This window comes from Telopea speciosissima, chromosome 4, assembly GCF_018873765.1.
Source record: "Telopea speciosissima isolate NSW1024214 ecotype Mountain lineage chromosome 4, Tspe_v1, whole genome shotgun sequence".
NCBI lineage: Eukaryota > Viridiplantae > Streptophyta > Magnoliopsida > Proteales > Proteaceae > Telopea > Telopea speciosissima.
Genome location: NC_057919.1, coordinates 51,262,668 through 51,323,615, shown reverse-complemented (window position 1 = coordinate 51,323,615; position 60,948 = coordinate 51,262,668). Strand labels below are relative to the sequence as shown.

General features: G+C 39.3%; 2 protein-coding genes across 3 annotated transcripts; both read right to left on the bottom strand.

Moving 5' to 3' along the window:
• Positions 1–3,475: 3,475 nt before the first annotated feature.
• Positions 3,476–18,955, bottom strand: LOC122659780 (cryptochrome DASH, chloroplastic/mitochondrial). 2 transcript variants are annotated; one of them, XM_043854917.1, is made up of 14 exons: positions 18,520–18,955; positions 17,290–17,429; positions 16,917–17,132; positions 16,663–16,803; positions 16,494–16,568; positions 6,825–6,941; positions 6,692–6,738; positions 6,494–6,570; positions 6,271–6,346; positions 6,094–6,163; positions 5,584–5,707; positions 4,219–4,268; positions 3,604–3,844; positions 3,476–3,519 (listed from the first exon to the last, which is right to left on the bottom strand). In XM_043854917.1, exons 1-13 carry the CDS (start codon positions 18,938–18,940, stop codon positions 3,653–3,655), a joined length of 1,746 nt encoding a protein of 581 aa, XP_043710852.1. In that variant the 5' UTR covers positions 18,941–18,955; the 3' UTR covers positions 3,476–3,519; positions 3,604–3,652. The 2 variants fall into 2 exon arrangements, with proteins under 2 accessions (XP_043710852.1, XP_043710851.1); XM_043854916.1 differs by lacking the exon at positions 3,476–3,519 and having other exon boundaries at positions 3,544–3,844.
• A 17,372-nt stretch (positions 18,956–36,327) lies between these two features.
• LOC122659809 lies at positions 36,328–38,366 on the bottom strand. The gene is made up of 3 exons (XM_043854941.1): positions 38,158–38,366; positions 37,652–37,752; positions 36,328–36,894 (listed from the first exon to the last, which is right to left on the bottom strand). The coding sequence occupies exons 1-3, from the start codon at positions 38,253–38,255 to the stop codon at positions 36,389–36,391; spliced, it is 705 nt and encodes a 234-aa protein (XP_043710876.1). The 5' UTR covers positions 38,256–38,366; the 3' UTR covers positions 36,328–36,388.
• Positions 38,367–60,948: the final 22,582 nt, after the last annotated feature.

Here is a 60,948-nt window from a genome sequence, read left to right as displayed (position 1 = left end):
GGAGTGATATTAGTTCTTTTTATAGGTATATGATTAAGTATATGACAAATAGTCATTTATGCTTTCCCCCATAAATTCTTTGGTAAGTCAGAAGTAAGTAAAAATGTATTCACCATTTCTGTTAGAGTCCTATTTTTTCTTTCTACTACACTATTTTGTTGAGGACTATAAGCGTTGTTTGATAGATAATTCCATAAACTTCACAAAAATCATCAGTAGAGAAATATTCTCTTCCTCTATCAGTTCGTAAGATTTTAATCTTATGATTTAATTGATTTTTTACTTCGACTTTGTAGATTTTGAATTTCTTCAAAGCCTCATCTTTAGTTCTTAACAAGTATACATATGTATATTTTGAACAATCATCTATAAAAGTGATGAAATATCTTTTACCACCTCTAGTTAAAATACCTTCTAACTCACACAAATCAGAATGTTCTAATTCTAAGAGTTATGTATTCATTTCTACTTTCTTAAAAGATTTCCTAGCAATCTTAGACTTGATGCATACAGAACATTTGTCTTGACTAGAAGAAGTACAATCTGATATTAAATCTAATTTAACCATATTTTTCATGCACTTATAATTAACATGCCCAAGTCTAGAATGTCAAATATCAAAAGTAGAAACAATATAAGCAGAAGATGGATTTTCATTAATCATATTAAACCTATACATCTCATTTGATGTCTAACATTTCCCAACATATATTCCCTTTTTGGACACAATGACGTTCCCCGACTCAAACTGGATTTTAAATCCATGTTTGTCAAGCAAGCTTACAGAAATTAGATTTTTCCTAATATCAGGAACATGAAGTATATCATTCAAAGTAAGTTTCTTTCTCCGGATGTGAGATTCAGAACCGCTGTGCCTTTTCCTATGGCCTTAGTAGTTGAAGAATTTCTCTTGAGGAGATCTTCTCCATCTACTATAGGTTCATAAACTTCGAACAAGTTTTTGTTCTTGACAAATGTTTGGTTGCATCGAAATCTATCCACCATTCCTCATCATCACCAACTGTGAATCCTTCAGATATCACAGCAGCCCAATCATCATTGTCAACTATGTTGGTTTGTTCCTTTTGTTGCTTCTCCTTGAGATAAGCCCGACATTGTTTCTTGAAATGACCGGCTTTCCTGCATTTTCAGCAAGCTGCTTTAGGGTTAGTATAACTACCCTTCTTCTTTTCCGAAACAGATCCTTTCCCATCAAACTTTCTCTTTTTGCCCTTAGAAGATGCATTTTCTATAACATGAGCCTTTGGAGATTTTCCCTCCAATTCAAGTTTATCTAATTTACGAGAATTCTCTTCAACTTGGATATATTTTATCACCTCTTGTATAGTCATTGCATCTTTCTTTTGCTTCAACTCTTTCCGACAATCTTTCTAAACAAGAGATAATTTTGATATAATTGTAGATACTTGAAAAGATTCATCAAGAGTATGGCTCTCAGAGATTATTTGATTAATGTGATCTTATAACTCATAGGTTTGTGAAATAATGGATTTATCACCTACCATTCTGTAATCAAATAATTTACTTACAAGAAATTTCTTGTTGCCAGCATCTTCAATCTTGTACTTTTTGTCGAAATCCTCCCATAGTTCTCTCGATGTACTGTCTGCAAATTTGGGCTCACACACGTCATAACGTGTGTTTGATAATCCATTGAGGATGTATCCTATGCACATGAAGTTATCTTATTCCCACTTCTGGCGCTGTTGTTTCTGTACCGGTGTCTCTCCACTTAAAGCTTCTCCAGTGGTGTTTGTAGGTGTTTTTTGGCTTCTCTTCATTCAGGACATGAGCAAGCTTCAAAGCAGTGAGGAAGAAATACATCTTTCCTTTCCATCGTTTGAAGAACGAACCATCAAACTTTTCCAGCTTGGTGATCTCGTTCCCAGGTATCTTCATTATTGTAGTCTCCTCCATGTGATTAAATACTGTCTTAAGATTGTTAGAAAAACATTGATATCAAAAGAAAAGGACAAAGAGATAGCCTGAGCTGAACGAGAACACTCTGTCATTAAGACAGTATTTGCACCCTATTACTGCACTGGGTTGCAGCAAATCTGCCTCCCAAGATAAAACAGACTGGACTTATTATTGATTTACAGAGACAGTAATCACTTGAAACTATCAGAGAATTGAGAATTTGTTAATGCCTGACTGACTGAAATCGTACCACAAAAATTGAATTATTTGGGCTGTCTACTTCACCTCTATTTATAGTGGTGGATGTATCCCTTCAAGACACCTCATGAAATGGGTGTGTCCATTAACATGAGTGGATAGGATTATAAGATTTTAATCCAAGCACTTATATGTAAGTGTCTCTTGAAGATACCCCATGGTGTAGGTGTCTCTTGGTTCAATGGATTAGATTAAAAGATTCCCAATCCAAGTGCTATGAATGCACCTATATAAATGGATATGTCTCTTTAAAGATACATGTCCCTCAGCTAAAAAACCAAGTCAATATTGAACCAAAGAATGACCTAAAACTGTCAAAAAATCAGACCAACATTGAACTAAAGAATGACCCCAAACCGTCCACACATTATTGAAAAAATTCCAACATAATCAAAAGTTCATAGATCCATGGTTTGAGGTATCAGGATCGCCCGGTAATGGTTTTGCTAGTGGCCGATCCAAATACCGTATCGATGACATGGTACGGACAAGGGGTAAATTAGTCAAATATTTGATTATTTTAAGGAAAATCAAGGGCAAATTTATCCGCTACAACCAATCCATGCTAATACCAAATCGATTTTGCAGATGCCCTATGCCCGATGCCCGATGCCCGATCCGATACGTGCACTTAAATTATGCATAGATCGGACAACACCATCGATTTTGGGAAAGGATTTTTTTCTTCTGAGGTTTCCCTCTCTATTTCTATCTCCATGATTATTGAGGAAAGAACGGAATTTGTGAACCTTCAAAGAGTAGTAGCTGTAGGTTTCAACCCTAGTTAGGTTAGCTTCGGTGGGGGTGGTTAATTCGTAACCCATGTGCACAAACCTGCCACTCTTCCTGAGTCAGATCTCAAAAACAGAATGGGGTTTATGTTTTATACTTAGCTGTATAGTGCAGAATTTTAGACAATAAAGAAGTATCATATAAATAAATTCAGTGTAACTAAAATAAGGATGTTGAGGTGTTATAGTACTAGAGAATTACATAATACAGAGGTGTTAGGAATTTTTTTTTTTTTAAACATTGGATTGGAAGTACATAATACAGAGGTGTTATAGTACTAGAGAAGTACAGAACTAGAGAAATACAAGGGAGAACCCAGGGGGATTGGAGGGGGAAAGGGTTGTTACAAGGGAGAACCCAGGGGGATTGGAGGGGGAAAGGGGTCTACAACCCTTTCTTTATTCAATGGATTGACTACAACCCACTCCCCCACTGTTAAATATTCGATTAGCATTATATGCATTAGGATATTTAATGCAGTGGTAAGCTGGGTTAGATCAAAACTCTTAAAATGCTGATTCCAGCAACCTGTAGCCGATAATAAAAAACTTCAAGACAAATATAGATCAAAACGGGACAATATAAACATTTTAACTCACTTGAACCTTGTACCAACTATATATGCTCAGCCACATGAATCTTGTGAAATTGATTTCATCTGTTATACTCTTTTCTTCTGTCTCCCCATCTGGGGATAGGAGCGACCCTGCATACTATTGGTGTTTCCAAATTTTAGAGGTACAATTTGCTTGATATATTCTTTCCCAGGGAATATCCTTTTTTCGTTGGGAAGTGCTAGTAGCTCAGGCAACCAGTAAGCAACATACTCTCCATCAGGATCATAAGTTTTTGCCTGCAAACGAAAGGATAAAATCATAGCTTCCAAGAATTTCTATTTGACAACCACAAAGAACAATAGTAAATCTAAAGGTGTTTATCTTAATTGGTTTTCGATGGGACTTGCAATTACGTAAAACTGTCCTACATATCATCTACCATTTATAGAAGATTTTATTTGTCAAGTCACTGCTTTATCCATGAGTATGAGGTTTGTTTCACAAAATGATTTTGATGTGATTGAAATCAGGAGTGAGTTAACAGTTCAAACAATGTTCAAGAAGTTTCAAATTATTGATTTCAATTAGATCCAGCACTACTGTTGAGAGACTAGAAATTCAAATGAGTTTAGTGCTATTGAATAAAAATTTTAATATCAGGTGTACTTACTTGCTTTGGAATACTGAAGTACCGATCCTCTCTTGGGTCATTCCCTACACCTATTAAAATAGAAAGAAAATCATAAGACAATGTTTGGTTATGTAACTGCGATATGCAATAGCTAAGAGCAAGGTTTAAAATCTCGTTTTGTTTTGGTGTTCCGGACTGACCGAAATTTCTAAGATACTGAAATTTCGACAGAAATATGGTATTTTTTCTGTGGGTGTAAAATGCCAAAATGACTGAGATTTCCGAAATTTCCAAAATGAGATGACTGAAATTAATGAGATTTCCGCAAACGAGATGACCAAAATTTCCGAGAAAAAATTTTGAAATATTGCATTTTTTCAATTCGATGTTGCATTTAGTTTCGACTCGACCGAGATACTCGAAATTCTCGAAATCTCGACCGAGACGAAACAAGTTTTTGTACTATGGCTAAGAGAATAAAGGCTTAAAAGGTGGGGGGTGGGGGGGAGGGGAACAGGAATGAAAGAAATAATTGGCAAAAATTATGGTACTTATAACTGAGCAACTCTGACACCTACTAACTAAAAGAGGGCAAAATATAAAGAGGGGGGATTTGGCGTGAAAAAAACAAAACCATTGCTGAAATCATGTACACAAATATTGAGTTACTATTCTTATGACCCAATCCAGTTACAGAAATACATGGTATAGCAAAAAACAAGGTACAACAAAAACTAAAAATTCCACCACTTGTACCACCAAAAATCAACTAACTACAATGACTGTGGCTACGACTGCCACTGCTACTAACACTACTACTCCAAATTGCCCATGACAAAAACAACATCAATGTTTCTGCAATAGATCCTTACTGCAAGAGATTCTTGACAAGTTCAGTTGCTTCAGAAATTCTTATAACTGATTTGCATGACCAGTAGCCAATCATAACATTGTCTTTGATGTATGATCAACTTAGAGGGTTGGATGGCATCTAGGGCCAGTTCACATGGAAGGTGTTGCTGTTTCAACATTAGTTCAGAGGATAGAAGGTAGACAACATAGATAATGACTAGCAGTGGCTTGTTTTAGGTGCTCTTTAACATCAAATTTGGATGCACTACCCCATGTTTCTCACTTGGTTTCTGAGTTATCCCTGTATTCTTTAAATTTGTTTAATGTTTAAGAGATCTTGGTTTTACTCTTTTGCAGACAATATGGCTTTATCATTCAGCGACTTATGGCAAGAAAATTATCTAAAAATGATAATGACAAAATGGTGGCAATATATTCAGTTTTCTTTCTTTTTTCATTGTTTTCAAGTTTTAAAAACAACATTAATAATACAGTAATACAACACATGGGCATATCAACAATTAAATATATTAAGATATCTAGAATTGTAACCTGCACCATAGGTCCAGTTTCCATAATTTGAAGAGGGGTCATAATCTAAAAGGCAGGTCTCAAACCATTCTGCCCCCATACGCCAGTCAACGCCCATATCTCGAACAAGAAATGAACAAACAATCTGCAAAATTTGGGGATAGATTATTGTCATGTTAAAAACTTTTTCTCAGCAAACTTGTGTGGGCCTGAAGTTGAATAGAATAAAAAACTTTAATAAACTGGTACATTATTTAGTTATCCTTGTGAGAAATATTGGGCTTATCGAATCACTTCAGAAATAAAATGTCACTTTCTATTATTCTGGGGACATTTTATCCCCATTTACATGAACAGAATCTGCGAAAGCAGGGGTAAGGCTGTGTACATTATGACCCTCCCAGACCCTGCAGTGGTGGGAGCGTCGTGCACTGGGTACGCCCTTTTACATGAACAAAATCTATATATTCCCGTACTGATTTATTGATTTTTTTTTCTTAGCAAATGAAGACAACATCCATACAGATTTACCTGGCGCCCTCGGTTTGACATAAAACCAGTGGTGGACAGTTCTTTCATATTTGCATCTACTAGAGGATATCTACAATAAAGAAAGTGAAAAGTTCTTAAGAAATTCAGTTCTTTGGGTGATTAACCAATGAATAAAAATCTTCAGATAGCTATCCATTAGCTAATGAAGAATTGTACCCTGTACGACCTTCTCTCCAAGAGTTGAACAGGATCTGATCTTGGCTCCACTTAGAATTCACATTTCTTGGCCCTCCTGAAAATATTTCAGCATTAATAAATGACAGAATGGAGAAAGCATTTACCTTGACATCGTAGAGCACACAAGACCACAAGCAACAAATCATACTAGATGCATCCACTATTGATGTTGATTAACAACTAAGAAACAAGTCTCTATTACCTAAATGGAATATTGAATTTCCATATTTCACTGATAGAAACTTGAAATAATCTCTCCAGATCAATTCAAACAAAACCCTGAAAGCACAACGACTGAATCAGAAAAATTGAAACTACGACAGTTTAGCACAGGGGAGGTATGGTAAGGTACAAAATATCTGCATCAAACTTTGTAATAAAATGAGGGTCAAATAAATACCAGTATGTTGAATCATTTGCTTGCCGCAATTTTTCATATCTTTTTACCTAGAAAAATAAAATTAAGCCACTTCCAAGATTTAGTTTAAATGTACATAACTGATTCCCAAGGAGGAAGGATGAAAGTCTCTGACCTCTTCATATATAAATCGAGGAGAGAGATTTCCGAAAGCAAGCCATGGAGAAAATTTTGTTGAGTAATCGGGTCCTAGCATTCCATTTCTTGTCTCTTTGTAGACCTTCAACAAATCCTAAGGTCATATCGAATAGGATAGCCATATGGTTCAGTTGACACAGATAAATTGATTAAGAATGAGATAAACGTGAAGACAGAAAACATCAATATTGTAAAATTAAGTTTGCAAACTACTAATTTGGTCTCTAAAACACAGAAATCCCACATTAAGTAACTAACATATGCACATACAAAGCTTTTTATTTGTCAACATCTTTTAAAAACAAAAAGCTTTTTAGTTCTCTGAAGTGAAAGTTCTTACAAAATTTAAGAAAGGAAAGTTAACTTCTAATATGAAACTTCATATTTGTACAACGATAGAATTATTAGAGTTTAAAGGATTAATAATATGAAGGAATTTAACAAAATGGTTCGATTTTAAATAAATGGGGCAAAAATAAAAAATTTAGCAAGAATTTAAATATGTCTGTAATCTTGGACACACAATGGCTTCCAAATTCCAAGAGATGCCCTACTTGAATTAGGAAAGTTCCCAAAATAGAATCCAGAAACAGAATGAGTGACTTCTAAAGTTAGAAACTCAAAGGATATTTCATAGGACAGTAATACGACCAACTATGATTTATGGTGCAGAATTGTTGTAATATGGGTATAAGGGTAAATTTGTCCATAGGGGCATTATTGTACTTGTACCTGTATGTCACTTATTATAAATAGAATAGGGCTGTCACTCTGGCAGTCTAATCTTTCCTCTCAATCAACATGGTATTCAGAGCTGAGATCCATCTCGGGATCCCAGCCGTAGCAGCCACCACTCTCCTTTTTTTCTTCCCTCAGTTTCCACCTTCAGCCTCCTTTCTTCTCTTCTCAGCACCTCCCTTCTTCTCACCTTCGGAGGGTCTATCCTAGGCCACCGAAGGTCTATCCCCTTCTCTATTGGGTTCTTAGATCTCCCTTGAATAAATGATCTGAGAGCCCACCTAAGTTCCAATCGATTTTTTTAGGGTTTCTGAAGAGATCGAATTTTTCAAGTTTCTGGGGCTTGGATCGATTTTTTCAGGGTTTTGAAACCTCTATCAACCTTTTGTCGGTCCTTTGTGATGACCATCGATCTCTTCACAGCCTCATCTCTCCTTTGATTGTTTGGAGTTCTTTGTATCTACTGGAGTGGTAACCATGTCGACTGATTCTACTGTATCAACTGGAATTGAAGGGTTGAGTCTTGGGATTCATAATGATTTCCCTTCATTCCCTATTAGCTTTGTTCGACTAGATGGGATTAATTATCTAATGTGGTCTTGCTCTTGTTACGTTTCCATTGATTCTTGTGGCTATACGGGTTATTTGAAGGTGAAACTGCAAGGCCTACTGCCACTGATGCTTTACAGAAGATGTGGAGTTCTGATAACTCCTTGGTAATGGCCTTTCTCATCAACTCCATGAAACCTTAGATTGCTCGAGGTTATCTTCTTTTGGGTGTAGGTCAAACTACGGTCCTAGGATCAAGTCATGGTTCCCCAGGGAAACCAATTATAAATCAATTAGGGTATTGCACGCCCTGGGTTAGCCCATGGTTGCCCATGGGCGCCTTATTTAAATTTTAGGGTTTCTCATGGTCGCCCATGGGAACCCTGGTGCATCCCAATTAGGGTTTGGTCTGATAAACCAATGCCCTACCCTTCTGTTTTGTGTCCCATGCAATTATGGAACCTAAAACAGATGGAGAAATTTCATCTCTAATCCATCACATGGAAAGAAGGATCCATCCTATACTCGAATGCACAGCGGAAATAAATCGATTCGGGTTTCTTTCGCATCCCATGAATAATCAATAATTAAAATCAAGAGGAATTCATAAAGAACTGCTAACCTGATGAGCCTCAAGTGTTGCTCCTCCAATAGACAGTGGTTCTTCCTCCAATGAGCACTCCAAGTAAACAGATCTGAACGTCCAATGGTGCAGCTAAGGTTCTTCAAGCCAATCTCAGATGTTCTTCAACTCTTCAAGCACAGATCTGGGTTTCTAAAACCCTAAATCTCAATCACAGAAGAGAGAAACAAGAAGAAGAAGAAGAGATCACAAGAGGGAGAGATGGACCAAAACACTCCAGGAGGGGGGGAGCCAGAAAACGTGGAAGACTGCCTCCCCCTCTGCGTTTTTGGTCCTATTTATAATGATGGAATTTAATTAAATCCCTAGATGGATTTAGATAAATCCCTGTGAGAGTCTTATCTCTCTCTCTCTTTGTTTGCCAGTTCTGTTTCTACTCAAAGTGCTTCTAAAAGGTGAAGAAGCACAATCTAATAGGGAATGATTTAATTAGTTACTTTATTTAAATTTACGGATAATTACAATTAGCACAATATCCATTTATTAAATAAAGAACCAATTAATTTAGCAAATTCCAAATAACTCCCTACATGATAACAAATTATCATGTACAACCCCCCACTAATCAACACCATCATTATGGAATCTAGGGCATGTACACTTGTACTGCCAAACCCTAATCCATAGTACATGTCCATATAAGTGTGTTTATGCATCTGATCGGGTCCCGCAAAACTCGATAAAACACTTTGTTCAAATAATCATATATAATCTATTATTTTATGTAAAATAAATTTTTGCAAAACCATTTCCAAAACAGCACTGGATCCAGATTCCGATCCGACCATACACAGGCAATCTCAATTTTGGTGTTCCCCAATCGCGCAGTGGTGACCATGTTGAGTAACTCCTTCACTCACAAAGTGTTCACGCATTCCCAGCACACCGGCTTTGACTAGCTTGAGTCTCAGTCATTGATGAACCAAAGAATGTGATTACACTTTGCAGTGACAGGGTTCCCTCAGGCAAAGGGTGTCGGTGACACATGTCTATCCCTTCCTACATCTAGCAGTAATACATGAGGGAATTGACAAAGTAGATTCTTCGCCAATACGCACATCAAACATGTAAGTACTCGCATTCGTACCCTGACATCACATGTCTAGGCATACCTAATGCGACGACCATATGATAAGGGTGCCCAGCCCTAACCCTAGTTGTGACTACCATTTTAAGTAAAACTAACGGACACATAATGTTCAAAAAGTTTATATTGCATGTGATTATATTAAACTAAAATGTATAAAAGTTCAATACAAAGTAAAACCGGATTGAACCGGACCGAACCGGGTTTGATGGACGCACAAGTCCAACATTGGGATGCTGCAGCTAAGATTTGGAAAGCTGCCTAGGACACTTACTACCAGGTTGGGAATGAAATTCAGGTTTATGAACTGAGCAAGAAGCTTCATGAAACCAAGCAACAGGACTAAACTCTTCTGACCTGACCAACTCGAATCGGTTAGGCTTTCGATCCGGTTGGTGTGTCAACATCTCGAATGGACGAACTCGTTAGTCTGCTATTCCCTAGGTTTACTCAACACTATTCTGAGTTGCATAGTCTGTGGCAGGAACTTGATTTCTATGACACCTTTCAAGCAAACTGTATTCCCGATGTTACTACCTTCAAGAAACGGGAAGATAAATTCCAGATTTATGATTTTCTGGATGGGATGAATGTTGAGTATGATCAAATTAGTGCCTAAGTACTTGGCCCAGATTCTTTCCCTTCCTTGGAACAGTCTTATTTATTGATCTAGTTATAGGATAGATACTGCTATACTATGCTACAACATACTACTTACGACCGTTCAGCCTTACTTTTTGGTGGATGTTGCATGGATGACCTACCTTCTCATCCTCATGGGATCCTGGATGTGGTTGTTGTCAATTCTCTCAAGCTGAGAATCACACTAAGACCTTTGAACCTACACCTGATAGTATTGATTCCTCTCTTTCTCTGGATGAGCTCGCTATGCTTAGGTATTTGATGACTCGATTTGAGCCTTCCACTGCTCCAGCTATTACTTCTACTTCTACTCTGGTTTCCTTTAACTCTCACCTAGCCTCCTCAAGTATTACTTTTAGTGGTCATTGTACATTGGTTGTCTCTCATCCTTGGATTATTGCCTCCAGTGCCACTGATCATATGACTAGCTCTTCTAGTCTTTTTTTCCGGTATTATCCTTATCCTGGTAAAAACAATGTTAAAGTAGCTGACGGTTCCCTCTCCTCTGTTTTTGGAAAAGTTTCTATCATTTGTTTCTCCTCCTTATCCTTAGCATTTCTTCTTCATGTTCCAGATTTTTCTACTAACTTTCTTTCTATTAGCCATTTCAGCACTCATCTGAATTGTAAAGTGACTTTTTTTCCCTTCTCACAATGTCTCTCAAGATCTGGTGATGAAGAAAACGATTGGTTGTAGTTTCGTGCATGGTGGTCTTTATTTGCTCGAGATTACACTTTTTCAGTGGTTCAGCTTATCAAACCGGCTCTCCTTTAGTATTAGTATCTTCTGAGTTACTTCTTTTGCATAGGCGTTTAGGCCATCCCCCTGTTAGCACTTTGATTAAAGCTTTTCCTAGTTTATTTCATCAAAAGAGTGAAGTATTTCGATGTTTTCAACTTTTTCACCCCATGGTCCGTACCTATACCCAATTTAACTCTACCATCAACATTCTTTGAAGTGTTAATGGCAGAAAATATTTGAGGGTTCCTTTGAGTCTTATCATGCCATCCAAGGGATTATCCATTAGACCAGTTGCATTGATACATCGGCTCAAATGGTGTGGCTGTACGCAAAAGTTGGTATCTGTTGGAGTTGGCACATGCTCTTATGTTTGTAATGAATGTTCCTCCTCAGTATTGGAGTGGAGCTGTTCTCAGTTCTCACCACTGCTTATCTCATCAACCGGATGCCAACTGCTGTCCTCGAGTTCAACGCTCCTACTGTAGTTCTCTGAGTTCTTCCACCTTTCTTCTACCACCTAAAGTCTTCAGATGTGCCTGCTATTGTCCACAATCATCATGCTCATGGCAAGTTAGATCATTGGGGAGTTAAGTGTGTATTCATTGGATACTTTGCAACCCAGAAAAGCTACAAGTGTTAACTCCTCCCTTCTTATCGGGTCTTTGTTTCTAAAGATGTTGTATTTCATAAATCTGCTGTCTACTACTCTCCAACACCTCTTCATGGGGGGATACTTCTCTATTTGGTGAAGATGTGCCTCCAGCCACTCCTATTCTTGGTTCAAACTCTACTTCTTTAGTTCCTTTAGCCTAGGGGGAGTCTTCTCTTGCTTAAGTTCAGCCACCCATAAAAGTTTGTGTCCATTATCATTGTGAGCAGCAAATAGATACCACCACAATGACACCTGTGACACCTGCACCACCATCTAGCCAGTCATCATCTTCTCATCCAAGTCCTTACTCTCGATCAGGTAATATTTACTCTAATTCTCCTATTCTCTTGACTTACCCATTGCTTAATGCAGTCCTAGATTGGTAGGAGAGAAACTAGGAGCCAGTACAGCAAGATCTAATATGAACCAGTAGTCCAATTGGGGCAGAATATGTTTTTAGGTCAAAATTAGGGTTAGGGTTTAAGGTGTTGGTTATGTTAGGCAGGTGTAGGGTAGTCTATCAGTGAAGGATTGAGCGGAGGTGTGTAAACTAGAATAGACAGCAAGTTAGGGTTAGGGTTTAAGGTGTTGGTTATGTTAGGCAGGTGTAGGGTAGTCTATCAGTGAAGGTTGAGCGGAGGTGTGCAAACTAGAATTGACAGCAAGTTAGGGTTAGGGTTTCGGATTTTTGAAAAGAGGAAAAGATGGATTTCTAGGTTTTGGCTGGGCAGAAGTTAACTGCACTTGAATGTTTTCTTAGGAGGGTATGAGGGATAATCGGTCAGATTGGTAGACTGTTCTAACGGTTGGTTTGGGCTGGGCAGAATTTAGGTTATGGGAATGATGTTCAATGATGGAGGGGATGTTAGGGTTTGGGTGGTTTAGAGGATAAGAACAAGAAAGGTTAGGGTTGGGATGAATCAAACTTATTGTTCTTGCAGAAATTCCACGGCAGCAGCTTGTTTAATTGAGAAACTTGATTGAATCTTTAACTAGAACTTGAAGGAGATCTTCAAAAGGACCACCTGGGCTTCACACCGCAAGGTGTCAATTGGATCAAACACCTATCCTACCTGCCTTGATCAAACACAAGACAAAAAAATCTTCAATGGAGAAGAAGAGCAGCAAAAGCTTTTCATTAATATCAGAATTCGTGATCAATGCTTGCCCCCCTTACAACCTTGTATAAAAGACTCAAAAATAGACTCCTACACTAAAAAGGAGAGACCTACTCAATCTTTAATCTATTAGGTAACTTAAACTAACTAGGAAAGTGAAATAACAAAGGAAATAGACTCAAAACATGGCTAGACTTATAGAGTCCTAATCCAACCCAAATTAAATAACAATTAAATAGTCAGATGACCACTTAACCAAGTCACATGATCACTTAAGTGATCACATGACCACTGACCAAACAAAAAGAAATCTACTAACAAATCCCGTATGTAACCTTAGTACCCATATTTTAGGCCCATAAAAGTGGCCTATTACATAGAAAACGCATGGGATCAAAGGCCCAACATGTATATAACCCAACCCTAAACTTCTAGGGAAAGAAGCCCAATTTGGTGATAAACCTACATCATTACTATTCGAAAGGGAACGAGATATTGTACCCAACAGCCTATTGCTAAGGTGGTTTCGTACAACTCTCGTTCTCCTTCATATCATACCTCATCTATATCCATTCCCCAAAATTGGTAGGAAGCTATCACTGAACCACAGTGGAATGCAGCCATGATTGAAGAAGTGCAAGCCCTGAAAAAGACTGGTACTAGGGATCTGGTCTCTCTTCCACCACAGAAAAGGACAGTGAATTGCAAATGGGTTTTCACTATATAGCAAAATATGGATGAGATAGTAGAACAGTACAAAGCTAGGCTGGTTGCAAGAGGATTTACCCAAACTTATGGTCTGGATTACCAGGAGACGTTCGCACCAATTGCAAAAATGAATACTATTCGTGTGATTGTTTCTTGTGCTGACAATATAGGATGGGATTTGCAACAACTTGATGTCAAGAACGCATTTCTTGATGGAGAACTGGAAGAAGAAATGTACATTTTAATTCCTCCTGGTTTCTCTGTCAGAAAACAAAGGTAAAGGTTTTCAAGCTTAAGAGAGCTCTATATGGATTGAAGCAGTTACCTCGTGCCTGGTTTGGGAGAATTCAAAAGGCTATTGTGTGTGAAGGATTCACTTAAAGCAATGCTGATCACACCCTGTTCAATAAGCAGATAGGTTCCAAGATTGCTATCCTCATTGTGTATGTTGATGACATTGTTGTCACTGGGAGTGACATAGAGGAAACTTCTTGCCTAAATATTAATCTTGGTCAAGAGTTAAGATCAAGGACCCAGGTCAGTTGTGTCACTTTCTTGGTATTGAGGTTGCCTGCTCTACCAAGGGTATCTTTCTATCTCAACGGAAATATACCGTAGACCTTCTATCTGAGACAGGGATGTTGGGTTGTAGACCTTTTTCCTCTTGAAGAGAATGTTCATCTCACTAGTAGGACTGGTGATCCAGTGGATAAGGGATAGTATCAACGATCGGTTGGAAATCTGATTTACCTATCCCACACTCGTCCTGACATTGCCTTTGTTGTTAGTCTGGTAAGCTAGTATATGCATAGTCCCTACTCCTCGCACTTGGAAGTTGTGTTCCAGATCTTGCACTACTTGAAGTCTACACCAGGAAAGGGAATCATCCTCTCTCCTCATGGCCATTTACAAGTTGAGGCCTTTACCAACGCTGATTGGGCCAGCTCTCTAGATGATAGGCGATCTACCACCGGTTATGGCACTTTTGTGGGAGGCAACCTGGTTACTTGGAGGAGTAAGAAGCAGGATATTGTTCCTCGGTCCAATGCTGAAGCTGATTTTCGTGCCATGTCTAACAGCAACTGTGAGTTGATGTGGCTTCAAGGTCTCTTGAAAGACCTGGACCTTCCTTTTTCCCTTCCTAAAATGCTTTATTGTGATAGCAAGTCCGCGATTAGTATTGTTCACAATCCAGTCCGGCACGATTACACCAATCATGTGGAGATCCATCATCATTGCATCAAAGAAAAATTATATCAAGGACTGATTTGTATTCCCTTTGTAAAATCTGGAGATTAGTTAGCAGATGTTTTTACAAAGGGTTTAAGTAGTAAATTTTTTCATCCTACTATATGCAAGTTGGGCATGTGTGACATTTAAGCACCAACTTGAGGGGGAAGCTGTAATATGGGTATAAGGGTAAATCTGTCAACAGGGGCATTATTGTCCTTGTACTTGTATGTCACTAATTATAAATAGAATGGGGCTGTCACTCCGGCAGTATAATCATTTCTCTCAATCAACAAGAATGTTGGGCAGTTAAGAAGCATCATATAGATAAACTCATTGCAACGGAGATGAGGATATTGAGATTGATGAGTGGCAAAAGTAGGAAGGATAAAGTAAGGAATGGTCGTGTTAGAGCTGATTTGGGAGTCACTACAATACATAATAAGCTAACAAGAAAGTCGTTGAGATTGCATGGCCATGTTCAATGGAGGCCTTTGGATGCTCCAGTACAGAGGAGTGATTGGATTTAGATCGAAGGAATAAGAGAGCCAGGGGCACACCTAAAATGACCTTAGGAGAAGTGGTAAGGAAAGACATGTGACCTCAAATAGAGCTCATTGGAGGGCAAGGATCCATGTAGGCGACTGCATTTAGTTGGGATAAGGCAGAGTTGTTGTTGTTGTTAAGTTAGAAACTCCCAAATTAGAAACATGAATTCTAAGTCACTACCTTGACTATCTACTTAGCATAACAGAAAACATGGTGAGCCTGTGAATTTACTGAGTTATTAAGGTGGAAATTCATCATTTGAAGATTTCACCTCAGAGCTGACTCTATCAGTAAGAAAAGAGGGGGGGGGCCGAATCGGGTGATCATAGCTAATCTGATCCATGCATTCTAATTATGATCCAAATAAATCACCTTCCAGGAAAAGAGATCATATATCATGGGAAACCAGCAACAGTCCAGCTGGGATAATATTGTTTAAATTATTCACTTTGCAGAGCCAATGTAGCTAGTGAGCATTATATGATCACTTTTCACTGTATTCCTCATATCTACTGTGCTTATGATGTTTTAAGCATCATGAGGAGGAAACTACTCCAAGTTTGTTTATCTCAACAAAGCCATATTACAACTGCTTTATGTTGGTACCTAACAATTTTTACTCACAAGAAGAGGATTTTTGGGTGTGTTATTTCTAACAATGAGCATGCTAGTTCTCTTAAAAATCCAATCTTGGGCTAGTATATGTACTCTAATATAAGTTTACTGCAAACCACTTTTGCAGCACAGTATAGCTTCCTACCATGTCATGTGCATGGCTTCTTTAGCAAGTCACACTTTTCCCAGTTCACTGCTCAATTCCAATATGGTACTGTTGCTATCATCGATGATCTTCGTCGCTTTCATACGGGGGATACTTGGGTTCTTCCTTCTTTTTGTCTTACGTTTTTATCATGGTTCAGTCTACTTGTGTTCTCTAATATAATTAAAAGGAGGAAGAAAACCAAAAAAGCACGGAAAGGTGTCCTTGCCTTCTTCCAGAAGTACTCATGCACTCTGCCCAATGCAGCTCTTTCACCGCCCACAAACCTCATTCCTTTATCACCCTATATGGCAGAAAGAGAAAGAAAGAAAGAACAGTGAAGTCATTAAGAACAGTGAAGATGTTATAAATGTCAATAAATAAACATGTTAACCTGCCTTTTCCTGGCATAGTCCAAGCTGGTTAAGTGAAGGAACACAGCCCCATCCCCCCAAATCCTCCAAGCTTCTGCTAGGAAGTGGCTCAAGAGATGCTGGAAGCTTAAAGCAACTCCGTACTGCACACTTGGATTCGACAGACTGTAGTTTATATGAAGATGCCTATCATGTTAGTTTTCTTCAACCAGGGTGTGCCTATCTGCATTTAGCAGACCAAAAGCGAGTACTTAAAACAAGGATAATTCAAGTTTCACCTTACGGAAATGGGTGTATACGTCTGGCAAACTGCCTGGATTAGAAGGGAGGTCATTAATATGATACATAGTACTCCCCCAGATAAGCTGTAGCTTTGGATTTGCAGAGTTTTGATCAGAGGATCCACCTTGTGTTTTAACCATCATCCTAAGAGCTTTACTAACAAGTTGCTCCACTTTAACCTCCTCACTGCATGTTTCTTTCTGGGCATAGACCTGAAAACATGGTTCCCAATAAACAAGGTCACTCAACAAATTGATAACAATAGCTGATTCAAAAGAAAACAAAAAACATTGCCCTGCGTAAATTTAAAAAAGAGAAAATTTAGAAAAGGAAAATATTTAGCTCAACCAAAAGCATAGAATTCCTAACTGTGTGTGCTTTGAAAGCTTTTGTGATTGTAGGGAGAATGTCCTCAGGTTTTCCATGTTGTATGATCAGGTTCAAACCCATTTTCATCAGATTCTTTTTCAAGTCAGCCAAGCACTCGATCAGAAATTTTGCTCGCAACACTGCCATGAGAATTAGAGATTTATAACATGGGCATGTAGTGGTATTAATATCAAATGAGAAAAAAAAAATGTTGTGATGACTGTGTGCATATATATGAATAGGAGATAGATGATCCGATGAACTTCAACTAGACTACTTCAAATTTTAAAATCAAAGAGGATGCTTTATTTTGAAGGTAATTCTCATCAAATGTAAAGGCATTTTGTCTACCAAAAAGGGAGGCACAGCAGGGTCTAACCACAAAAATGCAGATTATAACAATAAATGTTTGAAGACATGGCAAATTGAATCAGGATTCAGCTAACTTGACAAGCTTTACTATGTAAAAACGAAACAATAGTAGCCTCATTTTGTCATCAGCTTCACCAGTTTATGACAACTTGAAATTGAATGTGTGCAAGGCATAAATAGAAGAACACTGGTTGCATCATTATTTCATTTCCTTATCAGCTCAACCATTTGATGAGGACTTCAGAGTGTGCAGGGGACAAAATAGCAGAAAATGCATTGTTCAAACACTAGGTGCTTCAGTTCTGCATCAACTTGACATTTTAATGAGAACTTGAGTGGGTATTGATTCATAAAACATTTAACACATCAGGGAATTTTTTTCAGAGGTGACTTCTACCATAACTCACAGCCACCCTAGTAGTTCACTCAGCTCATCGAGGTCAAAACGGCCAAGTGGAGAATTGTCTTGTCAAAAGCGTAATTCACTACTCTCTGGCCTCCACAAGGCCTCTGTGGGCATTGAATCCTTAGTCCACATTTTAAGGCTTTAGATAACATTAAACTAAACAACAGATAAGATTCTACTTCACCACAAAATGAAAACTATTGAATCAATCTACTAGGCATGCATATCCAAAACCACAAGTAAATAAAGCAACTACAATGAATTACTCAAATTACCTAGTCAGCTGCTATGTTCTAAATTCTCAAACACATTTCTCCTCCTACTCACCATAAATATATTCACCGAAAGTCTTTACTTCATGATATTTATGTGTTCCTTACCAGAAATGAAATTTTACGTTTTACTAATTCCAGTAAGGCAGTTACTCGAGTAATGAGAATGGAAGCAAATACCTCCAGTTTTAGGGAATTTGAAGTAATGGGTTGTGCCAAAAAGCCGAGGATCAATGCAGTACACAGGCAACACAGCCTCAGATGAAATCCAAGCCTGATGCAGGACCTCATTGTCCAAGACCCTCAAATCATTTCTGAACCAGACAATGGCAACCCCAACACCATTTCTTCGGATGTTTGACAATGAGTATCTGTGGATTGTTTCGTCCGCCACTCGATCAATTTCATCGGAGTTTAGTCCTGGAACCTGAAAGATTGGTTTGGAAATCAAATTGGGTTCTGATTTTGTACTGAAATTCATGATTTGGAAGCGACAAGGGAGGCGAAATTGGGTAGAAAATAAGAGTTTTGAGATGGGGTTTGGCGGGATAGGCAGGTTTCTCAAGGGGGACGAGAGAGAGAGAGAGAAAAGAACATGCATATTGTTTGGATTTTGTAGGAGACACGGGGAGAAGGAAAGGGAAATCTTGGCAAGTGGCAGAGACCAAAAGGGCCTGGAATGATGATGACGTGGAATTTTCCTGTTCACTAGATCGTAGAAGTAATCGAGTTGTTGGGTTGTTACCACGTGTGCATGGTTGGTATGGTGATGACGTGTCGATTTGCTGGCCATTATAAAAAATTTTCGGGGTTGTAAGAAATGAGACCACAGGATTGAGTACGAAATTATACCAAAAAATAAAAAAATTACGTAGAATCACTTTTTCACGCCACGTAAGGTTTTTTTTTTTTTTTTTTTGTAAGGAGTAAATTACACTTATATCAATCTTTAAGACTATGTTTGGTTCGCAAAGGAAAAAAAAAATTCAATGTTTTTTAATTTGAGGAGAGAGATACACATAAATCAGTCTTAATGTGACATGATTTTTGTTTATGTTTTTTTCTTTTTCATTTCTTGACATAAAAAAATGACACTTGAGATACTCAATCTTCAAAAGTGACATTTGGGTTGCCTCTCCAAATGTTTCTATCACAAATTATATATATTTCTAATTTTACCCTTCCATCTCATCTCTACCTCCAACTTCTCTTCACCCTCCTCCCCACCACTATTTGTAGCAATCTCTACTCCCCCACCCAACCCCCCTTTGCATAACCCACCCCTTCCTGCCTCCCCCTACCATCCCTTTAATCCCTACCCCAACCTCTATCAGTAACCGTCACCCCACCCTCAATGGGTGGAGCATGATCTTCTCAGTCATGGCTATGAAAAGTCATGACCAATATAATTTTTAACCAATATTTCACTTGGTAGGTTTATTGAAACTTCGAATCAAGAAAAAAGAAGTGGACAACTTTTCAAAAGATGAGAAAGGGGGTTAACCCTTCCCTAAATCAACGACGTCAACCTCTACTGATGAACCAGCAGTCAACAAGGAAACAAAAATTTGTTTGCGGAAGTTGTTGGAGGGATCACTATTGAGTGCGCTTTCATATGTTGTTGTTGCTACCCCTGCAGGCTAGTGAAACTTCTCATCCTCGTTGTGTACAAGTTGTCTGTAGGGTTAGGAAAGCATTGAAGAATAAGAAGGCGCAGAGTTTCAAAACGGTCTCCTCCCATAGAGGTGTAGGTACATGTGCGAATGCAACGAGAGGTGTAGGTACATGTGCCTCTACTCCTGCATATTTGATGAATTGCTTTCTGTTTCCTTTAAAAATCTGTCGTAATATTGACTTAATTTGTCTCAATTTTTTATTGGGAAATTTTGGGAAAAAGAAAAATATTTCTCTTATCGCTTGGGAGAAGATGTGCACATCCAAATCTCGAGGGGGGTTGGGTTTTTGGAAGGCTAAGCATCATAACAAAGCCTTACTAATGAAACTAGGGTGGAGACTAATCAATGATACTTCATCCCCTTGGTCTTGAGTCTTGAAAGCAAAATATTTTCCCAAACTCCCTTTCTTTGATCCCAAAACCCGCGTGAAAAAAGGGTCAGGGGTCTGGAACAGTATTTCTCACATAATCCCATCACTAGAACAGATTTCAATTAGGAAAATTGGTAATGGCAAAACTACCTTTTTCTGGACTGATCATTGGATTCCCTCTCATTGTGGTAACCTCCTTGATTCAGCTATGTTATCAAATCCCTTTAACTGATAGAATGGTTACGGTGGATTCTTTTTCTGAGGGGTCTGGCTGGAATACTTCTGCATTAAATAATTCTCTACCTTTGAATATTTCATCTCTGATTCATAAAGTTAATTTGTCATTATCTGATGACAGTTGGTGGTGTACGTTGACCAAGAATGGCATTTTTAGTACTAAACTTGCTGCTAGGTCAATAAATTCTATCTCTACTAGTAGTAATTTTTTTCTGTCCTCTTGGTGGAGGCTTTTTTAGAAGCTTAAGATTCACCCCAAATTTAAAATCTTCTTCTGGCGTGTGCTAAATGCTGGACTTCCAGTCAAGGCTTCTCTTTCCAAATGGCTTCAGATCGACCCTTCCTATGCTTTATGTAGAAACTGTATCGAATCCTTTTGGCATATATTTCTTTCTTGAGATTGGATTAAACACATTTGGGTGGCAGGACCTCTGGGATTGAGAACTGAGTATTTGGCCAATGCTTCCCTGAAAGACTTCTATTTTACTACCTTCTTCTCTCATAAATTAGATAAACAATCTTTAGTTTGGTTTTTTGGAGTTTTTATTGTTACTTGTTACTTCATTTGGGCTGTCAGGAACAAGGTTGTTATTGGATATGAGAAACCAGATCCTATTTGGGTAGTTAACTAGGTTAGACGTTGGTTAGTTGATATGAGTTTATCCCCCCCCTCCATTGTCATCCCATGATATTTATCTTAGTAATGTGGAGGATTTTACAATTCCTATCTTCCCTACTTTACCAAAACTTAGTTATCCTATTTTAATTTGTGCAGTACACCAGATACCAAAATTTGGTCGGATGGTCATACATTTTTTTGCTCGATGGAAGATTTACCTTTTTGGCTGCAGGACATTTGATATCTTCTACTCTGATGCAACCTGAATTAGTTAGTATTCGGACAGGCCTTGACCATGCTTCAAGTATGGGGTTGAACATAAAGGAAGTATGGTGCTCCAATCAACAAATCACTGACCTTCTTCCATCTCCAACTACATCTCCTTGGCCTTGGTATCTTATTAAAAACTTATTATATATGAATAGCATAGCCTGAAATGCTCCTTTGACAAGAAGGGAGAGCCTTTTTGTATGGATATTGCCCTTAATTTAGCTAGACACGGGTAAGATAAAAACTTTGTATATATGTCACTTATTTAATTATATATTTTCTTTTACCATCAAAAAAAGTATTACCCAATATCAATCAATTAATGACCATCAGATAAGACAGAAAAGGAGGACCAGACCAAGAAGGTTTTGGAGTTGAAGAATGAGATGTGGGACCGCTTCTATGACATTGGCTTCTAGAGGAGCCCTTCAGAAAGACAGTACAGATCATCCAATCAGACTTCAAAAAGATAACTGTCTCATTCTTCCATTAGTCTTTCCCTATGTTTCATTTCTTCATAAAGCTACAATAACTATAGAAGCATAAAGGTGGTATCCATAGCTGCAATAACTAAGAAGCATAAAGCTCATGAATCACACACTATAGAACTTTGGGAGGGTTGCCGCCGAAAAGCTTCCTGGTGACATGTGCGACCTGCAAGGTGGGAAAAGACAAAGAAGAGACCTGAAGTAGACTCCGAGGGGGGACTCTCCGATGCCAAAGTCAGTCCGACGCACAGATGATAGTCAGAGAAGGGGTACGGAGAGAGTAGTAAGTAAAATTCAGAATTCCGTACGTGGGTCCCTCTTCCCTTTTATATCTGGTACAGTTATCGAGGCGGTTGGGAGTCTTCCTTCCCTTCATTATCTGACGCGTGGCGGAGTGGAGTTGGTTATTCTCCCTTAATGAGGGGGAATGTTCCCTAGTGGGGAACAAAATCTTCTCTTATGCGCTATTGGTTTTAACTGCTCTTTGACTCATGCCTTGAATCGGTTGCTTGCCCCACAAGGCAAGCTTCATGACATGTGTCGCATTGTCCTTCTAGTGGATTACTTGATAAGATCCTGCCACGTGTTGGCCGCTTGTTGGCTGGCTATTTTTGGGTGTATCAGATGTCCCCCACTCCCTTGAACACAGAATGGGTATAAGAGAGTAAATTTTTTTTTTGTCAGCTCTACCTGTCTGGGTATCTAGCTGGGCAATGCTTGTCATGTTCTGCCCATCAGGTTCTGTTTGTCTGGGTACCTGGTGTAGACGCTGAATTTGGTCACCCCCCCAGCGATGACGATAATCAAACACGAAAGACTGGCAATGCCCTCTAAACTCTTTTTCTTCAGAGTAATTTGGACACCCCATGCTCCACCTCGTTTCCTCCCATAGTCCTCCACATCCTCGGTACGACCCCACACGACGCCCCCGCCCGAAGCCATAGCTTAGCAACACCGCGTGCAGCCACGACACTGCAAGGCAACACCGTGCCCACCTGTGGCACCACGCGGTAGTGCCGCGCCCAGCTACAGCACCACGTGGCAACGCCACGCTCAGGTACGGAGCCACGCGGCAACGTCGTGCCCGACCGGGACTCCATGTTGCAGCACCGTGCCAGGCCACAGTGCCACGCAGTAGCGTCGCACCCACCCACGACACCATGCGTCAACGCCGCACCTAGCCAACTCTTTACCCCGTGGTGCAGCGTGGTAGCGCCAGACCCCAAGCCACGGTGCCGCTTGGGACCCAAAACATGATTTTTTTTGTCCGGCGGTGCCGCAGCAAATCTGCCGCACTGCCAAACAGGAGTTTTTTCTTACAAATACCCATACCCCTCATTTTAACAAGCTCCAAGTTGAGGAGAGGGGGGATCCCCAGAGCTCTTTTCCTTTTTTCCTCTTTTTCCTAGTTTCGGGGACCTGCCCCAGTCTAATTTCAAGCCTTCAAGCCTCGTCACTCTGTCCGGAGTTTGTGTCCCCTGGACCCGCCTTCCCTAACTTGTTTCGGCCAAAACCCCGAAGCCTCCCATGACCTAGTCACTCTGCTTGATGTCCGAGAAGCCTACTTTCCAAAGCTTTCCAACATAGTTATTCTATCCGAGGTCCTAGTACCCGACACCGTGCGCCATTACTCTGCCTGATATCCGAGAAGCCTACTTTCTGAAGCTTTCCGATGCAGTTATTATGTCCGAGGTCCTAGTACCCGACAGCTGTGCACCGTTACTCTGCCCGATATCCGAGCAATTTAATGCTCCGGTACCAGTCAACATAATTCGTTCTATTTAATTTGTAATCATTAATGAGTGTTAACAGGTTGGAATTAACGGCAGCCATTGAATTTAGAATCTACACATATACAAGTAAACCACACGCATATTAATAACCATCGATAAAAATTGTGCATACATATCAATGGTCTCTCATGATTTAGGTCTCCCTTATGACCCAAAAATGAATTGGATACCTACATCCCTTACATGCATAACTTACCTTGTCGGGAGTCATTATACACACCATGGTAGTGTGGACTAATCTGCTCGCCTCATGGGCTTCCAATATTTACGGCCACCTGGGTTTCATGTCAGCTAACATACACCCAAGTCATGTATACATATGTTGCATTAGTTAGAATCATGGAATCATGAAAGGTGGTCCACTGTCGCAGTGCCCCCTCACTATCAATACCTTAACGTATCTAGATAGAGATACATATAGATGATCATGTGATAATGAGCCTGACAATGTCCTGTCGACGTATGTGGGGTCATATCACACAACCTCTACACTTACCTTCAATAGGAGGCCATGGATATATCTACTAATCTAGACTAATCCATATCATACATGTATTGTCATCAAAGAGGGATAAAGATAAACTCTCACATCATATCATAGATGGCAACATATAAAACAATTAATCAACATTAATTAAAAGTGATTATAGGATGACAATATTTTAATAGAAGTGATTTAAAATTCCCTCCCATTAAAAATAAAATTCTAAGAATCTTCATGGATGCATCATCATGCCAAGGATGTAGCTTGCTTCAACTCGATCATCTCCTCCATTCGATCTTTCTTCAACTCGATCATCTCCATGAACTTTGAACACAAGCGATTCATCATCAACATGCTCTGGGAAATCTAATCTCCTCTAAAAATTTTGAAACCTAGGAAAAATATCTATATATTTTCCTTCCAAATATAAAGAAATACCTCATGGAGAAACCAACCCACCATTTGGGTTACCCATGGGGTGGAGTACATTTGTTTTTTAAAAAAAGATATGGAAAGAAAGAGAGAGAGAAGCATCACATCCACCCATTAATCCCATGAAATTAATTCATGCCATAAATAACCATCCACATTATTAGATAGTCATTCCCATAATCATATAGCCAATGCAAATCATGTATGAGCATAACCATGCAGTACCCAAACCCATAAAAATTAAAATCCAATTTTAATTCCAAGTGGGTGGAGAGAAGTATCCCTTCACCCATCCTCTTCCTCCAACCACAAAACTAACGTTTAAAAAGAAAATTCTGTTTTATAATTTTTTTTTAATACTGGAGGGAAAAACACTGCAGTCCAAAAACAAAAAAAATCTATAGACCGCACAAGCATAAGCCATGGGCAGGGTCTAGGGTAGGAGCGTGTAAGAGTGCCTGGCAACGTGCACTCCACCCCCACATCCAAAATTTTTTTAAATAAAAAATTAAAAAAATTCTCCTTCCCTAATTAGGTACAATTTTTCAATATTTGAAATTTAACAAGGTTTTTACAAAAACCTAAGGTTAACCATAACCAACACACATGGACATGTTGTTAAAGAATAATAACCTTGTAACTACCCATGTGCACATGGGAATGTTGTTACAATAACCAAAAAACTACCCATGTGTATCCATAACAAACTCAACAGAAACTTAACAACTTGCATCCATACATAATAATTTGCATCAAAATTTAATTATGTGATATCCATGGGTGAGAAAGGTGGCTCTGACACCACACTGTTAATTAAATAGCAGTCCATGAGATCATTTCTAGGTTCCCTTGGAAATAAAAAGGAAAAATTATCTTGGGTTTTGCACGCTGGGCTGCCCATGGTCTCCCATGGGCGCCCTATTTAAATTATAGGGTTTCCCATGGTCACCCATGGGAACCCTAGTGCAATCCTATTAGGGTTTGATATGAAAAACCAATGCCTATTCCTTCTCTTTCTTGTCCCATAAAATTATAGGATCCATAAGAGAGAGAACTCTCATCTCTTTTTCATCCCATGGAAAGAGGGATTCATCCCATACACGAATGCGTAGTGGAAAGAGATCGATTCGGGTTTCTTTTGCATCCCATGAATAATCATATAATTAAAACAAGAGGAATTAACAGAAACTTGCTAACCTGATGAGCCTCAACTGTTGCTCCTCCAATAGACAGTGGTTCTTCCTCCATCGAGCACACCAGATAAACATATCTGAATTCTCCAAGTCAAAACCAGACCTTCTTCTTCAAATCTTCAGGAGCAATCTTGGGTTTCCAAAACCCTAACTCTCTTTTTTTTTTGCTAAAGGTCAACAGATGTTGTATTAACTATTGAAAAGGTAATATACAGATATAGAATTCACCCAACTTCCTGGACTTCTTTCCCCACCTTCGGCATGGCCATCAGCAGGGAAGAATTCCACCAAATCAATTACAAAAAAACATCCCCAATTCACCTAGAGAACCTATATCTCGGCCTTATTGTTGCATCCCACCTCCTCTCATTGCCAAAACCCTAACTCTCAAAAGCTAGAGAGCAAGAAGAATGAGAGAGAGAAGAGATCAAGAGACAGAGAGAGAGAGCCAAAAACATGGAAGAAGGGGGGGAGCACCCAAAACGCACAAGACTAAAAACAAAATAGTCTCCCCCTGCATGTTTTTTTATTGTTTATTTAATAAGGTTTTTTTATATTTTATTTAAAATCTTATTTTGAATAAACCCAGTGAGAGTCTGTTTCTCTCTCTCCTTTTTGACTTGAACCTGTTTAAACCTGGTGGGCTTCTAATTGGTGAAGAAGCAATAGGAAATAATAGTTTAATTAATTATTTATTTTATATTTAATGGATAAATAAAAATAGCATCTTATCCACTAAATTAAATAAACAATTAATTCATTAGTAAATTCTAATTATATCCTCACATAATAATTAATTATTATGTACCAACCCACCACTAATCAACATCATCATTATGGAATCTAGGGCATGTACACATGTATTGCCAAACCCCATTCCATAGAACATATCCATACAAGAGCGTCTGTGTTCGTGATCGGATCCCGTAAAACACGATAAAATTTTTAAACGAAAACTACACATAAACTAGCACTTTATGTAAAATAGGTTTTGCAAAAACCATTTCAAAAACAACACTAGATCCAGATTTCGATCCGACCATTCACAGACAATCTCTATCTTGATGTTCCCCAATCAGACAGTGGCGACCGTGTTGAGTAACTCTCTCACTCATGAAATGTTTGCTCATTCCCAGAACACTGGCTTTGACTCTCTTGAATCTCAGTCATTGATGATCCAAAGAATGAGACATGGAGTCAGTCTTTCCAAATCTCAATGTCCTCAGTCCCAGACGAACATTGAAGAGATGAAGAGGTTTCCTAATGCCTCGATAGTAGGGAGTCTTATGTATGCTATATTGTGTACGAGGCCTAATATTTGCTATGCAGTAGGTATTGTGAGTTGTTATCAGTCTAATGGGTGGAGGTGCCATTGTGTAGCAGAGTGCAAAACAGAAATCTACAGCCGATCCCAATTTTTAAGAACACCTTGCATCATGTGATGCGGCTAATAAGGTGTTTGGGTTAGGAAGTTCCTAACGTTTCTAGAGTAGTCCCTGATCTTGTCAAAGACCCTATTCCCCTGTTATGTGACAACAGAGGGGTGTAGACACTGAATTTTGTCACCCCCCAACAATGATGACAATTAGACGCGAAAGACTGGCAATGCCCTATAAACCCATTTTTTTTCTGAGTAGCCTAGACAATCCCTGTTCCTCCTCGAAGGCTCCCACAACCCCCTAGTATCCTTGGTGCGGCCCTGCATGGCGCCCCCATATGAAACCATGGCCTGGCAGTGCCGTGCGCAGCCGCGACACCACACGACAGCGCCATGCCCAGCCACGGCACCGTACGACAGTGCCACGCCCAGCCACGGTGCCGTGGGGAACCTAAAATGTAATTTTTTTTACTCGACGGCGCCGCAGATTTCACCGCGGCACCACCAAACGGGATTTTTTCCAATAAATACCCCCTTCACCTCTCATTTCAACAAGTTCCAAATTGAGAAGAGGGGGCACCCCCAGAGCTCCAGTTTTCCTTTTTTCCTACTTTTGGGGCCTTTCCCAGTCTGATTTCGAGCCTTCGAGCCTCGTTCCTCTGTCCGGAGTCCTGGTCCCCCGGATCTGCTTTCCCTAACCCATTTTCGCCAAAACCCCCAAAGTCTTCCATGGCCTAGTTACCCTATCTGACGTCCTAATGCCTAGTTTCTAAAGCTTTCCGACACTGTTATTCTGTCCAAGGTTCTAGTGCGCAACACTTGTGAGCCGTTACTCTACCCAGCATCCGAGAGTTTGCTTTCTGACACCGTTAGTCTGTCTGAGGTTCTAGTGCTCGACACTTGTGAGCCGTTACTCTGCCCAACATCTGGGTGATTACTTTCCAAAGATTTCCAACGCTGCTAACTGCCCGACATCCGGGTAATTACTTTTTGACACCGTTACTCTATCCGACGAAGGACAAATCCAGTCTTTTGCCTCCATCTGAGCTGGGGGATGCGATCCATCCCGTATAATTGTATTGGTTTAAGGCATACAAGTATTTAATTCTTTCATCGCACTTTAATTTCGTAACAATGTAGACTTTTAAATTACACTTGTGTAGTGTACAGTAGTTAATTTAGCCGAACCGGGTTTGATGGACACATAAATCCAACATATTCCACACATCTATCTTAACATCCTCAGCTCTACCACACATAGCTTCTCAATTTGACACTTCTTAACTTCCCAACATTCTGCTCCATACATCATAGTTGGTCGTACAATAGTCCTATAGAACTTTTCGTTAAGCTTTAACAGAATACGTCGGTCACACAACACTCTAGACGCACCTCTCTACTTCATCCATCCCATTTTAATTCTCTGAGAAACATCATCGTCTATTTCACCTTCTTTATTTAACATTGACCCCAAATATCTAAAACACATTTATGGGCATCTCATGATGCAGACTAGAAAAGGAGCTCCTACGCTCATAAAGGACCTTACCCCAATAAAGGAACTCTCCATACGAGACTCTCCACATCAGAGACAGAGAAACATTCCGCCTCCCCTCCTGAGGAAGTCTTCTCCATTGGTCACATCAGGACCTTTACATGGGCACCACGCCTCAAAGAGATCAATCCCTACAAAAGGGAAGGTGATCGAGACTTTGAGATCCCTCATTGTTTCATCTATTTGCTAGAGAGAGACCTGAATTAGGCATTGGAGAGTCCCCCGTCAACATCCCATGGCTCAGTGCTTGCCTCACCCTTTCCCGTTTTCTATTCTATGTAGGTACCGCCTGTGGGTGGACCCGAGGATCTGAGGTTTCTTGACACAACATGTCCAAAATCCAAGCCATCAAAGACATGACCCCCCTCAAATGGTTAGAGAAGCTCAAAGGCTGAACAGGAGGGTGGCAACACTGACCCGGTTCATGTTCCGAGTAGGGGACAAATGTTTACCCTTCTTCAAGACCTTGAAGGATTTGAGGAACCCGAAGGAATCCATCTGGACAAAAGAATGTCAGCAGGCATTTGAAGAGCTCAAACGATATTTGGAGAATCCACCACTTTTGGTAGGCCTAGAACCAAAAGATGAGCTACAGTTGTACCTAGCGGCATCACTAGTGGCAGTGAACATAGTCTTCCTGAGAGAACATAAGAAGCAGTAGAAACCCATATGCTATGCAAGCCATATCTTGCTTGATGCAGAGACCTGGTACTCCAAGATAGAGAAGTTGGTCTTCGCCCTCGTCGTAGTGGCAAGGAAGCTCAAGCTTTATTTCCAAACATATGTGGTCCAGGTCCTGACCGAGCAACCTCTCAAGAAAATACCTCACAAGCTCGACGTCGTCGTCCAACTGGTGGCCTGGGCAGTGGAGCTAAGCGAGTACCATAAAGATGTTTTACCCCGAGCTACGATGAAGGGACAGGCAGTAGCAAATTTCATAGTAGAATGCACACATCCAGAAGGAGAGTCGGTCAACGAACCATAACTCGAGAGTTATGCGCGAGTCTCGTGGACGTTGTTTGTGGATAGCTCAAGTAATACAACAAAGGGAAGAGTAGGCTCATCCTCACGAGCCCCAAAGGGTTCAAGATCCAGTATGCACTTCGGTTCAACTTTTCTGTCTCCAACAACGAAGCAGAATATGAAGCGTTGTTGGCAAGATTAAGACTCACTTGGGCCATCCAGATAGAAGGGCTCACGGTGCGAGGAGACTCACAATTGGGGGTGAATTAGCTGAACGGGGAGTACGAGACCAGAGATGAGGGTTTGGTGGCATATCTTGCAAAGGCTCAGGATTTAATCAATGGATTTGCCAGCTTTGAAATGATAAGAATTCCCCGGGCGGAAAATTTGAATGCAAATGCACTATCGAGACTGATGAAGTCCGAGCTCAATCAACTGGACCTGGCAGTATATTTGGAATTCCTGGATCGACCATCTCACAAGAAGGAGTTGGCAGCCCCGATCGAAGAAAAGCCAGGTTGGATGGACCCCATAGTCCACTATTTAAGATATGGAAAGCTCCGAAAAAAATGGACCGAAGCACAAAAAGTGAAGAGCCAGGTGGTACAATACACATGGCTTGATGGTGCGTTGTATAAAAGGTCCATCCCCGCTCCTCTATTATGCTGCCTTGGCCCCGCAAGGGCCCAATATATTTTGTCAAAGTTCCACGAAGGGATATGTGGAAGCCACATGGGAGAAAGAGCCTTGGCCTACAAGGTACTACACCAAGGTTTCTATTGGCCAAAATGTAGGAAGACGCCATCAAATATGTCAAGAAGTATGAAAAATGCCAGATGTTCACCCCCATGCCTCAACAACCAGCTACGCAGCTGACACCCATGTTCACTAGTAACTTTGTCAACAAGATTGAAAGTGAGAGAGAGATCTCAATGGTGTAAGAATGCAATTAGGTTTTGGGGTGACTTGATTATATTTATATATAATTAGTCCCCACCTCCTCACAGTGTTCCACTATAAATAGGACACACATAGAGGGAAGAGACCCAAAGAGGGAAGGCCACCTCCTTGAGTGGTCAACCCAACTAGTCCAAATAGCTGCCCCATGGATGGGTGCCAAACCCGAACCGGGTCTACCCAGGTCCGGTTAACACAAAGAAATGTCTTTCTCACCCTAAGTTCTTCTTGTCTTTCTAAGTGCAACAAGTTGACAGTGTGTTTAGAAAAGGAATCTAATTTGAGTAAATTTGAGCATCTATTCAATTAAATCTAGAGCTTCCATTTGAGGAAGAACAACCAGGCGAGTATGGTTTAGAGCTTTTGGTTGACAGATTGAGGTATCCTTGCTAAACATGCCCCAGACTGACTGGAATTTTGCTTGAAGGACAGGAGCCTGTGACCAATCACCCAAGCACACTGTGGTATGTCACCCTTGTGGTTGAATTCAGTGGAGAACCTCTAAGGATGTCATCCATTATACCTGTGAGAAGATGGGTTGCAGACCCATGTAGCTACTCAGCCCATAGCCTTTGTACAGCTCCAACTCCAGGTAATCTCTCTCTCTAACAAATACATAGGGGCCATACCCATTCAAATGTTTATTTGGTCCTGGAAAGGGTATTGGTGAAGTGCCCAAGTGGTAGCCTCAACCCCTGTAAGGCCAAGGCAAAAATAGCAGAAATTCATTCTCTAGGCGATTGACCCAAACGCTCAGTGAAACGGCCAGAGTGTCTGAAACTTGTATTTTGGACTCTAGACACCTGAAAACAATGCATACAGCCTGTGGACACCCCCTAGAGGTAGATGGAAATTTTAAAAATCATAACCCACCTCTAGAACCAAGTGGACCCCACCTATGCAGCTGAAATGGCCCTGAATGCACTTAAAAATGCATTTTTAAAAGGAGGACCGCATGACCAAACAGGCCTTAAGACCATGGAAGCTATAAATAGGAGGGCCCAACCCTCTTATTTTGTTTTACTGCTTCTACAGTAAAGAGAAAGAAAGAAAGAGAAGGAGAAGGAAGAAGAAGAGAAGTGAAGAGAAGAAAGGAAGGAGGAAGAGATTAAGGATTGGGCTTGAGCTTGGATTGAACCTCTCTACAAGCTTAAGGTATATGACTCAACTCCTAACACTGCTGTCCATCTAAACTTACACTTGTTTCATGTATTTGAAAGATGAGTCTCTAGCTAGTAATGCCAAGAGCATCACCTGGGTGCCTAGCAGGGCTCTGGATCTTGCATGCATGAGCATTGCATGCAAAATCTAGTCATATAAAGTAGGATTTAAAGCTATTACAGCAATGGAGATGGATGTTAGTCTCAGAGATGAGCTGAGCTGCAGAGTTGCACTCTGATCATGTAGTATGAGCATGGATCTCTGCATGCAAATGAATTTCTTTATGCCTTAGATTAGAACCAAACCTGTTGTAGGAAAATAATGATGATTCATGCCTTGCATGCAGCCAAAACCGAAATCCAAAGCTTGAGCTTAGCCATGACAGCCATTCTCTATGATGTCAGAACCAACCCAGCTTCCAAATGGATAACTAGACTTTGAATCCATTAGAACCAGTTCATTTAGCTCCATTTTAGGACCACAATCCTCCTAGGAATATCCTTGATCGAAATCATGGCCAAACTAGCAGCCAAATCCAAGTTTTGGAGCCAAATCTCGTGTTTAACAGGCACTGGGCGATTGACCCAAACGCCTAGTTAAATGCCCAGTGTTGTTGTTTGGGCTCAGATGTGATTCCAGCCTTTTGGACCTTCACCAATAGGTCTAGAACAGCATGGGGAGAATGAAAATGACTTAAAAACCCTTCCCCATTGGTCCTTGCTGTCATCCACACCTTGGGTGCTCAAGTGGGACCCACAGAGCCAGGAACCCACACACAGGCCTAGTCTCTTAGGCTATAAACCTTTGTACTGATTTATGGGATTGGTAGGGCCAAGCATAGGCAGACCTTACTGTAAAAATACTTGAAAAGATGAACCTTGCATCTCTGGATGATGCACTGGGAGTTTGACCCGAAAGCCGAAAGCCCAATGCAAAACCCAAAAAATTGTAAATGATACTTATGTACTCAGAATTGAGTCCAACTAAACCTAGACCAACCCTAGGATACTAATATAATTTTGAACCTTGTTTGACATATTTGAATGATCCGGTTAACTTAGGTTTTGACCTCGAGCTCGAGGTGCAATGTCAGATACCGGCTGGAACCGAGCTGACTGCTGAGCAAGCGGGACTAGTACAAGGTGAGTGGAAATACACCATGTGTGTAAATATAACATGACTAACGAGTCATGACAAATACAACAATATTATTTACTGTACTCATTTATTTCAATTGTCTTATATTCTGTTAAATGTTGAATTCTTGACTGATGAACATTGAGAATGGACAATGATGCTTGTATGTGAAACTGTAAGACTAGATGTCGTAGCCGGCTTAAAAATGAGGCTCGTGGTAGCCCATAGAATGGGATACGGTTGACACCACCCGATTCATACTATGCCATATAGAATGTATTAGGTTAGAGTATCATCACCAGTGCTACGAACCCTTGCCAACAGGCGTTTTGGTGTTGGATGTCTGTGGGAGTACCTATATAAAAGAGAAAAAGGAATAGAATTGTATTACACCAAAAAGGTAATTATGTGGCTGAATGCCAGAAAAAGAAAAATGTTATACTGAAATGATGATGGGTGCCTCACAGACTAATCCCAGAGGGTTGGTTGGGCTAACCATAGAGAGCATGCTAGAGCTGATCGGTCCTCTCCGACAACTCAATGGGTGTATCGTGGGAAGGGGTTAGAAGCCCGCACCAAGGATACATGTATTGGGGATTGTAGTAGCACTTCTACCTACCTTAGTTATTATGTTAGGTGGCTTATAAATAAAATGGATTGCATTGCATGTAGGACTCATTTGGTTGTGCTTGCATGCGCATGCATGGTTATGTTTCATTCATAGGCTCGGTGGAGCTCGCACTCTTGTATATGTCTTCTGTTAGCTGATCTTGCAGGTGGATGTTTCGATAGCGGGAAAGCTCATCTCGTGGAGGCGGGCCATGATTATTATGACTGTGTTGGTGTGGACCCGGACGGAGGTCACACCTCTAGTGCAAGTGTTTTCAGTGATAGTTGATGAAGACCCGTGATGGGCGGACAACTGACTTTTCTTCTGACCTTGGGATTCTTTTATTGTAGATAGGAATCTAGTAACCAATCCCCTTTTGTACAGCTTTATTTGGGACTCGGGTTGTCTAGCCCCTTTTGTTATTTTGTAAAGCTTTGGTTGGAAGAGTTGTGACTGCCAAACTATGTTGAGAGAGAGAGAGAGTATGAACTAAAACAATGTTGTAAATATTTTTTGAATGTTTAATGTAAATATTAGCTTCTGCGGCACTCTGAGTTCTATCTTATTCATTACTGTGGATGTGTGCATTTGTGAATGGTATTAACAGCTTCTGGATCCTTGGGGTTTGGCGGATTGCTACCGTGCAATTTGGGTCACCTACCTAATCCTCCCAGGTGGTGGTTTGGGGTGTAACAATCTTGATAGCTTGTTAGCGATTACATCCATTGTTGGGGTCGAGGAGCTAGCTTAGAGCTTTCACTTTGCATTCAAAGGCAAGAGGCAGAAAAGAGTACGCTTAGAGAACTACGTTCCTTCGTTGGTCGGATCCATGTCACTCTCGAAGTTGGAAAGAAGAAACTGAAAATAGAATTGCTCTCGCTCTCTGCCTCACATTTGACAACCACTTCAAAGAGCAAGATCAGCTACGAAAGAGAAGTGCACGCCCTCCTTGAGATGGGGAGAAGGTTAAACCTTTGTTAGTTAATTCACGTTTAAAACGTGTATAATATGGCCGTACCATATTTTACCGTTTTAAACGTGAATTCTCGTCTTATTTCCAAAGAATTGGCAAGAAACGGGTTCGGTAAACCTATCCGATTGAAACACGTTTAAAACACATTCAACGTTTTTTTAAGTTAAAAAAATGGAATTTTGAAAAAAAAAGTATTAAATATTTGGGAAAACTATAACTCACCTTCCAAATTAAAAGCAAACAGCTTTCTTGAAAAGGACAGCTATCAGCTTGCTTTTTAAGTTGTGTTTTACATTGTAACAATACACTTCACCTTTTAAAGCCCACCCTTGCCCTCTCCCTTCTAGATCTCATCGATGTGGGACTAAAATCATTTACTTGTACATTGTTTCACAAAAAATCAATAAAACTATATGTATTCTAATTGAGATGGAATTTTCAACAAGAGACACTAATACTCCATTTAATTTGAGAATCAAAGTATAATTATGTACTATAAATTAGGGAATGTATCCCATAAATGCTATATTAAACTATCTACAATGGCTTGCATGCAAGTCCATGCTATTTTGAGCACTAATCCACCATCCATTATAAGAAGTACAATATTCATTGAGAAAAATTAATTGAAATTATGTTCCATATCAATGTGAGTGTTAATTAACTTAATTTTTTCTTCTTCTTTTTGTGTATATATTGCCGTATTTTTAGTATTGTATTTTTCAAATCAAAACGTTTAAAACCCATACTGACCGTTTTCATTTTTTTTGCTGTTCTCAAAATGTTTGACCATTTTTTTGACCGTTCCGTTTTAGTTTTGGGCCGTTTAAACACGTATGTACCGAACGTTGTTTTTGTTTTTTTGTCGTTCCCGTTTTAACTAACAGTAAACTAACCTGAACTACATCAAAACATGGTAATCCAGCTGACCTAAATTACATCACAACTGTAAACATTAAAAGCAGTTATTGTGATTTAATTGTGTTCAGGAACTTTAAATGTTGAATATACAGTAAAATCCCTTTCTTCAATCAGAATAAACAGAAAGTGATTATTTTTCCACCAAACAAAAAAAACAAAAAGTGATTATTCATGGCTAATAAATCACAAAAAATTGAAACTAAATAATAAATGAATAAAACTACAACATGCTTGAACTTAAGGGGAAATGCTTTGGAAGTTGTTGAACAAAGCAAAGTAAGTTAAGAGACTTGGTATACTAGGGAGTGAGACGATCGGAAAATGAACGGTTTGGGCCTTAGCTAAAATTGTAAAGATAAAAAAATAGGGCCGTGTCGGCAACCCCCTCGGTGAAAAACCGTTATACACCCTAAGGAATTCCTCCCAGTAGAGAAATCCATGTAGAACCATTGGTAAACCACCTGTTGGGATAATCACACATTCGAAAATTCTCAGACTTTGGATGCATTATATACCAGTTGGGCCTCTCCACCTAATAGCTTATGCTTTTAGGATGGGCACTTCAACACCACCTTCATGCTTACAGGGCCCAGATCACACAGAGAGACTCCTAGGTTAAACATGGTCAGAATTTTCTAATCTAATCGAATCCATTCTACTAGTTCATTGCTGAATTGGAAAAAAAAGGTGCTTTAGTCCATTTCATGATACTCATGCAGGCTACATTTGGAAGGCCATTGCAGCAGTAAAAGGTGCGAAAAATGCCCCAGCTTCTATTGAATGACATTTCTAACTTGTAAAACAATATAGAAAAATTACAGTTAAGATAGGATCACCTGATCCTCCTCTTCTTAAATAGCTTACACCCTCTTCCCAATTTACCTACCTTCCTTACTTGAAATTTCCTTGAGTTCCGTAATCTCCCAGACCCACTCCTCACATGGACTGACAGTTCACTTGTCTTCCACCGCACATTATGACGTCGACTGCGATTCATGGACTTATATTTGGACGTACGCCTCACAGGGTATAGAGACATCTGCATCCGATCCTTTCTTCTCTCTCTTACCGATTGCTTTCTACTCAGACTCGAGCTCTCGTAATTGTTTGAAGATTCATTACCATCAATTGAGCTATATCCTTCTTCAACATCTGGGAAGTGACGACGGCGGCGGCGGTATACCCGCTTGGTGTTCTTTAATTTGTGCCACAGAAAACAACTGATATCTTCTAATGCAAACCAGTATGTCTCACATGAAGCCCAACACATTTTACAGAGACTTCTTCCAATGCATTGGATTATCCCCACTTTGAAAAGAAGGTACATGAACATCAAAGCTGAATGACGAATTTTAATAAGAAAGGAAGGATTAGAATTGTCACCAATTACTGCATTTCTTCTACTTAAAAATCTCTGAAAAGTACACATAGTATGAAAGGTATAAATAGTCCTACGAAAATTTATTGACTCTAGAAGAGTGTCCTAATTACGTACAGTAAACAGTGAATGTCTATAAGTCTACACAAGAGTTTCAACTTTACTATGTTTATAATATTTAAATAAAGTTTCATATATCAACTTCATTATTAATGAAAACACAATGTTTCTTGTGATGATTAGGACAAATAGCAAGAATAACAAGTCCAATGGTAAAACTCATGATTCATACAATGAATACATATGGGATGGTACAGTTTTTTTTTTTATCAGAACCTACTCTAAGGGGGTAGGGGGGGGGGGGAGAGGGAAGGTGAGGAGCAGGAGACTCGAACCCGAGACCTCCTAGTAGGATGGGCTTAGCACAACACTCTCTACCAACTGCACTAGGCAGTTGTCCTATGGGATGGTACAGTTCTTCAACGTAATAGTCTAATTTACTTCAAATCCATGACTTAGAGTAAATCAGGAAAGTGAATGTAGAGCTGAATGAATCCTATTTTGCATTCAACTCTATCCAAAGCTAAGACAAAACTTGCATGCAACAGAAAAGAGAAAAGCTTGCACAAACATAAATAAGCTCCTTAATGTAGAAGAGGATAGAAGGTAATCCATGTAAAGCTAAAAATGTGAATGTCAGAAAAAAAAAGAGCTTACTTGTATAGATGAGACCCAATACCATTAACAGTTTCACCAGATTGGATATACATAAATGTTCGATAAAACACATAATGTCCCATGTTCCAGCACAGATACCCCTACAGAGTCAACAGGCTCAAGAGGTCATACTCTATTCTTGCTGAAGTCAAAAGTAAGAAAAATTCAGAAGAAAGGGATGAATGCACCCATGGGTAATAAATTTATAGTGCAGCAGATAAGGTTCATTGAGGTATATTGATCAAAAGAACAATATGAAAGGCTACAATTTGTGTTGCATATATTTGACATGGAAGACAACATGTCAACTTGCAGAACAACTGAGAATTTGGACAATCATCCCATAATTCAATCAGTGTAGAAAGCAAAACAAGGCTAACAAGATATCACTCCATAAATAAGAATAAATATACACACAGGAATATAAATTTGGTGGGCAACAGAGTCATACAATGCATAAAAAAAGTAGTATAAATTGGGTGTGGGACAAAGTCAGATATTCTTACTCGCATGATCCCCCGAATATGGTCTTAAATGGAGCAACAAAAGCACTTCCAAGAATTCCACCAATTGCATTTGCAGCCCTACTGATAGCAGTTCCCATTGGAAAAAATCCCTCATCAGCACTCCAGATACACACCCACCATTTTCATCCTGCTCACACCAAGAGAAGAAAAGAAACAAGATCTTCATGAAGAATATATGATAAAAAAATACAAAAGAAGAATCATAAGCTATTGCAATAGTATCTACTTTTCTTTGTATCTTTTGATAATGCATCACTGCGCAGATAACTGGATGTATTAGTTACATTTACACCATTGAAAAAAGAGAGAAAAGAATTGGTATATTCACATTACACCAAATTGGCATCATTAATTTTGAGAAACTCTCAATGTCAATGTAAAAATGACAAGTCAAAAAAATAATAACTTCTACTATGTTGTCCCCGATATAAGTCTCATCCACATTCATGGTCTTCATAATAAAAACTGGCTACTTTAGATGTTATGTAGTAGTTCTTGCATGATTCTCCAACTGGCCCAATAATGCTCAACATTGTAAATGTGGTGGAAGCTGGGTATCTGAAAATGTGTTAGGCTATAGTTAATTTGAACGTGAATTGACCCACCCAGAACTGATTAATTTGCTCAACATTTTCTGAACTCTGGGTTGCATTTCTTACCCTGATTACCAGACCCATTGACAAGCATGTGTAGAGCATGCGCATATGATCTAAAAACAAGCACACCCACCCAAAAAAAATGATATGAAGTAAGAATTGGGTTACCAAAACGCAAATCTAAATCCAAATGACTGAGAACTGTGTATTGCTTCTAAACCTACCAGAAAATTGTAGCTCTTCTACGTATATTCTACCCTTTTTCATTGTCGTGTGGTGAGGGAAGAAAGGCACGAAATGAATTAAGTTGCTGGTTACTACTTAGAATTTGGATTGGAGTATCTAAGCAGAGAGGTAAACGAATTCACTAATTTTTTTCTTAAAAAAAAATATTGCCAAGTGAAGATACCCTATCTGTTCTGTTATATGGCAGTAGTAGACCTACAAAACTGTTTCTCAATATCTCCTTGTTGAGCAACCAATAAACCACGTAACAGTCAAGGAAACCAAGCAAAACCTATCAATGACAAAAGACAATAGACCATCATTAATGCTATTTTTTGGTACGATTATTTGTGCCAATTTCTACTGATGTTATTTGGTCTTGTTATGCTCAAAACTGGCTCATAAATATTGGAATATGCTCCTAATCTGAATTTGTTGGAGTTCCTACTTACAATAAAATATTACAATATGTGTTCAACATGCATTATTATCAGAACTGAGGGTAAGAAGGAAAAAAAAAAAAAAGTAGCCTATTTCTTCAGTTGAATGCTTGAACCACGGAATGCAATGAGTTACTTTAAGAAGTAAAATCAAACATATAATCTGTATAATTTATAACCAATCCATTAGTTTATACTATATCTTAAAAGACAACAAAGAAAGATTCATAGAGATGAAAACAGAGCCTCTAAACCATATAACAGAAGAAACCCTAAAATGATAAAACAAGGAGCACAAAAGAAGAAGGGCTAAAAGCAGAAATCAATTTTCTGAGTTCTGACCTGAAAATTCGAAAGACAAGCACTTCTCGTTATGGATGCGACAATGCAACTTTCAGATTAGAGAAAACTTCCAATGAGAAAGAATTTCGAAGAGCGGCTTGCGCATCCTATATCTCCAAGAGCTGTAATGGTTCCTTAAGGAGTCATAGATGAGAACTTCCTATGTCCTCGTCGTTTGAAGCACATCAAGTTGTGGCTATGAGAGAGAGGGAGGAGTTTTGAAGAGCGGTTACTCACGGTTGGAGTTTTGAAAGTGCAACAGAACAACACGGATTTAAATAAGAGCTGTGACGGTCAATTCTCTGAATTCTGCCTCTTAATATCAATGCTCTTATTTGGACAGTGTGGAAGATATACCCTCACCGACACCTTATCATGTTATATCGGAAAATTATCTCCTCCATTTCCCTGCCTAGCCCAGTTCTCAAATGCCTCTAATAAGGGGGTGGATCTCACCAGGTAGAGGGTTTGGGTAGGGGTAGGGTGATCATTGCATACCCCTGTTAGAGACATAGGAGAACTAGAGGGAATAAAGATTTTGCCACGTGGATCATCTGATATTATTGTACAGATATGTGATTCTTTGGGTAAGTTGTATGTTAGTTTAACCACAAAAAAAGAAGTTATATGCCAATTTGGTGGTCAATCTCAATTCTATGATCTACCATTTATCCCTTTTATTTTCAATAGTCTTTATGCTTCGATAACATTAGCAATTTCAAACCATTTTATAAAAAAAGAAAAAAAAAACAGTGTACCCAGTGCACATGTGTAATACCCTGATTTTCTAAGTATCTATGTTATTTTAATTTCAATTTGTAGCTGGGTATGTTATGTTTTTATATATTTATTTGGACCTAAAATTATAGATTCAATTAATAGCAGAGTGGTCATTAGTTTATTCCTATGGGTCATAGGCCCAATGTTCAAATCACCTAATAAGCTATAAGGAGACTTTGTTTGGCCTTTTGTTGCAAGGCTAGGTCCTTTGAGGGTTTAATGAGAAAGTTACAAAGGGAAAAGAAGAATTTAAGTGGGAGTGTGCAAACCATTGATAAGAGGGGCTGAGGCCATTAAGTTCAGGGAGATAGGATAAAATAGGAAAGAAGGAGATAATGGAGGGGCATAAGGAAGATTTCAAAGGAGAAAAAAAAAATCAAAGAGAGAGGCTTGTTCTAAGGGAGAGAGAAGAGCAAGCAAAACAAAGAAAAAGAAAAGAGAGGGAAGGGAAATCGTGGAAGGAGGAGTGAGTCCTTTTGAGGTTTGGATTTTTAAAGAAGAAAGGGGTGCAAACCATGTGATAAACCAAAATTATACAAGTCAATCGCGAGCCGCCATGTGTCCTGGCACAAGAGGGAAGACCACCCAAGCCCGGCCACTTCAAGATTCACTCGTTGGCCCAGAAGGAGAAGAACCAACAAGGTCACTCAAGGTTCAAGATCAAGTACTGCACGCAAACCACTAGCATCATTGCCGAGATATACTTCACCTCACCACTTGATGGGTATCATCCATAAGAGACATACCTCACCCCACCACTTGACGGGTATCATCCATAAGAGACATACCTCACCCACCACTTGACGGGTACCATCCATAAGAGTTACAATCTCAACTAGACTCATACACCGAGGATCTTATCCAACGTACAAGGGCACATGCATGTCTATCCACCGAGAACCTCTTCCCGACCAGGACTCTACCTCCCACGGGGAAACAGTCAACTAAGTGATAAACCCTACCAACAAGGAACACTTTTCTACTATGAGGACTACTCGTCATCGACTGGGACTCTCCACACCGCCATACTTCACTATAAATTTTGAGGTACTCTACCCCATTAATCCATCTTGAATTCTAACTATTCATCTGTTGCTCAGAGAGGTCTAACTTAGGCATCGGAGAGTCCTAGGCCTGGACCACACTGGTTCTCCCTTGTCACTGAGGTCCTTTTGCAGGTTGTGACACCCGAAGGACCCACCGGCGATTTCTTGACACAATAAATTGGCATCGTCTATGGGAACGATGCTAGCCAATGTATCTACTAGCTCGCTTCCTCAACTACTCAATGGCACCACGGGATAAGAAGGCTGCTCCCTCTACCAATGCTGCGAGGGAGAGGAATGGGTCACCTCCATCGGAGAGCTCCTGTCAGAGAACCAATGATCATGAATCCCAGGAGAGGGAGAACCCTGAGAACCAGCATGTCGACGTAGTCGACCTCAATAACGAAGCAGTCATGGAGGCAGTACCTGACCCTAACGCGCCAGCAATTGTAGGTCAGATCAATGACTTACAACGACAGATCCTCCAGGACCAAAGACTCTTTCGAGACTATCTGAGGTAGCGGGTGACGTCCCACAACCGAAGGGTGTTACCACCACCAAGGACAGAGCCCATCCCTCGACAAGAGCCAAACCCTAGGAGATCACCCCCTAGGGGTGAAAGATCGGAGAGACTTGCGAGGTGCGTAAGCCCAACTCACCAGCAAGGAGATACTTCGCATCATCCTAGGAGAATAGCGGATCTGCCAATCCGATTGGAATGTTGGGTGTCACTGACACACAGGTCGGTGGTACCTAGTCCGGATGGTTCAATCAGAAGGTTAGTATTCCAAGGGCGACTAGGAGGAAGTCGCACGTCAAGGCAAAGTCAGACCCATCGTGAAGAAAGTCCCTCACATTCACGTCAAGGCTCATCACATCGTGATCACTCGCCATCACGTCAAAACTCACGGCAGGAGGGAACATCAAGAAGGGGTCAGGAGCGGGTTTGGAGTGAACATCCAACCAGGCGTGACGGACAGTCACGTGAAGAAGAGCTAGATAAAAGACTCCGAGAATTGGACGAGAAGTTTGAAGGGCTGAAGAAGTAGACGAAGGGTGAAACACACTCGGTACCAGGCCAACACCCATTCTCGACAGAGATCATGGCAGCATCACTCCCCTCCCGATTTAGGCTACCCACCTTCGAACTCTACAGTGGTACCACATACCCTAATTATCACATCAACTACTTCAATGGGATGATGACCCTGTATGGGGGATCGAACGTGGTCTCATGCGAGCGTTCCCTATATCCCTCAAGGGTACAGCCACTTCATGGATTTTAAGGCTCCGACCTAGATCGATACATTCGTTCACGAAACTCTGTGAGCAATTTATCACCCACTTCTAGAGCAATGTCAAGCAGAAGAAGACCACGGTCAATTTGCTGAACATGGTACAGAATCCTGGGGAGTCCCTCAGGGAATACGTCATGAGGTTCACAAAGGAGTCCATGGAGGTTCGAGACCTAGATGACCAGACCCAGCATACAGCCTTGGCTAAGGGCATCAGGGACCTAGATTTGATCAAGGACCTGGCACGACATGAGACCAAGACAATGAAGGAACTTCTGGAGCGGTGCAACGAGTTTGCAAATATGGCCGAGGTACTGCAGGCTCGAAAGAAAGTGATCGAGGCCAAGCCTCAGGACAACAAGAGATCGGCACCGAATAACCGTAAAGAGGGCAAGAGATCGAGGACCGATCGCATATAGGAGAAGGGTGACTGCCAGTCAGAGAAGACGGACTGTCACCCAGAGAGGAATGACCGAGCAAGCAGCCCCGAATTCACACCCCTGAATACCACCAGGTCCCAGATCCTCATGCAGATTCAAGACCGTGGCCTACTCCATTGGCCATGACCCATGCTAGCGAGACCTAAGAAGCACAACCCCAACAAGTACTGTCTCTTCCACAAGGACATTGGATATGACACAGAAGATTGAATCCAAATGAAGAGGGAGATAGAGCAACTTGTAAAGGCAGGGAGCTTGAATAGGTTTGTGAAGGGAGGACGAGAAGGTCATTTAGGTCAAGGAGGCCAAGACCATGACCGTGAAAGAGAAGAACTGCGGTCTGAAGAAAGAAGAATAGATCGTGATAAGGAGAGAGACCTTCTGGGGGAAAGGAAAGACGGAGTAGAACCAAGAGGTACCATAGGAGCCCCCATCCTCACCATACTGGGAGGACCTGGGTAGGACTCTACGAGAAAGGCCAAAGCCCATGCTAGGTTCGTGTGAGTAGCAGAAAAGCCAAGCAAAGTAGCCAAGACCTAGACAGTAATCTCCTTCTCAGACACAAACCTAAAAGGACTGAGCTTGCCACGTGAGGATGCCCTGGTGGTATAGGTAAAGATAGCCAACCGAGCCGTACATAGAATGCTGGGAGACACTGGGCGTCTGTGGACGTGCTCTCGCTAGAAGCTTACAGGTAGTTTGGGTTCGACGACGACCAACTCAAACTGGAGATAACCTATCTCCACGAGTTCTCGGGCGCTACCGCCTCCATTAGAGGGACAATGGAACTGTCTGTCACCTTTGGAGAGTACCCTCGGCAAACCACAATCATGGTAAACTTTATGGTAGTAAAGTCCATGGTATCCTTCAGCGGCCTTCTAGGACGACCATCCCTAATGGCATGATGAGCACATTTATGTGTGAAATCTTAGGGCATAAAGCATACATTTTACCACATTTGACAGAGTTACTCGGTGCTTTCTTGTGCTTTTCAGGTTTTAGGTGAATTCTTATGAAAATGGAGGAGATGATGCTAAGGAAATGTTTTTTAAGCTATTTAAAGGTGTTAATGGCTTGGATACGTAGCCCATCGAGTCAGCTTTGTAACGATTCCAGCGGCACTTAATTCCGAGTTGAAACGAAGAAGTTACGGCCGTTTCCGTAACGAAGCACGAAAATGGTCTATAGGGGTTTATTTGTAATTATTGACAGTCGGCTGGAGACAAAGTGAAGCAAAAGTTCAGATTTCAGGGGTCTTAACGCAATTATTAGAAGTTATATTTCCTGTACCCGAAAGATTCCATTTGGAGGGCTCTGGACTGTCCAACTTCAACTTGAGATATCTTGGGCTCCCGAATTCCAAATTGGACGAAATTTGGGTCTATTTTGGGTGATTTTTTGCAAGGAACACAATGGTGAGGCCTATATAAGCACCCCATGCTCTACGTTTTCTGAAGGACAGAATGGGTATTTTAGTTATTTTTGAAGGAATCCTAGTCATCACCCTTACTCTCTCTCTCCTCCAACTTCGCAAGGGCATTTCTGGAATTCTACTTGGGATAGATTTATTTTGAAAGATATTCTCTCACCTATGGAAAGTTGAAAAATCAAAGATGCTTTGATTTTATTGCTTGGAGAAGATATCTACAAAGAAAAGGAAGCACTTGTTAGAATTGGAAGTTTACTTTTCTAGAAATAGAAGGTCTATGTAAACAATCTTCTCTTCTTCTTCTTTCTATTTTTTTCTTTTTTCTTAGGATTCAAGGCATTGTAAAAGAGGAAGGAGAAGAGAATATTCTCTTTTCTTAGGGAATATTTCTCCTACACTTCCCTCTTCTCTCTTCTCCTCTCTTCCCCTTATAAATACCCCTTGCCCTCTGGGTTGTAAGAAGTTAGTTTTTTAGTTCAGTTTTTAGTTAGTTTTTAGTTCAATTTTAATTCAGTTTTTTAGTGTAATTTTTACTTCATTCACTTAGTGAAATTTTCTCTTTTTTTCCTATTTTTGGCTTAAGTTCTTAGTTTTGATTTCAAGTTCTTAGTTTTGATTTCATAAGTCTAGTTTAATGGTTGTAATAGTTTTAGTTTAAAGTTTCCTAGTCTAAGTTCCTATGTTGATGACAAGACACGGAGATTTAGAAGAGGAAGCCATGGAGAGTTTATTCAAGTATTCAAGCACATCAAGGTATCTCATTCTCTAAACCCTTAATCTCATTCTCCCAATCCTCTATCTCTCTCTATCTTCTTCTTCTTCTCCCTCTGTTTTTTTTATTTATTTTTTTTATATGGTTGTGATTTGTGGATGCACTTTTATTCCCTTATTCCTTTTTATGTGGTTATTATGTGTGGCTGCATTTTTATTCCTTTCAATTTGCGTTAGTCTGATAGGTTAGATGCTCATGTGTTAGGACGTCAATTTAATCCCTTAATTTTGTTAGATGCTTATGAGTTAGGATGCATTAATTTTTATTAATTTAATTAGTTTAATTTAACACTTTAATTTTGTTCACTTTGTATTACTTTTAAGTTAGTTAAATAGAATGGCGTATATCTCCTCGTGTTCGACCCGTAGCTACGATTAACCCGTACACTTGCGGTATTATTTTAACTCAAACAAGTTTTTGGCGTCGTTGCCAGGGAGATTATTGACCACTTTATTTTTTTGATTTTTAAGTAATTCGAAGTACTTTAGTTTCTTCTCTTTCTCCTCTTTCTTTTTAAAAAAAAAAAAAAAAATATTGAAAACCTCCTCTTGTTTCTTTTCTGTTTCAATAGTGTGCGTCCAATCTAAAGTCCTTCATATGCCCAAACCCAGCCAATCTTGGTGCCCCTTGATTCGTTGGGTGATTTGGATTGGCATGTGACTTGTCTTTGGAGGTGACCACTCTTGATAACAGGAAAGCGACATAGTGAGAGCGTTGGAAACATAAACGTATAGTAGTCCTCCACCCTACATCAGAATCCATTTGGAGTTGCCCGTAGGTGGCTCGTGAAGACGGGTTCCCTTGCTGTCAACCTATATGGCAACCTTACAGCTTTGGAACCATTGTTTCGATTTCTGAGGGATAGATGCACTATCTACCTTGGGCTTCCTCTTGTTTTTAGTATTTTTTTTTCTAGTATTTTATTTTTCTTTAAACTTTTTTTTATGGGAGACCTCAATTTGGGATAGGTGGTTAATTTAGAATAATGGGAGATACACTTCATTATAAGACTTTGGGGGAAAGATGGACCTATGCTAAGGCAACCATGATTTTGGAGAAAATGTTTAAACAGGTTAGGGAAGTCAAAAGTAGTGAGATAGAGAACAATTTTGCACCACCCCAGTACAATTTTTCTCCCCAACCCAACTATGGGCTTCTGGGAAATTTTGATTGGTCACATCCCCAGACTATCCATGTTATGGAAGGATGCCCTAATCTTTATGGGGGTAGCAATGGTGATAAGAATGTGATTCCTCAATTTCAATACAATTCTTTTGGCACTTACAATCACGGGTGGAGTGATCATCCCTATTTCTCGTGGGATCAATGGAATAACCAAGATGGACCACCCAATTTCCAATATCATGGTCAGTATGGTCCTCAAATGCCCAACCCTCCATTGAATCCCAATGAGCCACCTCTCCTTGAACCATACCACCAACCCCCTGAATTTCAGAACATGGGTGAGGAGGCCAGATTGAGTGAGCTTGAAAAATACATAGACCTTCTCACAACAAGCAAAAATACCATGGAGAAACAACTCTCTCAACTGATAACCATGGTGCAAGCGGAGGAAACGGGTACTTTACCTAGTCAGCCTGAACTGCCCCATCTCCAGTTTAATGATATTGAAAGTCCACCACCCCAATTTGAGGTTAATGAGAGTCACTCCCAACAAGATGCTTTTCATGACAATTTATTTGTTGAGATTGAGTCTCCTAAAGATATTAGTGAAGTGAGGTTTGATGAGCTACCTAGGGAAGTCCACCTTTTGCCTGAAATTTCTGATTTTAGTGAGCCTAGTGAATTTATTGATTTAGAATCAGATTTTCATGATAACATAGAAAGCCAGGAAATTCGATCTCCCCCTCTCTCTTTGGAAAACTTAGATAATTGTCATTTTGAGGATTTCATTGTCTCACATGTTGATTTGTTCGATTTTATTGAGGAGGACAATGTTAGTCATAATGCCTTTCAAGCATATTTCCATAATCCTTATTTGGCAAACCAGGTTATGCAAAGAGCGGAATGTTGTATTGCCAGGATTGATTTGAATAAACCTTCAATTTTTTATGATTATTTAGATGAGGTTAATCATAATCCTTTTTATGCTTATTGTGATCCATTTTTGATTGGTTTTTCAAAGAATGATAGGTGTTCTACATTGCAAACGGGAGAGGAGGGATGGATTTATGACCTGAGTTTTAATGCCTTCATTTTCCACTGTCCCATGAGGATAGATTTTTGTATTGGATATTTCTCAGTTGTGCTTAACTTTCATATTATTTCTCGCTTTACTAAAATTCATGGTCGAGTGTTTTCTGGGTCTGAAGCTATTTCTCCATTTACTGGCCATGGATTGAGATTTCTGTTGCTGCTCGTAGCACTTTTTGTAGAGCTCATGACTCTTCATGATCCTCTTTGTTGATTATATCCGGTAAACCCCTTCATCTCCTCCATTGTCCTTCTTCTTTCTTTTATGCATGCATTGAGGACACTGCATGAATTAAGTATGGGGGAGATGTTGGGCTTAATTGGTGAATTTTGATTGTGACAATAGTTTGATTTTGTGCATATGTCTCTTTGATTGCAAAGCGAGAGAAATAGGGAATTAGGTATCCTAGCATGCGAAATAATAAAAAATCCTTTTTTAAGGACGGTAATTGGTTTGTATCCGGTGAGAGTGATTGAATTGGAAAATATGAGCGTTATTTCATTTGATGGCTAGATTCCTCTATGTGTTTTATGGACCCTTTGATCTTTTGGCTAGTAGTTGAGACCAATTTGTTTGTGGCAAGGCAAGGCATGAAAGTGGAAGTGAGTGAAAAAAAAGAAAAGAAAAAAAACAAGGAACAGAAAAGAAAGTGGAATTCCTTGGGACTAGACAAGGCATTGTGCCTCATGAAGCAGGGTGACTTGATCGAAATTCCTTGGAAGGAAACTCAAAAAAAAAAAAAAACTCTTGCATCAATGTCTCAATATCTTATGGATATATACAAAAATTGAAGCTACCAAGTATTTGGGTGTCTGGTATATGCTCCACCATGTCATTCAGAGAACAATAGTGGAGTAGAAATAGAGTTTGTGGTTGAGAAAGAAAAAAACTTTTGCCTTAATGTCTGAAAAAAAAAAAAAGAAGTATGGTCAACAATACTCAATGCCTAAGTCTTTGGTTCCATCGATGCTATAGGGGGTTTACTTGAAGGTGAGTAGCGTTCTAAAAATATGAGGAGATCCCTTGAACTGGATGCATGCTTGTTACTTGAATTGATGTGGGATGATAAAATTCAAGTGTGGGGGAACCTTTGGCTCCTTGATCTTTAGTTGAACACTTTTTGGGATTATGTGCACTGTCCTACTTATGCTATGATTAAAATTTGCAGCGTTCATTTACAATTGAATTTTGGGTGTATATTCACTGCAAACACCCACGAGACACAACTCGTCCACTAGGGGTAACCTAGGGGTTCAAAGGCTTGTTGCACATGCTAAGTGCAACCGTGATTCCTACGAAAGTGAGTTAGGATTTTTTGCATTCTAGGTTAGTTTTTCTTTTGCTTTACTTGAGGACAAGTAACGTTCAAGTGTGGGGGAATCTGATGAGCACATTTATGTGGGAAATCTTAGGGCATAAAGCATACATTTTACCACATTAGATAGAGTTACTCGGTGCTTTCTTGTGCTTTTCAGGTTTTAGGTGAATTCTTGGGAAAATGGAGGAGATGATGATAAGGAAATGTTTTTAAGCTGTTTAAAGGTGTTAATGGCTTTGATACGTAGCCCATCGAGTCAGCTTCGTAACGGTTCAAACGACACTTGATTCCGAGTTGAAACGAATAAGTTACGACCGTTTCTGTAACGAAGCACGAAAATGGTCTATAGGGGTTTATTTGTAATTATTGATAGTCGGCTGGAGATAAAGTGAAGTGAAAGTTCAGATTTCAGGGGTCTTAACGCAATTATTAAAAGTTATATTTCTTGTACCCGAAAGATTCCATTTGGAGGGCTCTGGACAGTCCAACTTCAACTTGAGATATCTTGGGCTCCCGAACTCCAAATTGGACGAAATTTGGGTCTATTTTGGGTGATTTTTCACAAGGAACACAATGGTGAGGCCTATATAAGCACCCCATGCTCCACCTTTTTTGAAGGATAGAATGGGTATTTTATTTATTCTTGAAGGAATCCTAGTCATCCCCCTTACTCTCTCTCTCCTCCAACTTCTCAAGGGCACTTCTGGAATTCTACTTGGGATAGATTTATTTTGAAAGATATTCTCTCACCTATGAAAAGTTGAAAAATCAAAGATGCTTTGATTTTATTGCTTGGAGAAGATATCTACAAAGAAAAGGAAGCACTTGTTAGAATTGGAATTTTACTTTTCTAGAAATAGAAGATTTATGTAAACAATCTTCCCTTCTTCTTTCTATTTTTTTCTTTTTTCTTAGGATTCAAGGCATTGTAAAAGAGGAAGGAGAAGAAAATATTCTCTTTTCTTAGGGAATATTTCTCCTACACTTCCCCCTTCTCTTTTCTCCTCTCTTCCCCTTATAAATACCCCTTGCCCTCTGGGTTGTAAGAAGTTAGTTTTTTAGTTAGTTTTTAGTTCAATTGTAATTCAGTTTTTTAGTGTAATTTTTACTTCATTCACTTAATGAAATTTTCTCTTCTTTTCCTATTTTTGGCTTAAGTTCTTAATTTTGATTTTAAGTTCTTAGGTTTGATTTCATAAGTCTAGTTTAATGGTTGTAATAGTTTTAGTTTAAAGCTTCCTCGTCTAAGTTCCTATGTTGATGACAAGACACGGAGATTTAGAAGAGGAAGCCATGGAGAGTTTATTCAAGTATTCAAGCACATCAAGGTATCTCATTCTCTAAACCCTTAATCTCATTCTCCCTCTCCTCTATCTCTCTCTATCTTCCTCTTCTTCTCCCTCTATTTCTTTTATTTTTTTTTTATATGGTTGTGATTTGTGGATGCACTTTTATTCCCTTATTCATTTTTATGTGGTTATTATGTATGACTGCATTTTTATTCCTTTAAATTTGCGTTAGTCTGATAGGTTAGATGCTCATGTGTTAGGACATCAATTTAATCCCTTAATTTTGTTAGTTGCTTATGAGTTAGGATGCATTAATTTTTATTAATTTAATTAGTTTAATTTAACACTTTAATTTTGTTCACTTTGTATTACTTTTAAGTTAGTTAAATAGAGTGGCGTATATCTCCTCGTGTTTGACCCGTAGCTACGATTGACCCGTACGCTTGCGGTATTATTTTAACTCAAACAAGTTTTTGGTGCCGTTGCCGGGGAGATTATTGACCACTTTATTTTTTTGATTTTTAAGTAATTCAATGTACTTTAGTTTCTTCTCTTTCTCCTCTTTCTTTTAAAAAAAAAAAAAAAAATATTGAAAACCTCCTCTTGTTTCTTTTCTGTTTCAATAGTGTGCGCCCAATCTAAAGTCCTTCATATGCCCAAACCTAGCCAATCTTGGTGCCCCTTGATTCGTTGGGTGGTTTGGATTGGCATGTGACTTATCTTTGGAGGTGACCACTCTTGATAACAGGAAAGCGACATAGTAAGAGCGTTGGAAATATAAACATATAGTAGTCCTCCACCCTACATCAGAATCCATTTGGAGTCGCCCGTAGGTGGCTCGTGAAGACTATACGAGTTTCCTTGCTGTCAACCTATGTGGCAACCTTACAGCTTTGGAACCATTGTTTCGATTTCTGAGGGATAGATGCACTATCTACCTTGGGCTTCCTCTTGTTTTTAGTATTTTTTTTTCTAGTATTTTATTTTTCTTTAAACTTTTTTTTATGGGAGACCTCAATTTGGGATAGGTGGTTAATTTAGAATAATGGGAGATACACTTCCTTATAAGACTTTGGGGGAAAGATGGACCTATTCTAAGGCAACCATGATTTTGGAGGAAATGTTTAAACAGGTTAGGGAAGCCAAAAGTAGTGAGATAGAGAACAATTTTGCACCACCCCAGTACAATTTTTCTCCCCAACCCAACTATGGGCTTTCGGGAAATTTTGATTGGTCACATCCCCAGACTATCTATATTATGGAAGGATGCCCTAATCTTTATGGGGGTAGCAATGGTGATGAGAATGTGAGTCCTCAATTTCAATACAATTCTTTTGGCACTTACAATCACGGGTGGAGTGATCATCCCTATTTCTCGTGGGATCAATGGAATAACCAAGATGGATCACCCAATTTCCAATATCATGGTCAGTATGGTCCTCCAATGCCCAACCCTCCATTGAATCCCAATGAGCCACCTCTCCTTGAACCATACCACCAACCCCCTGAATTTCAGAACATGGGTGAGGAGGCCAGACTGAGTGAGCTTGAAGAATACATAGACCTTCTCACAATAAGCCAAAAAACCATGGAGAAGCAACTCTCTCAACTGATAACCATGGTGCAAGAGGAGGAAATGGGTACATTACCTAGTCAGCCTAAACTGCCCCATCCCCAGTTTAATGATATTGAAAATCCACCGCCCTAATTTGAGGTTAATGAGAGTCACTCTCAACAAGATGCTTTTCATGATAATTTATTTGTTGAGATTGAGTCTCCTAAAGATATTAGTGAAGTGAGGTTTGATGAGCTACATAGGGAAATCCACCTTTTGCCTGAAATTTCTGATTTTAGTGAGCCTAGTGAATTTATTGATTTAGAATTAGATTTTCATGATAACATAGAAAGCCAGGAAATTCTATCTCCCCCTTTTTCTTTGGAAAAATTACATAATTGTCATTTTGAGGATTTCATTGTCTCACATGTTGATTTGTCCGATTTTATTGAGGAGGACAATGTTAGTCATAATGCCTTTCAAGCATATTTCCATGATCCTTATTTGGCAAACCAGGTTATGCAAAGAGCAGATAGTTGTATTGCCAGGATTGATTTGAGTAAACCTCCAATTTTTTATGATTATTTAGATGAGGTTATTCATAATCCTTTTTATGTTTATTGTGATCCATTTTTGATTGGTTTTTCAAAGAATGATAGGTGTTCTACATTGCAAATGGGAGAGGAGGGATGGATTTATGGCCTGAGTTTTAATGCCTTCATTTTCCACTGTCCCATGAGGATAGATTTTTGTATTGGATATTTCTCAGTTGTGCTTAACTTTCATATTATTTCTCGCTTTACTAAAATTCATGGTCGAGTGTTTTCTGGGTTTGAAGCAATTTCTCCATTTACTGGCCATGGACTGAGATTTCTGTTGCTGCTCCTAGCACTTTTTGTAGAGCTCATGACTCTTCATGATCCTCTTTGTTAATTATATCCGATAAGCCCCTTCATCTCCTCCCTTGTCCTTCTTCTTTCTTTTATGCATGCATTGAGGACACTGCATGAATTAAATATGGGGGAGATGTTGGGCTTAATTGGTGAATTTTGATTGTGACAATAGTTTGATTTTGTGCATATGTCTCTTTGATTGTAAAGCGAGAGAAAGAGGGAATTAGGTGTCCTAGCATCCGAAATAATAAAATATCCCTTTTCAAGGACGGTAATTGGTTTGTATCCGGTGAGAGGGATTGAATTGAAAAATATGAGCATTATTTCATTTGATGGCTAGATTCCTCTATGTGTTTTATGGACCCTTCGATCTTTTGGCTAGTAGTTGAGACCAATTTGTTTGTGGCAAGGCAAGGCATGAAAGTGGAAGTGAATGAAAAAAAGAAAAAGAAAAAAAACAAGGAACAGAAAAGAAAGTGAAATTCCTTGGGACTAGACAGGGCACTGTGCCTCATGAAGCAGGGTGACTTGATCGAAATTCCTTGGAAGGAAACTCAAAAAAAAAAAAACTCTTGCATCAATGTCTCAATATCTTATGGATATATGCAAAAAATGAAGCTACCAAGTATTTGGGTGTCTGGTGTATGCTCCACCATGTCATTCAGAGAACAGTAGTGGAGTAGAAATAGAGTTTGGGGTTGAGAAAGAAAAAAACTTTTGCCTTAATGCCTGAAAAAAAAAAAAGGAAGTATGGTCAACAATACTCAATGCCTAAGTCTTTGGTTCCATCGATGCTATAGGGGGTTTACTTGAAGGTGAGTAGTGTTCAGAAAATTGAGGAGATCCCTTGAACTGGATGCATGCTTGTTACTTGAATTGATGTGGGGTGATAAAATTCAAGTGTGGGGGAACCTTTGGCTCCTTGATCTTTAGTTGAACACTTTTTGGGATTATGTGCACTGTCCTACTTATGCTATGATTAAAATTTACAGCATTCATTTACAATTGAATTTTGGGTGTATATTCACTACAAACACCCACGAGACACAACTCGTCCACTAGGGGTAACTTAGGGGTTCAAAGGCTTGTTGCACATGCTAAGTGCAACCGTGATTCCTACGAAAGTGAGTTAGGATTTTCTGCATTCTAGGTTAGTTTTTCTTTTGCTTTACTTGAGGACAAGTAACGTTCAAGTGTGGGGAAATCTGATGAGCACATTTATGTGTGAAATCTTAGGGCATAAAGCATACATTTTACCACATTAGACAGAGTTACTCGGTGCTTTCTTGTGCTTTTCAGGTTTTAGGTGAATTCTTGTGAAAATGGAGGAGATGATGATAAGGAAATATTTTTAAGCTGTTTAAAGCTGTTAATGGCTTGGATGCGTAGCCCATTGAGTCAGCTTCGTAATGGTTCAAACGGCACTTGATTCCGAATTGAAACGAAGAAGTTACGGTCGTTTCTGTAACGAAGCACGAAAACGGTCTATAGGGGTTTATTTGTAATGATTGACAGTCGGCTGGGGACAAAGTGAAGCGAAAGTACAGATTTCAGGGGCCTTAACGTAATTATTAGAAGTTATATTTCTTGTACCCGAAAGATTCTATTTGGAGGGCTCAAGACAGTCCAACTTCAACTTGAGATATCTTGGGCTCCCGAACTCCAAATTGGACGAAATTTGGGTCTATTTTAGGTGATTTTTCGCAAGAAACACAATGGTGAGGCCTATATAAGCACCCCATGCTCCACGTTTTTTGAAGGACAGAATGGGTATTTTATTTATTCTTGAAGGAATCCTAGTCATCACCCTTACTCTCTCTCTCCTCCAACTTCTCAAGGACACTTCTGAAATTCTACTTGGGATTGATTTATTTTGAAAAATATTCTCTCACCTATGGAAAGTTGAAAAATCAAAGATGCTTTGATTTTATTGCTTGGAGAAGATATCTATAAAGAAAAGGAAGCACTTGTTAGAATTGAAATTTTACTTTTCTAGAAATAGAAGGTCTATGTAAACAATCTTCTCTTCTTCTTCTTTCTATTTTTTTCTTTTTTCTTAGGATTCAAGGCATTGTAAAAGAGGAAGGAGAAGAGAATATTCTCTTTTCTTAGGGAATATTTCTCCTACACTTCCCTCTTCTCTCTTCTCCTCTCTTCCCCTTATAAATACCCCTTGCCCTCTGGGTTGTAAGAAGTTAGTTTTTTAGTTCAGTTTTTAGTTAGTTTTTAGTTCAATTTTAATTCAGTTTTTTAGTGTAATTTTTACTTCATTCACTTAGTGAAATTTTCTCTTCTTTTCTTATTTTTTGCTTAAGTTCTTAGTTTTGATTTCATAATTCTAGTTTAATGGTTGTAATAGTTTTAGTTTAAAGCTTCCTAGTCTAAGTTCCTATGTTGATGACAAGACACAGAGATTTAGAAGAGGAAGCCATGGAGAGTTTATTCAAGTATTCAAGCACATCAAGGTATCTCATTCTCTAAACCCTTAATCTCATTCTCCCTCTCCTCTATCTCTCGCTATCTTCTTCTTCTTCTCCCTCTATTTCTTTTATTTATTTTTTTATATGGTTGTGGTTTGTGGATGCACTTTTATTCCCTTATTCCTTTTTATGTGGTTATTATGTGTGGCTGCATTTTTATTCCTTTCAATTTGCTTTAGTTTGATAGGTTAGATGCTCATGTGTTAGGAAGTCAATGTAATCCCTTAATTTTGTTAGATGCTTATGAGTTAGGATGCATTAATTTTTATTAATTTAATTAGTTTAATTTAACACTTTAATTTGGTTCACTTTGTATTACTTTTAAGTTAGTTAAATAGAGTGGCGTATATTTCCTCGTGTTTGACCCGTAACTACGATTGACCCGTACGCTTGTGGTATTATTTTAACTCAAACAAGTTTTTGGCGCCGCTGCCGGGGAGATTATTGACCACTTTATTTTTTTGATTTTTAAGTAATTCGAAGTGCTTTAGTTTCTTCTCTTTCTCTTCTTTCTTTTTAAAAAAACAAAAAAAAAATTTTGAAAACCTCCTCTTGTTTCTTTTATGTTTCAATAGTGTGCGCCCAATCAAAAGTCCTTTATATGCCCAAACCTAGCCAATCTTGGTACCCCTTGATTCGTTGGGTGGTTTGGATTGGCATGTGACTTATCTTTGGAGGTGACCACTCTTGATAACAGGAAAGCGACATAGTGAGAGCGTTGGAAATATAAACGTATAGTAGTCCTCCACCCTACATCAGAATCCATTTGGAGTCGCCCGTAGGTGGCTCGTGAAGACTATACGGGTTCCCTTGCTGTCAACTTATATGACAACCTTACAGCTTTGGAACCATTGTTTCGATTTCTGAGGGATAGATGCACTATCTACTTTGGGCTCCCTCTTGTTTTTAGTATTTTATTTTTCTTTAAACTTTTTTTTATGGGAGACCTCAATTTGGGATAGGTGGTTAATTTAGAATAATGGGAGATACACTTCCTTATAAGACTTTGGAGGAAAGATGGACCTATGCTAAGGCAACCAAGATTTTGGAGGAAATGTTTAAACAGGTTAGGGAAGCCAAAAGTAGTGAGATAGAGAACAATTTTGCACCACCTTAGTACAATTTTTCTCCCCAATCCAACTATGGGCTTTCGGAAAATTTAGATTGGTCACATCCCCAGACTATCCATGTTATGGAAGGATGCCCTAATATTTATGGGGGTAGCAATGGTGATAAGAATGTGATTCCTCAATTTCAATACAATTCTTTTGGCACTTACAATCACGGGTGGAGTGATCATCCCTATTTCTCGTGGGATCAACGGAATAACCAAGATGGACCACCCAATTTCCAATATCATGGTCAGTATGGTCCTCCAATGCCCAACCCTCCATTGAATCTCAATGAGCCACCTCTCCTTGAACCATACCACCAACCCCCTGAATTTCAAAACATGGGTGAGGAGGTCAGACTGAGTGAGCTTGAAAAATACATAGACCTTCTCACAACAAGCCAAAATACCATGGAGAAGCAACTCTCTCAACTGATAACCATGGTGCAAGAGGAGGAAACGGGTACATTACCTAGTCAGCCTGAACCGCCCCATCCCCAGTTTAATGATATTGAAAGTCCACCACCCCAATTTGAGGTTAATGAGAGTCACTCCCAACAAGATGCTTTTCATGACAATTTATTTGTTGAGATTGAGTCTCCTAAAGATATTAGTGAAGCGAGGTTTGATGAGCTACCTAGGGAAGTCCACCTTTTGCCTGAAATTTCTGATTTTAGTGAGCCTAGTGAATTTATGGATTTAGAATCAGATTTTCATGATAACATAGAAAGCCAGGAAATTCGATCTCCCCCTCTCTCTTTGGAAAACTTAGATAATTTTCATTTTGAGGATTTCATTGTCTCACATGTTGATTTGTCCGATTTTATTGAGGAGGACAATGTTAGTCATAATGCCTTTCAAGCATATTTCCATGATCCTTATTTGGCAAACCAAGTTATGCAAAGAGTGGATAGTTGTATTGTCAGGATTGATTTGAGTAAACCTCCAATTTTTTATGATTATTTAGATGAGGGTATTCATAATCCTTTTTATGCTTATTGTGATCCATTTTTGATTGGTTTTTCAAAGAATGATAGGTGTTCTACATTGCAAACGGGAGAAGAGGGATGGATTTATGGCTTGAGTTTTAATGCCTTCATTTTCCACTGTCCCATGAGGATAGATTTTTGTATTGGATATTTCTCAGTTGTGCTTAACTTCCATATTATTTCTCGCTTTACTAAAATTCATGGTCGAGTGTTTTCTGGGACTGAAGCTATTTCTCCATTTACTGGCCATGGATTGAGATTTCTGTTGCTGCTCGTAGCACTTTTTGTAGAGCTCATGACTCTTCATGATCCTCTTTGTTGATTATATCCGGTAAGCCCTTTCATCTCCTCCCTTGTCCTTATTCTTTCTTTTATGCATGCATTGAGGACACTGCATGAAGTAAGTGTGGGGGAGATGTTGGGCTTAATTGGTGAATTTTGATTGTGATAATAGTTTGGTTTTGTGCATATGTCTCTTTGATTGCAAAGTGAGAGAAAGAGGGAATTAGGTGTCCTAGCATGCGAAATAATAAAAAATACGTTTTCAAGGACGGTAATTGGTTTGTATCCGGTGAGAGGGATTGAATTGAAAAATATGAGCGTTATTTCATTTGATGGCTAGATTCCTCTATGTATTTTATGGACCCTTTGATCTTTTGGCTAGTAGTTGAGACCGATTTGTTTGTGGCAAGGCAAGGCATGAAAGTGGAAGTGAATGAAAAAAAGAAAAAGAAAAAAAACAAGGAACAGAAAAGAAAGTGGAATTCCTTGGGACTAGACAGGGCACTATGCCTCATGAAGCAGGGTGACTTGATCGAAATTCCTTGGAAGGAAACTCAAAAAAAAAAAAACTCTTGCATCAATGTCTCAATATCTTATGGATATATGCAAAAAACGAAGCTACCAAGTATTTAGGTGTCTGTTGTATACTCCACCATGTCATTCAGAGAACAGTAGTGGAGTAGAAATAGAGTTTGTGGTTGAGAAAGAAAAAAACTTTTGCCTTAATGTCTGAAAAAAAAAAAAAGAAGTATGGTCAACAATACTCAATGCCTAAGTCTTTGGTTCCATCGATGCTATGGGGGGTTTACTTGAAGGTGAGTAGTGTTCAGAAAATATGAGGAGATCCCTTGAACTGGATGGATGCTTGTTACTTGAATTGATGTGGGATGATAAAATTCAAGTGTGGGGGAACCTTTGGCTCCTTGATCTTTAGTTGAACACTTTTTGGGATTATGTGCACTATCCTACTTATGCTATGATTAAAATTTACAGCATTCATTTAGAATTGAATTTTGGGTGTACATTCACTGCAAACACCCACGAGACACAACTCGTCCACTAGGGGTAACCTAGGGGTTCAAAGGCTTGTTGCACATGCTAAGTGCAACCGTGATTCCTACGAAAGTGAGTTAGGATTTTCTGCATTCTAGGTTAGTTTTTCTTTTGCTTTACTTAAGGACAAGTAACATTCAAGTGTGGGGGAATCTGATGAGCACATTTATGTGGGAAATCTTAGGACATAAAGCATACATTTTACCACATTAGACAGAGTTACTTGGTGCTTTCTTGTGCTTTTCAGGTTTTCGGTGAATTCTTGTGAAAATGGAGGAGATGATGATAAGGAAATGTTTTTAAGCTGTTTAAAGGTGTTAATGGCTTGGATGCGTAGCCCATTGAGTCAGCTTCGTAACGGTTCAAACGGCACTTGATTCCGAGTTGAAAGGAAGAAGTTACGGCCGTTTCTGTAACGAAGCACGAAAATGGTCTATAGGGGTTTATTTGTAATTATTGACAGTCGTCTGGAGACAAAGTGAAGCGAAAGTTCAGATTTTAGGGGTCTTAACGCAATTATTAGAAGTTATATTTCTTGTACCCGAAAGATTCCATTTGGAGGGCTCTGGACAGTCCAACTTCAACTTGAGATATCTTGGGATCCCGAACTCCAAATTGGACGAAATTTGGGTCTATTTTGGGTGATTTTTCACAAGGAACACAATGGGTGTGGCCTATATAAGCACCCCATGCTCCACGTTTTTTGAGGGACAGAATGGGTATTTTATTTATTCTTGAAGGAATCCTAGTCATCACCCTTATTCTCTCTCTCCTCCAACTTTTCAAGGGCATTTTTGGAATTCTACTTGGGATAGATTTATTTTGAAAGATATTCTCTCACCTATGGAAAGTTGAAAAATCAGAGATGCTTTGATTTTATTGCTTGGAGAAGATATCTACAAAGAAAAGGAAGCACTTGTTAGAATTGAAAGTTTACTTTTCTAGAAATAGAAGGTCTATGTAAACAATCTTCTCTTCTTCTTCTTTCTATTTTTTTCTTTTTTTTTAGGATTCAAGGCATTGTAAAAGAGAAAGGAGAAGAGAATATTCTCTTTTCTTAGGGAATATTTCTCCTACACTTCCCTCTTCTCTCTTTTCCTCTCTTCCCCTTATAAATACCCCTTGCCCTCTGGGTTGTAAGAAGTTATGTTTTTTAGTTCAGTTTTTAGTTAGTTTTTAGTTCAATTTTAATTCAGTTTTTTTAATGTAATTTGTACTTGATTCACTTAGTGAAATTTTCTCTTCTTTTCCTATTTTTGGCTTAAGTTCTTAGTTTTGATTTCAAGTTCTTAGTTTTGATTTCATGAGTCTAGTTTAATGGTTGTAATAGTTTTAGTTTAAAGCTTCTTAGTCTAAGTTCTTATATTGATGACAAGACACGGAGATATAGAAGAGGAAGCCATGGAGAGTTTATTCAAGTATTCAAGCACATCAAGGTATCTCATTCTCTAAACCCTTAATCTCATTCTCCCTCTCCTTTATCTCTCTCTATCTTCTTCTTCTTCTCCCTCTATTTCTTTTATTTTTTTTTTTATGTGGTTGTGATTTGTGGATGCACTTTTATTCCCTTATTCCTTTTTATGTGGTTATTATGTGTGGCTGCATTTTTATTCCTTTCAATTTGCATTAGTCTGATAGGTTAGATGCTCATGTGTTAGGACGTCAATTTAATCCCTTAATTTTGTTAGATGCTTATGAGTTAGGATGCATTAATTTTTATTAATTTAATTAGTTTAATTTAACCCTTTAATTTGGTTCACTTTGTATTACTTTTAAGTTAGTTAAATAGAGTGGCGTATATCTCCTCATGTTCGACCCGTAGCTACGATTGACCCGTACGCTTGCGGTATTATTTTAACTCAAACATGGCACTTAAGGGAATCGTATCACCCATCCACCTGAAGATGAAGTTCCCAACAGAGAATGGGGTGGGCGAGATCAGAGGAGACCAGAAGAAAACTAGAGAGTGCTATGCGACATTTGTCAAGAAGAACAATGGCAATACTAGAGGGATGGCATTGTGTGTAGAGAACCTCATTAGTGACTAGAGAGATGAACTAACAGAGCGAAGAGGAAAGCCGGTGGAGGACCTCGTCCCATATCCCCTTAGCGAGGACGATCCCTCTAAGGTAGTGCAGGTTGGGTTGCTGTTGAGCAAGGAATAGAAGGACAAGCTTGGGCGACTCCTCCAGGAGAAAGTAAATGTCTTTGTATGGTCGA

Coding starts and splice junctions, on each gene's coding strand:
- LOC122659780 (XM_043854917.1), bottom strand. CDS start 18,940: ATGCATGTTCTTTTCTCTCTCTCTCTCTCGTCCCCCTTGAGAAACCTG. Junction 17,133..17,289: donor AAGCTTTCAAAGCACACACA/GTTAGGAATTCT, acceptor CCATGTTTTCAG/GTCTATGCCCAGAAAGAAAC. Junction 6,571..6,691: donor GCAAATGATTCAACATACTG/GTATTTATTTGA, acceptor TTGTGCTTTCAG/GGTTTTGTTTGAATTGATCT.
- LOC122659809 (XM_043854941.1), bottom strand. CDS start 38,255: ATGGGAACTGCTATCAGTAGGGCTGCAAATGCAATTGGTGGAATTCTT. Junction 37,753..38,157: donor ATATTCGGGGGATCATGCGA/GTAAGAATATCT, acceptor TTGACTCTGTAG/GGGTATCTGTGCTGGAACAT. Junction 36,895..37,651: donor ATTGGGTCTCATCTATACAA/GTAAGCTCTTTT, acceptor TTCGTCATTCAG/CTTTGATGTTCATGTACCTT.